We start from the raw sequence: 72,089 nt of genomic DNA on the forward strand, positions 1-72,089 counted from the left end.
AATCAGCAGCAATTTTCAGAAACTCAGGGGGGGGGGGCGTTATCAGTGGATAGAGACCATGGTTTTACTTTAAGCATGGATTTGGTATATTTAGTAGAAACAGGTCGCAAGGTAAAAGGCTGAGAGGCAGAGGAGCATAGAGGTTTAGGGGGAGGTGAGGGTGACCCAGAAGAGTTGGTATGAGCAGAGTTACCAGAAAGAAGGAGTTTAGAGATGCTGTCTAAGTAGTGTTTGTTGAGTAAGTCTGCAGTTTCAGAGGGATAGTGATAGGGAAAAGGGTTAGGGATGGTAGGAGAACCAGTGTGGAGCAGGGAGGTGATAGCACTCCAGAATTTTTTGGGGTCATGTGGGTGAGAGCTTTGAAATTTAGTGAAATATTGGCATTTATCCAAAATAATGTTTTTTTACATGATTTCTGAGTTTCTTATAACCTTAGAGAAAGGTGGACGTTTTAGTGGTTTGCCATTTTTTACACAGAGCATGTCTTTCATGCATCAAAGCATGAGTAGCTTTGGAGAGCCAGGGTGCAAAATTAGATTTGATTCTGATTTTGCGAGTTGGGGCAAGAGAATTTAGGACATCAAGGAAAATGTGGCTGAATTTAGTAACAGCATCACTGAGCGGGAGAGTTTTTAGAAAAGGCCAGTTGATAGCAGAGAGTATATAATTAAAGGTTTCATGGGAAAGGTTAGTCAGTTTCCTACAATCTCTATAGAGATGGGGCTTAGAGAGATGCGGAGAGTGCCTTAAGATAGAGATAGGAGAATGGTCACTAACAGACTCAGGGAAGGTAGAAGGGTTACAATAGTTGTTTGGAGAGTTGGTCGAGATCCAGTCAATTGTGGAACCAGCAGCATTTTTACTGTAGTGGGTAGGGGTAGTGATCAGTTGTGAGAATCCACACAGGTTTATGAAATGTTGGGGTGAGTCAGCAATAAAGGAGTTCAAATCTATATTAACATGTCCAAGAATTATGGTTTAATAGGGGATGGAGGTGTTTATCCAGGAGAGTATATGTTCAAGGATAGGAATATTTTTACCTGGGGGGGGGGGATATAGATAGAGGTGATAGCAAACTTCCTATAGTTATTGATGTAGCAGTCTAGGAGCAGTAGTTCAGCAGGGGTGAAATTAGGCAGGGTAATGTCTATAGGTGTTAACGTCAGTGAAACAAAGTACAAGATAGCCACCCCACCACATTTTTTGGGTGTCCTATCAAACCTATAGATATTGTATTGATGTGGGAGAAATTCAGAGGAATTCATATGAGGTTTTAGCCAAGTTTCCGATAGGGCCAGGATGTGATGTTTGTGCTGGCACAACCATGCATGAAGCTCAAACGTTTTGTTGTTTAGGCTTTGGACGTTCATTGCAGAGCTAGAGAGATGTTTGAGGCTGGATATATTTGAGGATGTTTTTGCGGGGACAGCAGATGAAGGCAAAGGAGGAGTGGAGAGAGGGGAGGGACCAGGATTGGGATGAATGTCACCAGAAACCAGAAGAACAAAGACAAGATGGAAAAGGTGAGGGTGGCCAGTAAGGGTAATGGGGTACTTGAGTTTGGGTTTTGGAGTAAGAGCGTGGTAGGCCACGAGTTTAAATTGAAGACATTATAAGGGAGAAAGACAGAAAAGGGAGGGAGCAATAGTCAGTGGAGCTTGGTTATATGTTGGAAAAAGTCTGGGAAAGGTGGGTGTAGAGGGGAAGATATGGAGCTCACTGTCGTAGGAAGGGCTTAGGGCTAGTGAGATAAGAAGTGGGAGAAATAGCAGTAAGGATAGTATTGTGTGGTGGAAAAAGGAGGGGAAGTGTTATAGGGAAAAAATATAAAGAAATATATTAGGGGAGGGGGTTGGGTAGAAAGAAGCAGCATGAGGGAAGAAACAGTATCGAGGGTGGAAATAGTGAGTATGTGAGGAGATAGCAAGTGTGCTAGGGAGTGAAACAGTTAAATGTGAGAGAGGAAAGCCACAGAGGAGGTAGCCCAAGGTGGGCAGGGAAAAGGGGAAGATTGGTGACAAGGTGGGAAGAGTGAAAAGGTGAAAGCAAAAGTTATAGTGGTAGGAGGGGGCTGTGGGAGTGACCAGACAATGAGGTGAAAGTATACATTTCAGGATGCTTGGGCTGGGTAAGATTCAGGGGTGGGAAGAGAGCAAAGTGAGCCCAAGCACAGTGAGGGGGAGCAAAGCAGGCAGAACCACACCACAGCACAGGTAAGTTTAATGTAAGGGCCTAAAACGTAGAACCATTTTCCTAGAACCATTTCAGTGTCTACATGTGAGGAGGGATATTATGTTTTGTCATCATGATTGTATATTACTTCCAATCTGTGTTTCCTACTAATCTCATACTTGCATATCAGGCAGCTCTTGGATATAAAGTCTGACACACAATTGTTTGTCTGTAGTTAGTAGAATGTATTGATGTCAACATTCAATAAAGTACCAGAAATCCACAAATGTGTGAGGAACAGACCAAACATATGAGGTAAAACTCTGGACATTCTGTGAAAATCAGGACAGTTGAGAGGTATGCAGACTGTCAGTTTGTTGGTGGTGTAACATTGCCAAACCCAGTCACATATTTAGTACAGCAAACATCTGGGGAATGCTGTAGACATTTTGAGTGAAGTGCAGTACAGGAGAAACAGGGGTGGATGTTAATGTCTGTAACATACAAAATCCCAGACTGGAATATAAGCAGGTGTGGTCTGGAGTCACATTATAAGCACTGACAGTAGTACTGGGCATGCCCATTCACTTAGTAAAAAATGAGCACAATTCTGTTGGCCCTTCATTGAAATGACCTATTATGTATAAATGTCTATGTCTATACCTACAGACATATACGTATACATATCTGTCTGTCAGTATCTGTCTCTCATATGCATAGTATATCTATGGCTATGTATTGTAAAAAAAAAATATATATATATATATATATATATATATATATATATATATATATATTAAAATGATACATAGACCCCCCCCATATATCAAGAGAACACATATACATATCCTACACACACACACACACACAGCTACATTTATATATGTATCCCTTTTATATACAAAAATATGTGTGTGGATGTCTGCATTGTCGGACATACCCTATTAATGGTGAGTAAACTGCACTGTCACACAGCCATAATGTTGCCCAAAGGATCCCAAGTAAGGGTGCAACAGTACATAATCCACTTACCTACAGACCCCTATGCCTGCTGGATGCCACCACGGAAACAGACACAGGTGAACAGGTGGCGTAATGTATAATGGCATCAACACACATATAGACAGGGCACATTGCCCATGCCACAGTGTCGCCTATCAAACTGCAAGCAGCCACATATAGCCATACTACTAACTGTACACTCATAATTAGGATAACATTGGTTATTTCCCTGCTAGGGTACTAGATGTAGATAACAGTATGAACCGATATCACTCTGCAAGTCACAGATGCTGTGCAACACAAGCTTATTTTGTGTAATGCACAAGTACTCTGCCTGAAATCACATATAAAACATACTTAACTTGTGCCGCATGAGATACATATGCCTAGATAGGGGTTCTAATCTCACTGCAGCCCACTTGGGGTGTGTGTGTGTGCATGTAGATATAGTGTGTATATATATATATATATATATATATATATATATATATATATATATATATATATATATATCCCTTCAAAAGAATGGTTATGCCCTCAAGGACTATCTACCTGCAATGGGTATGCACTTTTTGGCCCATACCTTTCTGCTGGCTTCCATACTGCCCTATTCTGCAAGGCTTGATGATGTCAGCCACCTTAAGACTACCAGCTGACAGAGCAGTAGCAAGACTTAGGCTGTGGCACGTGCAATAGGTATTGTGATCTATTGTGTATAAGACTAGATATGTAAGGGTTCTAATTTCACTCTGCCCAACATGGTGCATGTGTGTATCCATATGGCATATGTATGATAACCTTTGCAAAGTAGACATAGTTAGGGTTTTGCATCATTTTATTTGTAGCAGGTGATGTGGCCCCCCAAATGACTGACTGCAAGGCTTGCTGATATCAACAAGCATTATATGTTCTAAACTGAGAGTACTAGCAGATATGAGTTGTGCTGTGTGCATCAAGTACTGTGTGATCTGTAGTGTGTACCAGTACACAGGTAAGTGTTCTAATCTACATGCAGCCAACTTGCAGTATGTGTATGCCTTGGCATGTCCTGTAGGAAGTGAGTGGAAGTGGTGCTTGTCTGAATGTAGCCATGTTTATGTGTGAGGCTGTTACAGCAGTATACATCATGTTATGGGGCCATAGGACATGTGAACTTAACTAGCATAATGGCCATACAGTCTTCACAATCAGAGACACCTGTATAACCCTCAGTACAGGACCAGCACATATTGCCCCAGTCCAAGAGAAGGACTCAGACAGATGTCATGTGTTGAGATGATGGCCACTCAACCAATCAAACAGATAGCATGTGCTGAGGTGCACTGAGGTGCTCTGTGTGCCATTAGGTAGGGTCTATTTCAAGGGTGTGTTTATGTCTGCTAGACAAATTTTTCCCACAAGCATGTAGTACTAACATCACATAGTAGGTTATTGTCCTTGCAGTGAGTCATCCATCTACTATGCTCCCTACATTTAGGCAGCATATGCACTCCTGCAAGGTTACACCTTGATCTGTAGCAGACCTTTTCACAAATTATGAATGCTTGAGTATGCTGTTCGCTGCCATTGTCCTTGATAGACCATCATACAGACGTGAACCTATGGAACCATACACACATACTGATGTACCTTGCTGAATCATATTTCTGCCATGCTGCCATGCCATGCTGTGCTGCTTCGCTGTTGGTGTGTATCCATAGGTTATCCCTTCAGACTTCTGCAACAGAAACATAAGCAGGTCTGTGACATACCTGTCATTGTGTAACAATACTGCCAGTACAACATTATACAACATAAGGTCCACAAAGGTAAGTTTCATACTCATGACACATGTCAGCATACAGTATATGTTGGTGACCATTGCAAGTAGCATGAAAAACAATACTGCATTACACAAGTAAATGTCAAATAATATAGTCACCCTGTGCATCAGACACATAACTTCATTCCCCTGCATCGATGGGAAGGATGACTAGGATGCACAGGTATCATCACTTGCACAGGGTGATGTGTAGAGGTGTTGGAGGCCTAGGCTGGCCCAAACAGTTGACACCATGTGTGTGAGTCAGGTAGGGTAGTGGGTTAGATGGGGCATGGAGAGGTGCCATGTGTGTCTGTAAGTGACCTGCATGTGATAGTGGTGTGTGAGTGTGTGCATGTACACATTCAAGCTCAGTGATAGCCCTACACATGTGTTTGCTGGACAGCTGTGGACCATACATGGTCAAGTTGATAGTCTCCAGCCCTGAACATGGGAACTGGCTCTGCCAGGAGTTGCATTGGCACTAACATTCCCAAGGTCAGATGGGGAGCTAGTACCTGACGGTGACTGCTGTATGCTGGTACTGTGTCCCCCACGGGACCAGCCAGGACCATACGTCCATGACCTGCCACATTGTGGTGTGGACTGCACACTCCTCTTTGTAGTGCTGGATGTACTGCCACTATGGTAGAATAACTGTGCACTGTCACGTGGACTCTCAACAGATGGTGTTGCTGACCTACATCCATGGCTCCGATGCCCAGCTCCAAACACACATTCCAGCACAGACAATGTGCAGTCCAAGGCATACATTGTCTCAGCCCACTGTCCATCCACTGCATCAGTGAACCGATTCATCATGTTCCCAATGCAATGGAGGCAGTCAACGATTTTCAAACTGTGATGCATCCATAACCCTAAGCATATGTCTGGTATTCCATTCAAAATGTGCCTGTGCCTTCATGATGAACTGACACAGGCGCTGAGTGGCCCATGATGTAACACCTGCAACAGTTGATAGACAGACAGCAGTCCTCCTATGAGCACCCCTGTCAATCCACCTGTGTGGGACCTCTCCAGTTCTCTTGCTATGGCCAGTGTCTACACTCACTGAAGCCATAGTTACCACACTGGCCTGTTCAATGTCTCCACCTTCAGACTGTACCACATATGAGGCCTGTGGGGACTGGGTATGCTTGGGCATACTGACTTTGTGCAGTGATAATGGGGGCAGAAGAGGGATGTCAACCTCTGGGACAGATTCAGCCCCCAACAACCCCACCTGTGTCTCACTGTGGCCACCATCATCATTAGAGTTCAAAGAGACACTGATATCAGGTGGTGTGTGGGAGAGACCCCAACCCCCCAGTCATCTATGGAAACCAAGACAAAAGCAGTACATTACTACCTGCACTATTATGGATGGATAATCCACAAAGAGTCATAATAATGAGAATCCATAACTGCATTACCACTTTCATATCCTCTCATCTCCATTTTCATACACAACAAACTTCCTCACAACAACATACATATTCAACTCAAGGCCTTTATAATAAGCATGTCAGGTAAATTATGTGACACTTGGCCAGTACACTGTACCTTTTAGGTTTCCAATATGACACTATACCTGATAAAACAGCACATAAAACCCAGAACACCTATTTAACAAATATATACAAATACAAGTTTCAATGCCTAGGGTATGTACCATCGACCTTTCGGTATTTACAATTCATGTCGGATTAATTGCCTCATGTACACCAGTAAGCTTATTCACTCTGAACTATAACTGCAAATGTGGCTTTGCTCATTCATCTATGGTCCTGTGATTACCCACTCTAGGAAACTTAGGTAAGTGTTCCAAACTGGAACATACAAACATTATACTCTGGTTATATACAGCATTACCTGTACATAGGGAATTATCCTGGCCCTTATCCTTAATAGCATATGTATGTTCCATAACAAAACAGTACCAAGCTTACCAGATGCAGAACCATGGCCTTGAACAACTCCTGATGACCCTGTAAAAAGGTTAGGATGAGGTCATTTAAGTACCACCTCATGTTGCAGCACAACAAGGTAATACCTGCATATATCTGACATGTACAGTAGCTGCTGTGTTACATGATGTACTGCTGACATTCTGAGTATGAGTGTACAACTGAACTACCCCCCACAGCACATAAACCTGACACTTAAGTAAATGTTTGTACAGCCTGACAAAATGACTGCTACAGTATTAAAATGGTGATCACAGTAAGCTTACCTGCACGCTCCTCTGCTGTGGACACTGTGGCACCCACCTCCACAATGTATAGTGTGATGGATGCCTGGGAGCTGTCATGTGTCCCTAGGTTTGCCAGGAATTCCTCAGTAGCTGTGAGTGGTTGTTCTGTTGCAGGCCATCCACTGATGACAACATGATCCCTGGCTACATCAGCTGCCCTTTATCATGCAGCATTCACCATGTCTGTAGCACAGTGTCAAACCTGCTTATATATCCTGTCCTGGTGGCCAGTCTCATTCACATCTCAGACAAGGTTTCCCACAATGCAGCCCGCTGTTCCCTATTATGCCTCCCCCTGGATAGGAGGATGTGATGATGCTGCCATAGTCCTTGAAGTATTATTTAATTCTCCACATCTGAGAAGGGGGCATGCCTTCTGTGATACATTAGTCATGAAACACACCAAAAGTGAAACACATTACAGGATCAAATACATGGATGTCCACTATGTACAGATACAGCAAGAACAAAATGACCGGCACTAGCGACTGCTTGTGCAAACATGTCATGCACCACCGTGTGATAACATACTACATGTTAAGTATTTTTCCTCTGTTTATTTGCTAAGTTTTTCTGCATAGCCGCTTATTTTGAGCATTTTCTGGCTTGTTAAACTTGATTTCTGCATTAGTAACTGTATTTAGAGCACAACCTAGAGCTGTTTACTGAATTTCCTGTTTGCACTTATTTTTAAAATCATTTTTTTCTCAAAACTTGCATTTTATCTGTCTTTGGCCTAGCTCTCTTGTGTGGGGTCATTTACTGCACTGTTATAACTTGTTGATACTTGTGAACCTCTGCTATCTCTGAAAAAAAATGAAAAAACAAAAAAAATCTTGCTTTCTTCCCACTTTTCTAAGATTTAAAAAAGTTCAGTTACAGGCTTGATGTTCTTGAACTGTTTGTATGTTTCTTGGAGGCCATTATTTGCTTGGGCTAAAGGAAAGTCTCTCTGTTGATCAGTGGCAGTGAAAAACATTGAGCAGCCTGCCTGCCCCTGTGGGAGTGGTTACTGACTTGAAACTGTAGTTTTATTGGCAATTTTGAGTCAATTCCAAACTCCTTCATCTTCCTCTCTTAAAACCCTCTTTTGCATGGTTTTGCGCGTTTTTGTGCATAGCGCAACAGCGGGCAGCGCCGCCTAATTGGGTTTAAACTATTCCTGGCTCCACAAAGTCTGCTCTTCACTTTTTCCCTTAGAACTGCTCTATCTCTCAACTTAAACACCATATTCTCATTCTAAGGCCCTTCACTGGTCCAATTAAGTAATCCTACAAGTTAGCACTATTAAACCATAAGCACTACTTACTCTTATACTCTCTACGATTACCCTGTCCTCTATTGGTCCATCTTAAATTCAGTTTCCCTATATTACTCTAGCATGTCCAAAGGTCAGTCAGTGGTTTCCTCTCCAGTCCAGCTGGTGAATCTGGGAATTTTGAGGCAATGTTACAACTGTCTCATGTACACGGACAACCCTCTCCTCCTCCAAACAGGTTCAAATATATGTGAGAGATGCAACTATTTAGCCAAACTGGAGGCTGAGCTCTCTCATCTCAAAACTGGTGTAACCAGTCAGGAGGAGAAGGTAACCTCACACAACACAATTCCAGTATCACATAGTCACACCACATCGCGAACCAAACACATAAATGCACAAAAAACTACTCGGAGGCTCTAAATAAAAATCTACCTAAGTAACAGAGACCTCCAAAGCAGACATCCAAGCAAACGCTACCTCAAAACAAAACACGCACAACACATAGCCCACAAAGTCAGTGTGCCAAGCAGCCACAGCCCTTAAGGCTGAATAACACACCTGATACTCTTGTAATAGGTGACTCTATTGTCAGACACACTGACGTCCCCCTCACCAGGCTGAACAAAGAGAAGGTCACGGTGAGCTGCCTGTCGGGTGCTAGGAAACACCACATAACACAAGCACTCAGGTCACTCCAAAGCAAATACAAATATGACTCAGTCATTGTACATGCTGGTGTGAATGACCTGAGACGTACCTCCCTGGACTACATGAAAAGAGACATAGAGGAGCTCTCTGATCATGTAGCCCAGGCTGGCATGACCCTGACCTTGAGCAGCATCTTACCCTCACCTAGAATGATGCCACAGTACAAAGACAAAATGATCGATTTTAACAATTGGCTAAAATTTTGGTGTCATTCAAAGGGGATCCAGTGTCTGTCAGCCTGGGATGACATGCTCGACAAGCCACGTTGCTTCGCTAGGGATGGCTTGCACCTGTCACCACTGGCTTTGGGATATTGGCAAAGGCTCTTGCCACCCCCATAGTGCCTTTTTTAGGCAAGGCTCAAAAGTCAAACCCACCCCCATAGACAGCACAAGGAACAAGAAACTAAGGGTAATGCTGCTTAACGCCAGAAGTCTTAACCTCAAGATGCACACACTCGAAGCTCTCCTCAGTATGGAGAACATTGATATCTGTGCAGTGACAGAAACCTGGTTCAAGGCTCCAGAGAGGACTCCAGCATTACCAGGCTATACCTCATATCATGCTTTTCGGCCCCAAAACCCAGACCGAACCACAAAAGGAGGGGGAGTTTCCATATTTATCAAGGATATCCACACCTCCAGGTTAGTGGCATTGCACGAAGTATCGGAGACCATCCATGTGCAAGACTGCTTTTCAGTTTATAGCATCCTACAGACCACCCTCTCAAAGTCAGGAATCCCACTCAGCTTTCCTGAAAACATTGGAGAACATGAAGATCTCTCCGAACACCATTATATTGGGTGACTTCAACTACCCAAACATTGACTGGGAGCACTACTCAAGCCCCAGCACCTTAGCCCAAAGGTTCCTGGAAATTATAAACTCAAATGCTATGGAACAACTAGTCACCACTCCCACAAGAGGGGACAACATACTAGACCTGATCATTACCAACATGGGGACTCTATGCTCCACACCAGAAGTATATCCATCATTGGTAAGATCAGACCATAAATTAATTTCACTGGATGTCCACATCCCGACCCCACCCCCAGCCCAGAAAACCACAGTGAAAAACTTCTCAACAGCAAACTTCTCACTTCTCAAAACCGAAGTGGAATCCTTCAAGGCCCCAGGGCCAGTGGAAACTATGGCCCAAACTGCAGAATCCTATATAAACGCATTCTACGGACATCTCCGGGAATGCATGGATCATGCTATCCAAAACAAAACCAAGACCCAATCATCGAAAGGCAGGCATCCAGTCTGGTGGACCCCTGCCATAAATAAACTGTACAACAGAAGGAGGAAGCTACTACATGATAGAGCAAAATCCCTAATAGGGAAGGCATCTCTGATCAGTACTAGCAAAAAATTACGATCCCTCATAAAATCCTCCAAGGCCAGCTTCGAGAGAAAAATTGCACAGGACACCAAAGACAATCATAAAGTTTCTTTCAGTTATGTTAGGAACCTGGGATGCAACTCCCAGGCTTGTTCTGAGTTGATTCTAAAAGACAAAAAATACACTGAACCCACAGACATCGTCAATATCCTGGCAGACAGGTTCAGTGCAAACTTCTCCACCCCCTCCCCCCCAAAAGAGCAAGTATCTATCCTGGCAGAGGGCTGCCTCCTAAACATCTCTGATGCTCAGATGAAGGCTGCCCTCTCCAAAGCAAAAAACACTGCTTCCATGGGACCAGATGGCATCCCAGTTGCGTCCTACATGAACTCCAAGAGGAACTAATCCCTCAAATAAAACAGCTATACAATCTCAGCCTCACTACAGGATATGTGCCCACAGAATGGCGTACAGCAACACTGGTCCCACTCCACAAAGGTGGAGCCTCTACGGACCCTGGAAAATATCGCCCCATAAGCCTGACTAGCTTAGTCTGCAAAGCTATGGAGAGGATCATCATGGAGCTCATAAACAAAGACATTGAGACCTACAGACACTAGATCCTACCCAGTTCGGCTTTGTCAAGGGCAGATCCTGCCTTTTGAACCTGGTTGACTTCTTCAAAACAGTCACCAAAGCCATAGATGAAGGGAAGGTAGTCCACACAGCCTATCTGGACCTTGCAAAGGCATTTGACACAATATCCCACTCTGGCATCATAGATAAGCTATCCAGCTTAAATATAAACCCCTATGTCACAAGATGGGTCGCAAACTGGCTCAAAGACAGAACCCACAGAGTGAGAGTTGCTGGAGCCATGTCAGACTCGAAACCGGTCACAAGTGGCATCCCACAGGGTTCTGTCCTGGGACCACTCTTGTTCGGTATATACTTTTCCGAGGTACAGGCAAACGTGGGAGGACTATGGCTCACCAAGTTTGCAGACGACTGCAAACTGGGTGCCATAATCGACTCTCCAGCTGACACAAACATCCTTCAAAAAGGTCTCACAGAGACAGATAACTGGTGCCAGCACCATGGTTTAAAGCTAAATGCCAAAAAATGTATAGTTATACCCTTTGGCAAAAACAATGTGCCCACAAATTACCACATAGGCGGAAACCCATTAAGTGCAGAGAAAGTTATTAGGGACCTGGGGACCCAAGTTGATAGCAATCTCTCCTTTGAAAACCACATTGCCAAAGTGGTTAGAAAGACCTTCTACATAGCCCACCTCATCACGAAGGGTTTCATATCTAGATCAAGAGAAGTAATCGTGCCCCTTTATTCATCCCTCATCAGGCCCATCATAGAATACAATGCCCCTTTTGGGATGTACCTTACCCGACACCTGCAGCAATTAGAAAGACCCCAAAAGTATCTCACCAAGAGGATCAAGGGTCTCAAACAGATGCCATATGCTGCTCGATTAAAAAAAACTCCAACTCTACTCAGTTGCATACCGCCTACTTCGAGGCGATCTATGCCTGACATACAAAGCTATGTCAAATCCAGAATTAATGGACATGCTCCACCTCAGTAAACCTAAATCCCTTAGAGCCACACGCTCGAGGGACTTGAACCTCAACGCAGAAATAAATAGAACTTGCTGGAGGGACAGGTTCATAACCCAGAGGCTCCCTTCGCTCTGGAATAGAATTCCAGTTCATGTGAGGCAGAGCACCTCACTGAATCTCTTCAAGAAGAATCTCGATAGGTGGATTGGGGATCGTAGGTTTGTCCCAGGGATTACTCCCATGTCACTATTAGACAGAGGCACAGTAAACTAAACCTTAAAAAGGGCACAGTATACTCAAATCAAGGGGTGGCGTAAGCCATACAGAATCGGGCTAGGCTTATAATTGCCCCAGGGCAGATAGCCTAGTATGAACCTTTGAACGTATGAACCTATGAACAACCAAGATAGTATAATTACTGAGGTAGTTTTCTGTGTGCCATGAGAGATTCTGCTATATAATCATACATCCAACAATCTGGTCCACTGTGGTGTGTCCCCTAAGGCCAGCCACCCAATGATATGTCATAAGACTAGTGCCAGACAAATAGCAGTGTGTTATTATGACCATTATATTGGTACAGCCCAACACCAGTGTGCCACAATAACAAAAGACAATGCAACCCTGATATATTGTACATCCACTGTATGGGTAAGACAGCAGGGTATCAATGACATGTCATTACAACAGGTCTAAGACAGGCTTACTGCTGTAGTCCCTATTCCCCATTGTCAAAGGAAAAATAACTTCAAAATGATCAACACATGGCAGGTTCAGTTTAAGGCACTTTAATCTTGCAGCAAGGAGGCAAAAACGTGCTAATGCAGAGTTTGTCTAACTAAAATCAGGAAGTGCGACTATTTTTATACATTTCTTATAAGGTATTGCCTACTAAGCTGATGTAATAAATCACAAGTTCTTTCAATATTATTTCACAGCAGCTGTTTGTCCATGATTTTCTGCTGGCATATCAAGTTTACAAAAAAACTTCCTAAGAAAAACAACGTGGCCTTGGCGACCACCGGTCAGATACAACTTTTACTATGCAATGTTACCATTCAAGGTACTATGGCTAATTCAAGCACAAAGCAAGTACAGATTACAGTCATTTCTTCAAGCAGTCTTTTGTCTGATGTATCTCTTCTTTTCTGCAGCTGTTTATGTTCTCATAACAGGAACAGGGCTGATTGTTCATATTCAATCACATTATAGAAAACAGTATTGTTCTATTCATTCACTATTCATTCATTTTCCTGACCTAGCAGATAATCAGCTGCTTCCCAGTACATTTTCAAAAGGCATAAACATGAATTTTGCTGTGCTAGGAAATACTAGGTCAGAGAGCATCTTGCAATTTCAGAAAGCATACTGCAGTTTGAAAAGCATCTTATAATCTCATACAAAATTAAGCTGTGCATAAAATAGAATGAAATGTGTTAACCCTTTTAGCTTCTAATAAGCAGTAAACATATACATTGATACATATTTTTCTAACACCCATACCTCTATCCTCCCATCAGTTACATACCTAGTGGAGTACAGTGCTCTTCTGTTGAAATGTGCTACTAGTTCTGTTTTACAAAGGTGTGCTCTGTATAAGGAAAGTCTCATACAGAATGTTTGCCCATAGTCAGCTGCTTACATTTTAGCATGTTTCTCATTAGCAGGTAATTGCCTCTAAACCAATCTGTGACTTTGATATGCTAATTGCAACCAAAACAGCTGAGTTGCACTATAATTAGCCAATGACAAGTAACCACGGTACAATATATAAGGCCTTCATGTAGAACAGGGCCCATTTCTTAGCTGTTGAGATGGACATTACTGAGGTGAGGAGACCACATCATTGCAAAGGGTAGGTCTGTAGCAGAAACCTTTACATAGAGCTGTGAGTACCACAGGCTGCAGCTGCTGCTGCAGGTAATAGACATAGGCAATGAATGTCAACACTTGGGAAGACAATAAGCTGTAGGTGTATCTGTGTCAGCTGTGTCGGCCCTGTTGTGGGGGCAGAGCCAAGGTGAGAGGACCCTTTACACTCCAATTATGGCATGTGCTTAAGGTACATATATTAGGCAACTGTGTCAATAAGAGAGTACTAGGTGACATATAGTAATGCTATATGGATATGTGATGTTTGTCCCTACCTGCAGGCCTGTGACTTTCAGCAGTTAAAAGCAGTTATTTACTTTGCAATGCTTTGTGTGAATAATAAGTGCATGACTCTTTCATTAATTTCTGTCTTCACAATAATGTAATTGAAATGTAGCACAACACTTGATTTGAACCCAGGACTGTGTGTGGCAAAGTGTACTGTATGCTAGGTATTGAAATGACTGAGCTACTGAGTCATTGCTACAGTTGGTGTATATGCAAGACATATGTACACACATACAGGCTGTCACATACATTTACTACATCCATCAGTATGTGCATGTCTTTGTAAAGATGTATTTCTGCACCAGAGTCCCACTTGAATATGTATTTTGCCACGAATGCCTTATCAGGTAACTTTTCTTCATGTTGCTGATAAAAGTGCACATATACCTGCTATTACAGGCCTCAGTTACATCCATTATTATGTCTTTGGCTGTTTAAACCACCTGTTTTAAGTAAGAGATGCATGGTGTGGCAGGTTAATGCAGTGTGCTGTAGGGGTGATGGGCTCTAGTTTGACACACAGCAAAGGTGTTTATTTTATACATGTGTCTTACAATTTTAGAAAACATATAGTCATTACAGATCTACTTTGCTGAGCTTAGAGAAGCTGTGTGACACAGACATCATGCAGCCCTGCATTAAAACATATAAAGAAAAGGAAAAAGGGGACATAGGAAACGGGTGAAATGGTGGCAAGCAGGGGGAAAAACGTAGTGAAAGGCAGGGAGAGATGTGCAGGAAGGGTGTAGGAAAGTACCATGGCTATCTATTTCTTGTACAGAAACAGCTGTGCACCTTGACAGAATTTGTAGATGAATCTGGATTCTCATATCCCAGGGAGAGGGTTGAGGACAACATAACTGCATTGTCAAGCCAATTGGACCAAATTATGTGTACAGTGGAAATGTGCATGAAATGGAGCGCTATGTATGGGACGATATTTTTATGGGGGACAAGTGCCCATTTTTTTTTTCTTTAAGGTGAGAGTGGGATGTTGGGGAAGCAACATAGGTACATGTGGGGGAGGTAAGTTGGGTAGGTGAGGATGCATTTGCAAGCAGACAAGACAGACAAGACGGCAGACAGGGTTGGTGTGTGAAACATGAGGGGAATGAACACCTTGGATAGGGAGGGTGTTGTGGAATCCGAGTCCCATGTGCCTCCAGACAGCAACAGTGTGACTCATGTCCCCACTTATCGGACTGTCAACACTGCTCCATCACTGCCCCAATTGTGGCTGCTCTGAAGGCTGGGCACCGGGGAGAAGCTGCCCCAACAGGGTGGTCAGCATGCCCTCAATCTGGCGCATGCAGCAGTCATAGCCATGGTGGACTGTCCTGTGTACCAAGACTGGCAGCTCCACATGGGTGACAACACCCCCTCTGCCACTGCTCCCAGAGGGGGGCCAGGACCCATCTCCTGGGGTGGTACTACCCAGCACAGCAAGTAGTGCAGAATCAGCAGATGGAGCACCACCAGTCTGGTTCCCAGATGTGCTCAAGAGAGGTAATCGTGCCCCTTTATTCATCCCTCATCAGGCCTATCATAGAATACAATGCCCCTTTTGGGATGTACCTTACCCGACACCTGCAGCAATTAGAAAGATCCCAAAAGTATCTCACCAAGAGGTTCAAGGGTCTCAAACAGATGCCATATGCTGCTCGGTTAAAAAAACTCCAGCTCTACTCAGTTGCATACCGCCTACTTCGAGGCGATCTATGCCTGACATACAAAGCTATGTCAAATCCAGAATTAATGGACATGCTCCACCTCAGTAAATCTAAATCCCTTAGAGCCACACGCTCAAGGGACTTGAACCTCAGCACAGAAATAAATAGAACTTGCTGGAGGGACAGGTTCATAACCCAGAGGCTCCCTTCAATCTGGAATAGAATTCCAGTTCATGTGAGGCAGAGCACCTCACTGAATCTCTTCAAGAAGAATCTCGATAAGTGGATGGGGGATCATAGGTTTGTCCCAGGGATTACTCCCGTGTCACTATTAGACAGAGGCACAGTAAACTAAACCTTAAAAAGGGCACAGTATACTCAAATCAAGGGGTGGCGTAAGCCATACAGAATCGGGCTAGGCTTATAATTGCCCCAGGGCAGGTAGCCTAGTATGAAACTATGAACCTATGAACCTATGGCCAATTGAGGCAAAGTAGGGGGATCACCAGGAACTGGCCTATCTTGACGTGCTGTGGTAAATGAGGTATAGCAATACATTATGGTTAGCAATAACCAAATCAATATAAGTATTACCGGAATCAAACAGCATATTTATTCATCCAAAAACATATTAATGTATATCATGTACAACACAACATTAAGTAACATAACAGTCAGTATGGTAACAGTGTGCCAGTAATAAAATAAACCATACTGCCAACAAAACAGTTTGTTTTACAAATATGTTAATATTGCATCATGACAATACATAACAATAATCAACCACATTTTCCAATATATAGTTATTTAACAAAATACATTAAATCATAATAAAACATATCAATAATGAAACACATTTTTTCCAAAATATAGTTAGTTTAACAACATGTGAATATTAAATCATAATGATAAATAACACTAATAAATAAATTAAGATAAGTGGTGGGGAGAGAGAGATATATTATATTACTGACATTGCAGGTTATATCCATGAAAATACAGAAATATATACTAAACAGGTGTGTAGTGTCAGGTTTGAGTACAGTGACTACAATTATCCTATAACTGATGTAGAACATACATACCTCTCAAGCTGTTAGCATGGGTCAGTATGGGCTGAGCAGTAACAAACGCAGGTACACCTCTACACAGAACAGCTTCACATAATGTGGACGTGTATAACTACCCAAGTGTTCTGTAAATGGAGTTGGTAATAATTTATCTGCTAATCATGTGACAGACAGATTAGGCAGTTTTAATTACATTACAAGAAATAGTGACACTTGAGATGCATGTTTGTGTACAGTAAGTAAACTAGACAGCCGTCATGCCTTAGTTGGCAGGTATGGGAGTAGAACCCAACAGCTGTGACTGCAGGGGACATCTGCAAATAATGCAATAAGATAGTACAGACATGCAAGAGATACAGTCATACTGGGATCACACAGCTCTATTTAAGACCCAACAATTCTGATGAACACATTCTTGGTATTGAAGTTAACATTCTGTGAAATCTAAACACAATATCTGCTCATAATATGGGCTACCTCACCCATATATTAGTTGTGTTCCTGGTGAAAGAGAAAATGTGAGCATTACATGACTGATACTACATACCACTGGATTCAAAACCAGGACTATGTGTGGCAAAATGTACTGCATACAAAGCATTTAGCAGACTGAGCTACTGAGTCACTACTGACTTGTTGAGTGACTGATTCTTGCCTGGAGATCACCTGGAACTATACTATGAATTGATCAATATAAGTTGCAGGACATTCCTCTGGCATTCTAGTACTATTACAGTGTTATACTAGACTGCAGTGACAGTAGAACACACATGCATGGAATACAACCATACTGTATATATGAAAAAAAGTTGTAGTTTAGAATCAACGATGCTAGTGAACACATTTTATTGTTATTGGTTTGCAATATCTGTGAGATCCATACACAATATCTTTAGTCAAAGTTGACGCTATAGTTAGGCACACTGATGTCCCACTCACCAGGCTGAACATGGAGAAAATTACAGTCAGCTGTCTGCCGGGTGCCAAGATCCACCACATAACGCATGCACTCAAGTCACTCCACAAATAAAAATATGACTCTGTCATTGTCCATGTTGGAATGAATGACTTGAGACGTACCTCCCTGGACTACATGAAAAGAGACATGGAAGAGCTCTCGGATCATGTGGCACAGGCAGGTATAACCCTAGCGCTGAGTAGCATTCTGCCTTCGCCCAGAATGATACCACAATATAAGGACAAAATGATTGACTTCAACAATTGGCTAAGCTTCTGGTGTCATTCAAAGGGGATCCAGCATCTGTCTGCCTGGAACGACATGACCGACAGAGCATGATGCTTTGCCAGAGATGGTCTGCACCTGTCACCCCTGGGATTCAGGTTACTGGCTAAGGCTCTTGCCACCCCTATAGTGCCTTTTTTAGGCAAAGTTCAAAATACAAAACCAACAGGTACAAGCATGAAAATTCTGAAGGTAATGATACTCGATGCTAGAAGTCTAAACCTCAAAATGCACTCTCTCTAGGCACTCCTAAAAATAGAGAACATTGATATCTGTGCAGTAACTGAGACCTGGTTTAAGGTTCCAGAGAGCACCTCTGCAATACCAGGCTACAACTCTTACCACACTTTTCGGCCACCAAAACCAGGACCAAAACACTAAAGGTGGAGGAGTGTCCATATTCACCAAGGACATTCACACCACCAGGCAAGTTGCCCAACACAATGCGTCTGAAATTCTCCATGTGCAACTAACTCTAGGTAAGACTGCAATCCAAATTTTAGCTTGCTACAGATCCCCCACCATGTCCCACAGTGGTGGTGCTGCGGTAGTGTTGTTGCCGCACAGTAAGACGTTGTCCGGTTCGATTCTCAGCTAAAGCGTCTTCTACGTGGAGAAATGCATGAATGGGTGTACCTTTGTTGAAGGTTGTGCATCAGGGCTGGTAACTCGGCACGTAAAAATCAACTACCAATCATTAGCAGACCGGAGTTCCACTGTGGTGACCCCTAACTGGGAAAAGCCGAAAGACACAACAACAACAGATCCCCCACCATGACCCAAGATTCTCACTACACCTTTCTAAACATACTGGAAAATATTAAGATACAACCAAACACCCTAATACTGGATGATTTCAACTACTCTGCCATTAACTGGGAAAACTACTCATGTACCAACACCTTTGCCCAACGGTTCTTGGAATTCATAAATTCCAACGCCCTGGATCAACTAATTCATAGACCCACCAGGGGCTCCAATATCCTAGACCTGGTCATTACCAACATGGGGAAATCAATGCTCCACACCTATGGTCACCCCCTCGTTGGTCAGGTCTGGCCATAAGCTAATCACTCTTAACATACACATCCCACCCCCACCCCCCAGTAAGGAAACCTCCATAAAAAACTTCTCCAAAGCCAACTTCATGCTACTCAAGTCAGAAGTGACAAACTTCACCACACACATGCAGATGGGAACTGAAAGTTCAACTCCTGACTCCTGCATTAAGGCACTGTACGAGCACATCCACTCATGCATGAATCATGCCATCCCAAATAGAACCAAGATGCACTCCTCCAAAAAAAGGAAGTCAATCTGGTGGTCCCCTGCCTTAAACAAAATTTGCAACAAAAGGAAGAAACTGTTGCAGAAAAGAGGAAAATCCCAGGATGCAAAAAACTCCCTTACCAGCCTCAGTAAGAAGCTGAGATCCCTCATAAAATCCAACAAAGCTAGTTATGAAAATAAAACTGCCAAAAATTCCAAAGACAACCATAAGGCATTCTATAACTATGTCAAGAATCTAAATGGCAATGCTCAGATCTGCTCTGAGCTACAACAGAATGGCATTAATTATACTGATCCCAAGGATATTGCCAATATCCTGGAAAATCAATTCAGTGCCAACTTCACCCCCCTCTCACCACCTAAATGGCTCATCTCAATACCGGAAGATTGCCAAATTCTAGTAATAACAGCCATGCAGGTAAAAAATGCACACTCCAAAGCTAAGAATACAGCATCCATGGGAAAATATGACATCCTGGGCTGTGTATTACATGAACTACAAAATGAACTGGCACCTCACCTAAGTGTCATGTTTAATCATAGCCTCACCTCAGGTTTCATGCTCAATGAGTGGCGCACAGCTACAGTTATCCCACTCCACAAGGGGGGATCCACCTTGGATCCCAGGAACTAGCCCCCCATCAGTCTGATGAGCCTGATCTGCAAGGCCATGGAACGTATTATCATGGAACTTATAAACAAAGACATTGGCAACCTTCAAACACTGGACCCCATCCAGTTTGGGTTCGTGAAGGGTCAATCTTGTCTCCTGAACCTGATTGACTTCTTCGTATCAGTCTCCAGAGCTGTGGACAAGGGTAGAACAGTCCACACAGCCTATCTGGACCTCGCCAAGGTCTTTGACACCATCACCCACTCTGGAATCATAGATAGACTAACTAAGCTGGGCATTAATCCCTACGTCACTTGATGGGTTGCCAACTGGCTTACTGACAAGAACCCACACTGTAAAAGTAGCCGACTCCAAATCCAGCTCCAGACATGTGACAAGTGGAGTACCTCAGGGTTCACTGCTGGGACTGCCCTTGTTTGGCATCTACTTCTCTGAAGTACAGGCCAACACTAAGGGGCTCTGGCTAACAAAGTTCGCAGATGACTGCAAACTGGGAGACATTATTGAATCCCAAAATGATGTGGATACTTTACAAAAGGGCCTTGCAGAAACAGATGCTTGGTGCCAGAGCCATGGGCTGAAGCTCAATGCTAAGAAATGTATAGTTATCCCCTTGGGGAAAAAACATGTACCCATGAATTTCCACATAGGTGGCAGTACACTAAACACCAAAAGTGTGATAAGAGACTTAGGGACACAGGTGAACAGTGGTCTCATATTAGATAACCACATTGCCACAACAGTCAGGAAATCCTTCTATGTGGCACACCTCATCACTAAGGGTTTTTTATCCAGAAAAAAGGAGGTCATTGTCCCACTGTACTCATCCCTCATTAGACCAATTATAGAATACAACGCCCCATTTGGTATGTACCTCTGAAGACATCTGCAACAACTGGAAAGGCCACAGAAATACCTCACTAAAAGAATCACCGGCCTAAAGCAGATGCTCTATGCTGACCGCCTTAAAAAACACCAGCTATACTCTGTCGCATATCATCTACTCAGAGGCGATCTCTGCTTAACATACAAGGCCATGTCAAACCCAGAGCTGTTGGACATGCTACACTTAAGGAAATCCCAATCCCTCAGAGTCACACACTCCAGGGATCTAAACCTTGTCATCACAATAAACAAAACATGCTGGAGGGATAGGTTTCTGGCCCAGAGACTCCCCAGACTCTGGAATAGACTGCCCATACATGCCAAGCAGAGCACTTTGTTGGCCCTCTTCAAAAGGAACTGTGACGATTTGATGGGAGAAGGGAAATTCACCTCGGGGATCACGTCAGTCGCACTGTTAGACAGGGGTCCAGGGAAGTAAATAGTGTGGGAATAAATAGCCAGGGAATTATTATGGCTAGGCTTGTATAGGCCCTAGGACTAATAGCCTAGTACCAACCTATAAACCTATGAACCAATGAACTGGGCTACCTCACCCATATACCTTTATTACCTGATATCTGAAGAAGAGAGAATATTATATGACCAATATTTGCTTGGAGGTTGCCTTGAACAGTACTATGATTTAAGCAATACAGTATGCAGACCATTAGATTTGCTGGCTACAGCCATTAGAGTGTTATACTTAACTGCAGCAACCTTACCATAGACAATCAATGCATACAACTCTACTGCAATGATTTTGACAACACAATCCTGGTGAGCAACATTTTGCTTACTGTTATTGGTATTACCAATGCTTTATTGGAATACAGTTCTTTTTGTTCATTTATTGCAATCTACAGCTTTAATTGCCCATTTATTGCACTACAGTTCTACATGCCAATTTATTACACTACACTTTTTCTTATGTAAACCTAATTGCAGTAAATACTTTACACTTTCTTGCTTATTGCACTACATTTGGCACACTAAATCCATACTTACAACACTCATGGTACAACCAGGCCAGATGCTCAGCATGGGATTCAACATTCTGAGCCCTCTCAGCTACAGCTGTTGTGAGAGAAGCACACCATTATGCATACCAGTTTTGCAGACAGTCACTTTGCATTTTGGTTAGACAGAGGAATACATACTTAAAATGGAGAACATCGATATCTGTGCAGTGACTGGGGCCTGGTTCAAGGCTCCAGAGAGCACCCCTGCATTACCAGGCTATAACTCATACCACACTTTTCGGCCAAGTAACCTGGACTGGAACACCAAAGGCAGAGGTGTGTCCATATTCATTAAGGGTATCCACACCTCCAGGCTAGTTGCTCAGCATAATGCAGTCAAGAATATCCAAGTGCAACTAACTCTGGGCAAAACTGCAATCTGAACTGTAGCTTGCTACAGATCACCCACCATGCTCTAGGATTCTCACTCCTCTTTTCTTGATGTACTGGAAAATATCAGGGTTCAACCAAACACCGTAATAATGGGCGATTTCAACTATTAACTGGAAAAACTACTCATGTACCAACTCCTTCACTCAATGCTTTTTGGAATTCATAAACTCCAATGCCCTGGATCAACTTATCCACACCCCCACCAGGGGCAACAATATCCAAGATCTAGTCATTACCAACATGAGTGACCGGTGTTCCACACCTGAAGTCAACACCTCATTGGTCCGATCCGACCATAAGCTAATTACCCTAGATATCCACATCCTGTCCCCACCCCCCATTAAGGAAACCATGGTAAAAAATTTCTCCAAGGCCAACTTCATGCTTCTTAAGACAGAAGTGGTGAACTTCATGACACCCATGCAGATGGACAATACAGTTACGACTACTGAATCCTACACAATTGCACATTATAAGCACGTACATGAGTGCATGGATCGTGCTATCCCAAACAGAACTAAGACGCTAACTTCCAAAAAAAGGAAGCCAATCTGGTGGTCCCCTGCCATAAACAAACTGTACAAGAGAAGGAAGAAACTGTTGCAAAAGAGAGTAAAATCTCAAGAGTGGAGGAGCTTCCTGGTCAGCCTCAGTAAGAAGCTGTGATCCCTGATAAAATCCTCCAAAGCTAGTTATGAAAACAAAATCGCCACTGATTCTAAAGACAACCACAAAGCATTCTATAGCTATGTCAAGAACCTCAATGTAAACACTCAGATCTGCTCTGAGTTACAGCACAATGGCACTAAATATACAGAACCAACTGATATTGCCAACATCCTGGCAGATAGGTTTAGTGCTAATCTTACACCCCTCTCACCCCCTAAAGAGCCCATCTCTATACCGGAAGAATGCAAAGTTCCTGTAATCATGGCTGCACAGGTAAAAACCACTCTCCAAAGCCAAGAATACAGCATCCATGGGACCACACAACATCCCAGGCTGTGTTCTACATGAACTACAGAACGAACTGGCACCCCACCTAATTACCATGTTCAATCATAGCCTCACCTCAGACTTTGTGCCTGCTGAATGGTGCACAGTGATGGTTATCCCACTCCACAAGGGGGAGCCACCACAAACCCTGGGAACTACCGGCCCATTAGCCTGATGAGCCTGGTCTGCAAGGCCGTGGAACGTATCATCATGGAACTTATAAACAAAGACATTGCTAATCCCCAAACTCTGGACCCCACCCAGTTCGGGTTTGTAAAAGGCAGATCATGTCTCCTAAACCTGACAGACTTCTTTGAAGCAGTCACCAAAACCATAGACAAGGGTAAGGTGGTTTACACCACCTATCTAGCCTTTTGACACCATCCACCATGCTGGAATTATAGATAAACTCACTAAACTAGGTATAAATCACTATGTCACAAGATGGCTTGCCAACTGGATCACTGACAGAACCCACACTGTAAAAGTAGCAAACTCCAAATCCGACTTCAGACCAGTGACAAGTGGAGTACCACAGGGTTCGGTCCTGGGTCCTCTCCTGTTTTGTATCTACTTCTCTGAAGTACAGACTAACACAGAAGGTCTTTGGCTAACTAATCTCAGAGATGACTGCAAACTAGGAGCCATAATCAAAACTCCTAACAATGTGGACATCCTACAAAAGAGCCTCACTGAGACAGATGCCTGGTGTCAAAGCCATGGCCTCAAGCTCAATGCCAAAAAGTGCATTGTCATCCCCTTTGGTAAAAACTCTGTACCCATAAACTACAACATAGGCGGTAGTATACTTAACACCGAAAGTGTGATAAGAGACCTTGGGACACAGGTGGACAGTAGTCTCTCCTTTGATAACCACATTGCCACAGAAGTCAGGAAATCCTTCTATGTGGCACACCTCATCACAAAAGGTTTCTCATCCAGAAAAAAGAGGTCATTGTTCCCCTCTACTCATCACTCATTAGACTCATTATAGAGTACAACGCCCCTTTTAGTATGTACCTCACAAGACATCTACAACAACTGGAAAGGCCGCAGAAATACCTCACAAAGAAGATTACCAGCCTCAAACAGATGCCCTATGCAGACCATCTCAAAAAACTACAGCTTTACTCTGTCACATATCGCCTACTCAGTGGTGATCTCTGCCTAACATACAAAGCTATGTCAAACCCAGAGCTGTTAGACATGCTCCACTTAAAGAAATCCCAATTTCTCCAAGCTACATGCTCTAGAGATCTAATCCTTGTCACCACAATAAACAGAACATGCCGGAGGAATAGATTACTGTCCTAGAGACTTCCCATACTCTGGAATAAACTACCTATCTATATCAAACAAAGCTCCTCATTAGCACTCTTCAAGAAAAATCTTGATGATTAGATGGGAAATAGCAAATTCACCCCGGGGATCACCTCTGTGGCTCTGCTCGACAGTGCACATGAAAATAATTTTCTTGGGTGGCAAAAGCCAGTGTAGCTTTTTGTCTGGGCTTGTATAGGCCCCAGGGCCGATAGCCTAGTACCTACCTATGAACCTATAAACATACTTGTGGAACATTCCCAGCTCAAGGTTCCTGGACCTAGGTGCCCAAGTTTCACCTCTTCCTCCTTTTCAGGTCATTAAAATGGTGATGACACTCCTCACCTGTGCAGGGGGTACCAATAACACTAGAGAGTCCCTTGACCAAATGGTCCCAGGCCTTTGCCTTACAATCTGAGCACTTGAATCTGCCCTGCATCAGCCAGGGTTCATGGTTTTTAACAAGGAGCCTGACCATGACCCTAGACTCTTGAATGTCCCACCAGTGCACCCAAAATCACACACCTTCACCAACACTATCAGCCATACCAACAGTTGATTGAACTCCAATGATTGTTGCAGAACTCCCACCTATTTGGCTTAATATAGGCTGTTTTCCCGCCCCTACACATCATTCAGCAACATTCAAAAAAGCCCCTCATCACTTAGCAGTGCCTTAACCAGCTAAGTGAAGCCAAGCAACATGAAAACTCACAGAACCATGGTTTTAGAGATGTTTAGCACCACTCAAACATTGATAGCCATTAGCATGTTTATGCACTGCTTAGCATGAATGAGCAGAGCTTAGCAGAGTGCAGCAGTGCCAAAATTCCCAATACTGTAATGAAATTAAACAAAAATAATACATTCATTTACGGACATGGTCTGCCTGTTATGGACTCAAACCCAGGACCTACTACACATAAGACTGTAACTCTATCCATGTAGCTAGTTGGATATTATAAAAACTAATATATCTTCACATATACTACTAGACTACCTGTTAGCTTTGCTGAGCACCATGCCATGCCACGAAACACACTTAAACACACCTATAAGTAAATAATTAATTACATCTGTTTTTTATTTTTAGATGTCGGCCATGTACGTTTGAGCTCTGCTCAGCTCTGCTGCACTCTGCGCTGCACCTCGTAAATGTATATGAAAAAAAAACTAAAAATAAATTTAATAAAAATAAAAATAAATGTGATTGTTATAATTAATTACATCTCGTTTCTATTTTTTAGATGTCTGCCAGGTGTCAGCTGTCTATATGTGAGCACTGGTTGAACCACGGCCCACAAATATGCTGTAAAAAATATATATATTACAAAAAACATAACACATCATAAAAATGACTTAGACAATTGACACACTTCACAACATTACAACAGTGGTGAGGAGCATTACGGAAGCTTCACACTCATCTGCAGCCACAGGTAGCTGCTACACCTCGCCCTACACTGATTCAGTATCCATGTTCCTTGGCTCTCCCTCAGCAGTGTATCATCATTAATAAGCATGGTACACTGCTGAGGGGAATCATGACCATGTACATGCATATATTCTGTCTAGGCTCTACATTGTGCTTACACAGATTTTATTAAATCCTGGGAAATGTCCTTGCAGAGGGGTATTGTGTCAGATATTCCCCAATGTATCTGTTTTGAGCAGCACTTTGGGTAACTAAATATACTAATGCTAAGGTTGCAGTACCTTGTAGTAAAGGAAAGAAAAAGGGCAGAAAGCCAAATATTCTCTTTACTTTGAGAGATTGTAACTTTAAAGTTAATGTATTTAATTGACTGGACAGTAGTTGGTAGGAACAGACATTGCAAACATTATATTTTATTTCTTTCATAAAATTGTTACATTATGTCTAGCATCTACTGTGTTTGCTTTTCCTTTGATTTGAGTGTCTTACATTGTCAGCTGTGTACACTCATTCATGTACATTTTTGTATTTCAATGTTCAGCATATCACAGCTTGCTACTATTATGTCTGTAGTTCTAATAGGTTCCCTACAAATGTCAAGCATTTCCTAGTGTTCACATATGCTTATAACATAATCCGTAGAATCTGCATATTTGACTGTTAACATTTTCTAAGATTATTAAAGAATGTTTTTTTTTCCCCTGGTTGCCCTGGTCACTGACCTTAAGAAGTAAATAAATAAACAGCTGAAGGTGAAGTAACAATGTTAACACAGATACTAACAAAAATATGCTGGATCATTGCATGTGATTTACTCCTGTTTTTCATCTTATATGAAATCCTGGGATAGTCTAGACAGAAAATGGATTACACACCATTTAAAAGCCATGCAAGTAACAATTCTAATAAACTAACCTATACATAATACGTATGGTAATGTTTATATCAAGTACCCGCAGATTGCAGTAAGGATTAATACATTTTTAGATGCCCAAAGTGGGACATTTCTGGCTGAAGCATAACATTTTGCAGGACAAACCACATGCTTGACAATGCAGACTTATATGTTACAGAATATATTCTGCTTCTGCTGTTTTCAGTCATAGTATCCCATTTTTGGATATACTATCAGACTTTTCTGCAGTCTACGGGGGGGGGGTGACAGTAGTAGCATGTCAAAGGGTTTTGCTGATTTGGAAACACAGTGGTATTGCACAAATAAAGAAAGTAATGTTAAATCTTGTCCAAGGTCAGGCAATGAGGAGAAAGCTTTTTTTAATAAGCTGCATAAATAATGGCATACATGTAACTCGAATGTGCTGATAATACACACATTTACCTTACAACTGTGTCATAGGTATATGAGGCAATTCAGTTGTTTATTGGAAGACTATCTAAAATCCATGACATTTTATGAGTTGGTAGTTTGACTATGGAGTAACCTGCACAACTTCCTTTAGAACAGTTAAGAAAAAATAAGTTGGTGTAGCATACTAGAGAAATGTAATACAGTGTGAGAAATATTCACATTCAGAAGTGAAATAGGAAGCTTATGGCACTGTAAAGCTAGTAATATGACAAGACTGTCAGTTAATAAATTCAACACTGCCCAACAAGGTTAGAAACTGGACATATACTAATTATTTATTGTATGCAGAATGACAAGTATTTGATCCTGGAAATGAAATATTTTTTTCTGAGTGGACATTCTGCATTATGTCATTAAGTCTCAAGCTTTTTATGCATGAAAGGTGCAGCATTTTCTTTCTAGTGAATTGCTGAAAAAAATAACTTTCAAAGTGGCATAACTGACTGGCTAACAAAAGACAGATGAATGGCAGACTGTATAAATGATGAAGTAGAAATATATGTGTGTGTGTGTGTGTGTGTGTGTGTGTGTGTGTGTGTGTGTGTGTGTGTGTGTGTGTGTGTGTGTGTGTGCGTGCGTGTGTGTGTGTGTGTGTGTGTGTGTATTATACATCTATATATCTAAATAAAAACCAAAGAAACTAGTCGTGGTGGTGAGGTTGGAACTTGACAAATTCCTGTGCTTGTTCATTTTTTTTAATCTATGTGTCTCTCTCTCTCTCTCCCCCTATGTGTGTGTATATATATATATATATATATATATATATATATATATATATATATATATATATATATATATTTAAACATACTAATAAAAAGTAAACAGCAGCATAAATGTTTAAATATGCATGCTGGCATTCACATATAAAGCTGCCCAGAGGGCAATTGCAGACAGGTTTAATTACAACCCACTGAAGCATTAAATGGACCTCTGAAGATAAACTAAATTAACAGGCATTATGCACCTCCAGTATAGGAAACACCAATCCCATGATCCAAGTAAAGTGATTACTTTTCAGTTCATTAGTTTTTTGTTTAAATTCCACTTCTATAAGCAATGAGCATTGCCATATCAGACATAAGCTCATCAAATACTGCCACAGTCTGTGATTTAAGGTAAGCTTAGGATTTTGCATGAAATGGCGGTGACTGCGCACAAGTCACAACCATGTGCCTATGCCATACATGTCCCAGGACTGAGCACATGTTGTCACAAAGGTGTAGAAGCAAATGACATTCACTAATGCTGTCATTGTTAGACCGTCCGTGGTTGTTCTGACTCTCCCCAGCATGAGTTAAGGTGGTGCAGCTATATAAATTTCTGTTTAGTTTAAATGTGGAATGCCAATCACATGTATTTTTTAATTATTTTTCGAGCAGATAAGCCAAGTGAACAAATTGTCTAAATTCAGAGATCACCCAGGAGCACTGCCTGGTTAAACAATTTGCTTACACTCACAATGCAGGCAAATGAAGATGAAAAGAATTAAACCTTGTACTCGAGAGGCACCTCATTAACACCAGACAAAGTTAGTCCTCTACTTTATCCGGTAGAGCACAGTGACAAGCTCTGAATCTGTGTCAGTGTCATGGTAATATTAGGAGAGAGAGAGAGAGAGAGACATAGATTAAAAAAAAATGAGCAAGCACAGGAATTTGTCAAGTTCCAACCTCACCACCACAACTAGCTTCTTTGTTTTTTATGTAGATACATAGATTTATAATACACACACACACACGCACACACACACACACACACACACACACACACACACACACACACACACACACACACACACACACACACATATATTTCTACTTCTTCATTTATACAGCCTGCCAGTCATCTGTCTTTTGTTAGCCAGTCAGACATGCCATATTGACAGTTATTTTTTTCAGCAGTTCACTAAAATGAAAACGTTGCACCTTTCATGCATAAAAAGCTTGAGACATAATGACATAATGCAGAATGTCCACTCAGAAAGAAATATTTCATTTCCAGGATGAAATATTTGTCAGTTCCTCGGTCAGATCTGACCACAAGCTAATCACCCTAGACTTCCACATCCCACCCCCCATTAGGGAAACCACAGTAAACAATTTCTCCATAGCCAACTTCACGCTTCTTAAGACAGAAGTGGCAAACCTCATGACACCCATGCAGACAGACAATAGAGGGACAACTGCTGAATCCTACACAAATGTACTTTATAAGCACTTGCATGAGTGCATGGATCATACAATCCTTAACAGAACCAAGATGCTGTCCTCCAAAAAATGAAGCCAATCTGGTGGTCCCCTGCAATAAATAAACTCTACAACAGAAGAAAGAAACTGTTGCAAAGAAGAGTAAAATCCAATGATTGGAAGAACTCCCTGATCAGCCTCATTGAGAAGCTGAGATCCCTCATAAAATCCTCCAAAGCTAGTTACAACAGCAAAATCGCCACTGATTCTAAAGACAACCATAAAGCATTCTATAGCTATGTCAAGAATCTCAATGGCAACACTCAGATCTGTTCTTAGTTACAACACGATGGCACTAAATATACAGAAACAACTGATATTGCCAACATCCTGGCAGATAGGTTCAGTGCTAACTTTACCCCCCTCTCAACCTCTAAAGGGCCCATCTCTGTACCGGAAGAATGCAAAGTTCCTGTAATCATGGCTGCACAGGTAAAAACCACACTCTTCAAAGCCAAGAACACAGCATCCATGGGACCTGACAACATCCCAGGCTGCATTCTACATGAACTACAGAATGAACTGGCACCCTACCTAAGTACCATGTTCAATCATAGCCTTACCTCAGGCTTTGTGCCCACTGAATGGCACACAGCGACGGTCATCCCACTCCACAAAGGGGGAGCCACCACGGACCCCGGGAATTACCACTGCATTAGCCTGATGAGCCTGGTCTGCAAGGCTATAGAATGTATCATCATGGAACTTATAAACAATGACACTGGTAATCTCCAAACTCTGGACCCCACCCAGTTCAGGTTTTTAAAAGGCAGATCATGTCTCCCAAACCTGATAGACTTCTTTGGAGTGGTCACCAAAGGTGTATATGAGGGTAAGGTGGTTCACACAGCCAATCTAGATCTCTCCAAGGCTTTTGACACCACCCCTCACTCTGGAATTATAGATAAACTCACTAAACTAGGTATAAGTCCGTATGTCACAAGATGGGTTGCCAAATGGCTCACTGACAGAACCCACACTGTGAAAGTAGCAGACTCCAAATCTGACTTCAGACCAGTGAGAAGTAGAGTACCACAGGGTTCAGTTCTGGGTCTTCTCCTGTTTCGTATCTACTTTTCTGAGGTACAGGCTAACACAGAATGTCTTTGGCTAATGAAGTTTGCAGATGACTGCAAACTAGGAGCCATAATTGAAACTCCTAATGATGTGGACATCCTACAAAAGGACCTCACTGAGCCAGATGCCTGGTGTCAAAGCCATGGCCTCAAGCTCAATGCCAAAAAGTGCATTGTCATCAATTTTGGTAAAAACTCTGCACACATGAACTACCACATATGTGGTAGTCTACTTAACACTGAAAGTGTGATAAGAGACTTTGGGACACAGGTGGACAGTAGTCTCTCCTTTGATAATCACATCACCACAGTAGTCAGGAAATCCTTCTACATGGCACACCTCATCACAAAAGGTTTCTCATCCAGAAAAAAAGAGGTCATTGTTCCCCTCTACTCTTAACTCATTAGACCCATTATAGAATACAGCACCCCTTTTGGTATGTACCTCACAAGACATCTACAACAACTGAAAAGTCCACAGAAATACCTCACAAAGAAGATTACTGGCCTCAAACAGATGCCCTATGCAGACCGTCTCAAAAAACTCCAGCTTTACTCCATCGCATATCGCCTACTCAGAGGCGATCTCTGCCTAACATACAAAGCTATGTCAAACCCAGAGCTGTTGGACATGCTCCACTTAAAGAAATCCCAATCCATCCGAGCTACATGCTCTAGGGACCTAAACCTTGTCACCACAATAAACAGAACATGCTGGAGGGATAGATTCCTGTCCCAGAGACTTCCCATACTCTGGAACAGACTACCTATCTATATCAAACAAAGCTCCCCATTAACACTCTTCAAGAAAAATCTCGATGATTGGATGGGAGATAGGAAATTCACCCTGGGGATCACTTCTGTGGCTCTGCTCGGCAGGGGCACAGGAAAATAATTTTCTTGGGTGGCGAAAGCCAGGGTACCTTTGTGGCTAGGCTTATATAGGCCCTAGGGTCAGTAGCCTAGTACCTACCTATGAACCTATGAACCTAAGATAGCCCAGTGACTTTTGCCAGTCTGTTTTTATCTGACAGGATTTATATGACAAGAGAGAAGAAAATACTCCCAATCATTCCACAGCTTTTGCATACTACCTGTAAATGTGCTGATATCCCATCCTTTCATTGTATCTATATATCTAGCTATGGCAAAGGGAGGTATCACTGTTGAAGAAAGATCTGCAAACTGTATGCAGGCATTTAATCTGAAAAAAAATCTGTTTTATTTTGTTTTTTATTAAGTGGCAATAAATCCCATGAGTAAATGCACAGCATTAGATAACACTTATATAATACTCTGTAACACTCAGTAAAGCATTGCTAGTTAACAGCTAGTCAACTAAAAACTTCAGTGGCTACCCTTCAGTGTTATGAAATTGGTGATATTATATTCTGCATTGCAGTTTTAGGATGTTAAACCTTTTACAAGAAATCAGACATTCACTGCTATTGTTGTGCTTTATATTATCATCCAATTATACTGCAGCAGATCTAGAGATGTGCTTCTCTACCCATACTTGAAGTAAAATTGCTCAAGCGTCAGTAGTGTGCAGAAGAAAGACAAATGGCATAATGTCAAATGCTCCTTCCCATAGCAAATCATTACCGGTATAGTTTCTAAGTGTGTGCAGGCAATGATTCACTTCTTTGGGGAAATTTATCCATTTTTGAGTTGGTGGATATAGATATAAATATAGATATAGATATAGATATAGATATAGATATAGATATAGTTATAGATATATGTATGGAGGTGGGGGGGCATAGGGTGGATTTCCCTCTGAAAAAAAAAAGAAACAAAAAAAAAAGGAGTTTTTTTATTGCCCTTTTGAATTTTGGTCATATTTGTTTGGAACGCTAACTTTCAGGAGGTTGCTGTTTCTTATTAGAACCTTAAAGATGATCCGATTTAATCTATACAAAACATTCAAGCAAACCAGCATGTTGTATACTTTTATGATTGCACAAATTTGTATGTCATATTACGAAACCTCCTTATTTTCCTGGATTCCACTTAAACAAATTCAAAGGCTTTCTAATCATATTTGGCCTGTTTGAATACAATGTGTAAAAACTTATATGTGACAGAGTAAGAATATCAGGACACAATAAGAGGAAGACCTATGCTCTATCCACTGCACAAACTGACTTGGTTACCCTTAAGTGGCTAGTTTTCCACTTAGTCAAGTGAACTCTTTAATTCCTCTGGTCTTGCAAACTCCCTGTCTATGGCTAAGAAAGTACTTATGAGTCAAAGTCCATACATCTTGCAAACAAAATAAATATTCACATAAGAAAATTCCTCCTTCCAGAAGTGGTTGCCCATATTCCCTTTACCCCCTGTGTACCTTTCTTTTTCACATTTTCACCCTTCTCACTTCCCTTTTTACACTATATTGTCCCATATTGTATCAGCCCTTTCTACCGTATTTTCATGCATGAGTGCCTGTCTATGTGTGATGCTTCTGTTGAGCTTATGTGTATGTATGCAGATGTATGTCCATCCTTGTGTGTGTGTGTGTGTGTGTGTGTGTGTGTGTGTGTGGGTCTGTGTGCATGTGTGTGTGTGTGTGTGTGTGTGTGTGTGTGTGTGTGTGTCTGTGTGTGTGCGTTATTTTATGTATATTTATATGAATATGTGAGAAGAGTGAGAATCACAGGCTGTGAGTGTGTGAGTGAGTGCGCATGTAAGCATGTGTGCATGAGTCTGTGGATGTATACATATTTGCAGCTAACTCTTTCTTCTTACCATCATATTTTATATATATATATATATATATATATATATATATATATATATATATATATATATATATATATATATCTATATATCTATATATATATAGATATGTGTGTGTGTGTATTGTTGAGTAAGTATCTCCTCTTACCACAAAACCTTATTTCCAGTGACTGATTTCATAAGGCAATATTGCAGGCCTACTACCAAAACAATCTGCTTTCCAATGGTTAAACACCAGAATGGGACCCAGTTTACATGCTGCATTACTAATGTGCTACATATACTATAGAAAAATTACTTCACTCTGACCTTCATTCGTGAAGAAGTGAACATAAGCAGATAGTTTGTATTAGACATCTTCATTCAATCTGTTTAACAGAATTCAGTTTATAGGGTGATTGCCACCAAACAGTTTTTTTTTTCTTCTGCCTCACTCTCACCTTTGCAAACTTGCTTGATTTACCTAGATTGCTGCCACTGAATGCCCAACCCTGAATTTCCTGCATTAAGTCTCAGCTGCTGCTCTTTTTGTCTAACTAGCCATCTGTGCAAGACGTCATACCCCTACTGTAACCAAGACACAAATCTCAGTGCCATTAGTCTCCTGGTTGATTTTGTTCTCTAACCATATTGTAGTACTGGACCCAATATCCTGACCAGAAATATTCCAGCACTGAACACTTAGACACTTCATGGCTTGCAGGTTTTTCTCCATGCCTCTACATCGTCACTATTCCCCGTCTGTAATCTATGAAATGGTTCCCTAGTAGCATAAAAATCTGGGGCCATATCTTTGTTCCGTGTAAATTCCCAACATGAAGTATGGTATCAAAAGCCTCACTGAAGTATTGATAAACTACAAACAAAGCTCCCATTTTTCCACATGATTTGTCGCCCAGTCAAAGAACTAGATTAATCATTCGTTTGGCTTACAGTGCATCTGCAAACCCCACACATATGAATCTCTTGCATAGTCATAAGTCAAACAGTACTAAAAATACAAGGCATAGGGACCTGAGTTTTGTCTGTGACTTAAACAGAACATGCTGGAGAGACAGATATGTGTTCCAGAGACTGCCCCTCTCATGGAACAGGCTTTCAATTCATGTTAGGTTGAGTGCATCCATTACCCATTTTAAGTGCAACCTAGATGAGTAAATCGGGAATAGGAAATTTACAGCAGGCCTGGTACACGTGTCCCTTATTGACAGAGGGGAGCTTCTAAATGCCTGGCCCTCAATGTCCTGTTTGGATACAGGACATCATTATTCTTTTGAAAAATCTTGGCTAGGCTTAGAAAGGCCTCCAGAGTCGTTAGCCTAGTAACGATATATGAATCTCTGAATCTGGGCTGATAAGCACTCTGCTGTTACACCATGATTTTTGAAATGAGCAAGTTAGTTAATGCTCAGATATGAAAAAGGTGACTATCCTGAAATAGATTTATAAGCTTCCCAAGGTTAAAATTGCACTAAAATAAACATGACTGACTGGCTCTTTTCTTCACGTTCTTTTATTTTAGAGAATTTTGTAACCAGCTTGCAGTGCTGCAGTGGTGGGATTCCAGTTTCTCAAAAAAGACTATACAGCTTTTCCAGTGGTTAAAAAGTCCAATGTAAATTTGTTTAACAGTTGGGAAAACAGCTTATCCAGATTCTGTGCCTTGTCTTCTCCAAATGTTATATTCCATTGATAATTCTTCTTTAGCTACATTCCCATCCGTCCATTTGTCCTTATTCATATCAAATCCATTAATGATGTCTATGGAGTTTTAATGATCTTTTACTTAATGGTATCTGATTTAATAGCCAATTAGCCTATGAAATGTTTTGCCTATTGCAAATTCTCATAGGAATGATGTTATTGTATGCCTTTGTAGAGTAAATGCTAATCAGTTTCATAATCCTTTGAATTTTGGAAAGTGTGAGAAGAGATTTTACCATTGCAAGAGGGCAGTGCTTTATTTATATTTCCAATGCACTTCCTTTCATCTCTGTTATGTTCTTAGGAGGTTAATTAAGCTAAAATATGGTCTCTTACTATCATGGTACAGCTGTCACTATTTCTTTAAATCTGCCACCTATGAAGGAAAACTGTCTACTTTAATTCCATCATGAGCATGACTGAAATTAAAGACTACTTCACAGCAAGCCGTCACACTTTTCAGTCACGTTTGCAGAAAAGTCTGTTAAAATGCTTTATACTGGGTACAGCTGGACAAATAAAGAATAAATGGAACATTCTCCCCCTCTAAGAGAAATGCCTAGAGTGGAAGCTTATCATTCATTGACCACCCAATGTGATGAAACCTTGGCCTGAATCTTCTGTTTAAAATCATTTGTAATAAAATAAATTTATCTGCTGACTACCAGCCATAAAATTATAAGTGTGAATTTAAGCTGAGCTCTCAAATATACCTTTTAGGTCTGTCCATGTACTTTTTTAAATATATAACATATTTCCATGCAAAACATAACTATATTGCATGTGTGCATAAATTTAAAGAACTTTTTTTTAAAAGTATATCACTATATAGACTAATTAGCTATTCAGGCTACCAATAAAATACATTGTTCTTATTATTTATTATATTTACCTTTGCCTTTGTGGCCCTAAGTCATGGAGGAAAAGGGTTACTGATAGGACAATTCTCTTATCAAATTAACGTGAATAATTTAACATAATTACATTAAATGTTTTAAATAACATCTATAGATTTCTTAACAATCTATAGTTTTTTCTATTTGCTACTTCTCCAGTTCATCTTTTTCCTGCAGTATATTTTCACTTTTTCCGACTGGGGTTGGGGTTTTCTGCCTCTGCCCTGTACTTTTCTGTACATTAGCAAATGCAGATGAAAACAATAAATAAATCATCATGTTATTGCCCTCTTAACAAAAATAAATTAATAAATAAATACAAATAAATTCCCAGGTCATCCAGGCTTCTGATGAGCTTTAATCTATTGATGTGACATTTGATGGAATATGTCATTTTAAAAGGAAATCTGTTGGACAGGAAAAGTATTTTGAGTATTATTCTGCTCACCAATACTACTGTTACTCTTTCTTTTACTAATGTTACTCCTGCTAATGCTCTTGGTTCCTAAGACTCACCTTCAATTCATTCTGTACTGAGCAGTGAATCTTTGTGCTTCTTACTAGCTACAGAAAATAAACATTTTGGTGTTGAATGTTATCTTGCACTGGTGACTGGCTACACAATATGATATGTTAAGAGAAATGACAGAAAAAAAGAGAGTCAATTTGAAAAGCTGGGGCCTACCTGACTGAGTCCCGAAACATGGAGACTGAATGGCTGAAAGTGGACTTACCATACATATACAAAATCCAAGATGGCCATTTCCTGGAATATTCCCTTTTCTCCAATGTTTGGCAATATCAGAGTTGGTAATATAAGTTCTGGGGTATGGGTTGTGCAGGGGGATTACCCCCAGGAAAAATAAGTTTAAAGGAGAAGACTGATCTTTGAAATTCAGTATTTTCCTGTGTTGCCAGTCTTTTTTTTTCCAGCTTGTTTGCACTCAGCATTTTGAGTTCAGTAAGGAGCTATATAAGTTCTTTGGAAAATAAAACAGACAAGTCATTTTTGGTAAAATGCATCTGAAATATATTTCTTTGTTGTAAACAATAGGCTATATGAGAATCTCTGATGAATGATTGGAGCAATGCATTCAAAAATAAAATTTATGAAACATAATGTCACATCGTTCTGCTATTCATGGGTGCAAGTATGAATCCATGTACTGAAGTGTTGTATAGAAATTATATAAATATTGTTTTTATATAGAATTGCTTTTGCATTGGAAATTAATTTGAAGGAAGTCTGATGAATCATTATGATGTTTAGTTATACTGTTATAAGTAACAATACAAAACGTGATTTGGTCTTGCCCTTGGTTTATTATATAACATTTTATTTTGTTCTGTATGGCATGTATTCAGTATATATTATTAGGGATTAGAACAGATGATTAATCTTCTTTTCTTCTTTGGTGACTTTTTTCTTGTCTTTGAAGTGGACGATGTACAAATGACTCAAAGCAAAAAGTGGAAGAATCGGGGATTCTCAAGCTGAGAACCACAATCACTTTTGCAATTCAGTGGGACTTTTGTATTATACAAACCAGAAAACTGATAACCTACCCAATCAAAAATAAATGACTGTCTGCTTAAACTGCTATGTTTTTCAAACTTAAGGCACTCCAGTGAAAATTTCAAATTGTCTGAAAAGACAGATAATGATGATGACCATGCTGTTGACCTGAATGTGTAAAATAAATTCACTGATTTACACAAGTGACTCAGAAATTGCAATCTACTTGTTATCCTTATAGTTTCAAAGATATTCCAAGACTATTGAGTCTTATGACCAATAATACCTTGCTGGTACCCTCACTCAGGCAGCATCTCCTTCCTCCAGGAGGGATATGCTAGATAGTCCAGTAATACATTTGTGAATACCCATCCATCCATCAAGATTGTCATTAAAGAAAGAAGTACCATGGGATTCATTAACAATCATGTTGGCTTTGCGCAAAGCTCACCCAATGTTTGTATGTTAGCGTGATGAACAGCAGAACTAATTACATATGCATACTGCTCATCATGCTTACATGAATACAAGCACGTTTTCTTGACTACAATACTCTTAGTAACCACATAAATATGATGAGCAGCACAAGCACACACAGTAAACAAGCAGACTTACCTATGGGCAAACCTGTAAATTGTGCTCAGGCGGACAGCATGTCTACATTCTATATAATTGAATGGTGATAGGTCAGCATACTTACACAAGAGAGGGGTGTCAGCATTTCTAAATTCATCTTCCTATCAACTAAGCATGTCCTTCTTGTACCATTTCAAGTCATTGCACTGGAAACAGCCTTAGGTAGGCTATTTCAAGTCTCACCCTTAAACTGAGGCCCAGTATAGTCCTCCTGCAACAGCATATATCTGTAGCAATTCACAAGGAGTGCCACAAAAATCCTGGATTCTTCAACATCCCTCCTCTGTGCTCTAAATTACTTGTGTTTCTTATCCCTCTCTGCCACCAACACAGAATTAGAGTAGGAATCAGAAAATGTGCATTCCATAGAGATATGCCATAGCAGACCATCAAATTATAAGTCTACCAGAAGAAGAATCAGAAAATGTCCCTTTCTCATTTGACTGAACACATCTAGATGAATGTGATATTGACAACATATATAGATTAATAATAGCCCTCATCATGTTAATGTAAGGCTGCAACACCACAGCTCTTTCTTCTCTACATTTTCAGAGCATCTTCCCTTTTCTAAACTTAACTAACACAAATGCAATGTCATGTGCATTTGTTTGCATCTTTGTTTCAATGTGTGACATAGCTGATTAGCATTGCAGAACAATTTTAATCTGAGGATGGACAGCGTGCCATTTTTAAAAGAATATCAATGTTATTAAGGTTGTTCTCATAGGTCTCAAGGGGCTTCTACTCTTTTTCTGAAGTCTAGTCTGCATGACGCACTCATTTCAGAGAGAGGAGTCTCATGAGTATTGTTTGTCTCTGAACTCAGAATAACCATTAACAATTGCAAGCCATCAGTGGCTAACAATTGTCATTGTTCCTCCCTGCAGTCCTAGTGTGTGTTTGAATGCAATTGTGTGGCTACTTACACAATGTTTACCTCCCCTATACTATGTGAGAATTTTGGTATTCAGGAATGCAATGATTGAACACCACATTTGCATCTTCACAGTGCTCAGAGGGCTGAATCAACACTATATAAAGATAATGGTGTAGCTGGGGAACTTGAAGGAGTGGAGACTGTTCTGATACCATCAGTCATTACTGGCATTTATTTGGGGGAGATTTTTCTACAAATTACTGCATATTTCCTAAGGTATGTTTGTCTTCTTCATAAACACATTTTCATATTGGAAATGAATTTCAATATGCAAAAGAAAATATTTTTATCTGCATGCATTTTTTTCATTCACTGTTTGCATAGTCCAGGTATGACAGTTCTTAGTCTGCCTTCAAATTTTTTTAATGAATGGTCTGGTTATATCCCTGTATTGTGTTAACATTTGCACTTAGAATTTCACCAGTTGCTACAGAGAAATGCATAGTGTTTATTATCAATGTCAAGGAGTTGTACATGTGTAGCTAACAGAGGTGTTAAGCTTCTCATATGTCCTGTGGTGACCTCCACAAAAGAGAGATTCCATTGAATATTTGCTATTTATCAATAATACTGCCATCCAGTAGTCAGTTACACAATTGTTGTGCTTATTACAGAAATGTTAACAGAATGGCTGTAATGCTAATGTATTATTTTCTTTTTTGGGGGGTGCCTTACACTGTGTAGTCCTAAAAGAGCATTGTCGGTTCTATTGTTTTGTGTTGAGGATGGGTGCTCAGATTTAATTTGATGAGAATAATTTCTGTATGTGCTACAAATGTGTTTGACTCTTTTCTGTTTCATGTCATATAGGATTATGGCAACAAGATGGTCTGTTCCACACAAGCCAACATTCAGTGGTGCAGAAAACAAGGTCATCCTTCTAGCCTTATGCCACCATGGAGCCCTTTTGCTTGACAGGGGCAGAGGTGATAGGTCTGCCAGAAAAAGCATATGGCAGCAGGTGGTCACAGACATAAATGTAGTCGGAGACCATGGCAGAAACTATAATCAGATGTGGCACTGTGCCACTAATATGATTACAGCAGTCTGCAAGAGGGCAGCAGTGAGCCTTTAAATGAAAGTTTTAAACAGATAAAGGAGCCTCTAGAAAAAAAGAGTTTACTGTAACCAGTTATCAGAAACAAACAACCCAACATGCTTAATAAAAGTGGACAATTTCCAGTTAATACCTCACACACAGTGAAACTAGCTAGAAAAATACACATTACACAAAGTGCTATAAATAACAAAGAAATAAAGAACAAAATAAACAAAAAACAGGATACTTAATGTTATATATTATAGCACTGAGTTTCCTCAGTGTCCCTCCTTCGATCAGTTCACTGTGAAATGGCAGGGCATTCACAACTGAACTTCTTAGGTAACAGAAAGTTGAAACCTGAGACAGCTTTTAAGAAAGAAATCTCAAAAGAACCAATGAGGTGCTTAGTCTAAGCTGTAGTCCAGGTGACCTCAGTCAGCCAATGACCTCAAACAATTCTCTCTCACAGAAATGCCTGATGGCTTTGGCCAAACCAATGTCTCTGAATATGTGCTCAGACACACAGCCTCCACAAACACTAGGCCCAAATACAAGCCTGAATATGGAAATGCTACAAATATCCCCACTACTTAGAACAAACTGCAGAAATGTTTCACAGCTGAAAAGCAGCAGTGAGCCTTTAAATGAAAGTTTTAAACAGCTAAAGGAGCCTCTAGAAAAAAGAGTTTACTGCAACCAGTTATCAGAAACAAACAACCCAACAGATGCTTAATAAAAGTGGACAATTTCCAGTTAATACCTCACACACAGTGAAACTAGCTAGAAAAATACACAGTACACAAAGTGATATAAATAACAAAGAAATAAAGAACAAAATAAACAAAAAACAGGATGCTTAATGTTATATATTATAGCTCCGAGTTTCCTCAGTGTCCTTCCTTCGATCAGTTCACTGTGAAATGGCAGAGCATTCACAACTGAACTTCTTAGGTAACAGAAAGTTGAAACCTGAGACAGCTTTTAAGAAAGAAATCTCAAACGAACCAATGAGGTGCTTAGTCTAAGCTGTCATCCAGGTGACCTCAGTCAGCCAATGACCTAAAACAATTCTCTCTCACAGAAATGCCTGATGGCTTTGGCCAAACCAATGTCTCTGAATATGTGCTCAGACACACAGCCTCCACAAACACTAGGCCCAAATACAAGCCTGAATATGGAAATGCATTTGTCCATCATGTAATCAATGTATTATGAAAATCATACTGTCACCCAACTTATAAGTAAGGGTATGGTATCCAGGTCCAAGGAAATCAAAGTGCCACCTGTCATTGAGTATAATTCCCCCTTTGGCATGCACCTGACCAAATATTTGCACAAGTTGGAATGCACACAAAGGTTCATTACCAGGAGAATCCAGGGTATAAACACATTTGTCCTATATGTTTCACCTTAAAGCTCTTATCTCCATATTCTGTCTCCTACAGGTTACTGACAGGCAATCTATGCCTGGCATAGACGGCATCCTCGGATCCAGCTCTGACAGACCTTTTGCACATGTGCAAAATGAACACCATCAGAATCACTAGATCCAAGGATTTAATTTTTTGCCTGTGATATAAATAAGGCATGTTGGCAAGATAGATATGTGTCTCAGAGGATCTCCATGCTCTGGAATAGGCCCCCTATTCATATGAAGCCAACTCCATCCCTAACACTATTTAAGTATAACATTGACCAATGCATGGGAAACTTGAAATTCACCTCTGGTCTGGCCCCCATGCTTCTGATAAACAGAGGCAGACAGTAATGCCCAAACTTACGTACCCCCCCAGATAACCTCTAGACACTTCCTAACTAACATACCCCTCCTAATAAACACCCATGATACATAGGGACACAATTGGGTTGGACTGCATGGTTAGGCTTATAAAGGCCCTGGTGGTCATTAGCTTAGTATATAACACTGAACCTACTGTGATTCTAGGTATGACTTTCAGTTCAACCTCATTTAATAAAACTTCATGGTGCTACTCTTTCCCTCATAATTAGTGATTTATTTCAGGTATCCAAATTACTTTCATTAAATTTTTTTTAGTTGTCACCAAGGTACCTTTGCTAAACAATCATACTATAACAGTACATCATTAGTTTTTAGCATTTCCTTATTTCAATATGTTTTTTTTTCTATAGATCCTATTGTGGATGCTATACAGAATGTTAGAAATTTCCATTTTTAAGTAAATAGAATTTATAAACATCATTTCTGAGTCTCTTCAAAACTATACTCATTCTTGTATGTTTCCAATCAAACAAGATTTGAAAAGCCAAACGCAAGCATTGCTATGATTTCAAGTTGCTTATAATCATATCTGTTATAGAATGTTTTAATAATTTGATCATTAATTTTTTTTCTGTTGACTGTTATATGAAGAATCTAACCATAATATTATTCTATTAAATATTGCAGCTACTGAATAAGACTCCATATTCTAATACCCATGTCCCACTTTTACCAAGATCTATTATGGTTATTATATGATGTTTGTGACTTTGTTGAGTACAAATCCAAAGAAATCAATATTTTCTGATTATCTGGCAAAACGTTATCTGACAATAAAGCTGTTGATTGCAATATATACATTTTTGGGGCGGGGGGTATCTTCTTAATAAATGATAATTTCTTTTCAAATTTCCATTCCATTTTTTGACTAACTGTGAGACTTTTTCAGTGAGAGTTAGAAAGTTATTTTAATAGGTAAATTCACATTTGGATGTATCTTTTTCCCTAAACAATTTATTTCTTGTTTATCCCAGTCAAACTTATATTTTTTTCTTTTAATGGTGTTTTAATTTGTTGATTTATTAGAAAGGTTTCAGTTTTGTTCTTATTAATTTTCATTGATGATGCCATTTCAAATGCATTGATTTCTTTGCTTACTTCCTGGATAGAGTTATATATATTTCCTATAGTGAATAAGACATTGTCAGCAAAAAACTGAGTTTTAGATTGACAGCTTCCAGATCTCTAGAATAATTTCATTTATTTTTGTTATTCCTGATGCTATCCCTGACCTCATGGAGAAAATGGGAAAAAGGAGGTTAATGATGATGATGCTGCTATTCTTTATGCTGTTAGCCAATGGCTCAGAATTAATGGGATAACAGATATTTCTTCTCCATTTCATCCTTAATACTAAATGCATGAGTCATAAATTGTTCCACTTTGATAAGGACTTTAAAGTCCATATATAAATGCTGTATTATTTTAATAAAATATTCAGGGAATTCAAAGGATTCTAGTGTTTTGAATAAATAGCATCAATTTATAAATTAAATGCTCTTTCCTTAGCTATTCTGATTAATGATTATTTTTATCATTGTTTCTGTCTAATTGCAGGATAGTTATTGCATTTTTAAAGCTGTCACACATTAATCTATTAATAATAAAACTTGGTTAATATTTGTAAATAATTTTATCCCTAATACCTTCTAATTTAGCTGTTAACATGTTTAGAAAGATTTTGTAACTATCATAAAAAGAGAGATAGGTCTATAGGAAGGCAATAATTTTCTCTTTCCCTTGCTTAGGTATAGGGAAATCAATGAGTATTTCTAGGTTGGGGGAATTAAATCTGACTTTTGTATCAGTGTAAAAACTTCATTAATTTGTGTTACAGTATTAAGAGACAAAAGACTATGTGTCTTAGCTATCAAACTGTTTAGTCCTGCAGATTTTCCATTTTTACTTTTTTAAAGTATTCTTTAACTTCATTTAAAGTAATTGCAAAAATGGGAAAAAGGGTTTGTGATTGGATGGATGGATGGCTTGTTAATAAGTGAAATCTGTAGCTTAAGTTTGATACCAATATTCTTTTCAATGTACCATTCTTTATTGTTTCAATATCTTTCCCATTTAAGACAACATAACATTTTTTAAAGATTGATAACATTTTGCCAGTGTCTAATGTTTCTTTTTTTGTAACTTTATTAATTAGCCAAACTTTTGGTGACATAGATTATGCCTTTTAATTTTTTTCTAGAGCATTTATTTTGTTTGTTTTATGGTTCAGAATTTCTTGATATTACATCTTAGCTTTTTGATAAAAGGTTGTTTGCCCTCTCCCTCAGTTCAGTTAATTTGCTTTTTTGAACCTTCCTGAATTTTTAAAATGTCATTATCCCCTTCCTTAAATATATTATAACACCATCTAACTATTAATCCACTCATATGAACATTAGAAGAATCGAGTAGTATGATCTCATAAAGTCCCCTAACTTAGTTATATAAGCTAGTATTCTATATATAAGGTAATAAGTCCATGAAGCCATTACTAACTCCATGCATATTGCATTATGGTCCAAAAAAAGCAGGAAGTAGTATTAACATTTCAATCTTATTTATTAGCGCTAAGGAAATGCATACTCTAATAATACATGATTGGGCTCCAAAGGTATATGAGAAATAAGGTGAGTTCCTTTCTACTCATACAATAATATCTTTTTTATTATTAGTCCATTGATTTAAGATTTTTGCTGAGGCACCTATATAAGGGCTTCTACTAGCACATTTATCTAGTTTACTTGTAATACAGTTAAAACCTCCAGCTATGACAAGACAAGACAAGACTACATTTCTAGTGACTCTGAAAAATGCCTAAATGTCAGGAATGTTGTACTTCTTTACTCTTTCCAGTGGAGGTTTAAACTATAAGTTCAGAATCACTATTATTGCATAATTCAATGTCTTTCTCTGTCAAATGAGTCTCTTGTAAGAATATGTTTCACTAATTTATGTTTGACTAGTTTATTAAGTGACTTATTTTTTGTTTCTATTTTGACCACTAACATTAGTAGATATTTAATTTCTATGCATAGCTTGCATTGAGAGTTTAACTTTCTGCTGCATTTTTATTAACATAGGTAACATTATTAGAAATGCTATTTCACTTACTGTTGTTTGTTATGGTAAAGCATTTTGACATTTCCCTTCAGGAAAAAAAAATATTACTTTATTAACTATTTTAACTAAATCTAATTCTAAACTTAAATAACATTCTGACCACAGTACCATTCTACATGAATACTGCCATTCCTCACTTTACCAAGCCATGGTGGTGCATTGGTAGCGTTGTTGCCTCACAGCAAGAGGTTCTCCCGTTCTATTCTCGGCTGGAGTATGGGGTGTGCCTTCTGTGTGGAGTATGCATGTCCTCCCCGCGGTCAAGTGGCATTCTGAAAGACATGCGTGAATGGGCATGCTTTCGTTGAAGATTGGGTGTCAAGCTGGCAACTCAGCACCATAAAAACCTACTGCCAATTATTAGTGGACCGGAGTTCTGCTGTGGCAACCCCTAACCGGGAAAAGCCGAAAGACAAACAACAACTGCCATTCCTCGTTTGACCATAAGTTCAGATAAAATTCTTAGCTTACTCAAGTTCGTATCTAATATGAATCACTTAATACAGCTACTGTAACCTTAATTGAATATTTATACTGTCTCTTCTAAAACTGGAAACTTACCTACTTATCACCAGATGTGTATAAACCATCATCTTAGCTTAAACAGATTTGTCATGAAAATGAACATGTTGTATTTGATATTATTCCCATATGGTTCTGCCTGCATCTATTACAATCAACAGTACTCTTAAATAAAAGCAATTATAATCATAAACTTAAAACTTAGACTCAGGATGTAACATCACATGAATAAATTACCAACAAAAGGAACTTTAACAAGTTATATTAATACAGTGAAATTCAGAGCACAATATGTACCCCAGTACTGCACCAAGGGAATGTTTGCTGTGTCAAATAACACCCCTTCCCTTTTTAGTAGATATATATATATATATATATATATATATATATATATATATATATATATATATATATATATATTATACCTTAGTACTGTTATTTCAAAATCTACATTAGTATAGCACTTGCTATACATACTATACAACTAAATAAATAAACATGGAACAACCACTCTTTTGTTAGCTTCATTCCTATCCCCTCTTTCTCATCTTACTCCTGTAAGACCACAATTCTGTTACTATAATTTAATTATAGTCTTTTATCTTACCTTAAATCTTAATTAGCTTTCCTATATTCAAAATTATAGGAGTGAAATGAGGGCAGACTATAAGGAGGGAGGGACACTTAACAGTATAACTGTATTGTAACTGCTTATCTTGATATTTATCTGCAAAATAGGAATATAATCAGATTGTCACCACATTGTAAAAATAGCACTTCTAGAATTAGTACTAATAGTCTAATACAGTTTTAGTAACTTTGATGTGGTGCCAATCTTTCAAAACCTTCTGTTTGTTTCAATGTTATTATTATAATAAAAGGAATATTATAATTCAGTTATAACACAAATTACAACTCATTTGGCTTTTAGTATAAACTGCACCATAACAGTTTTAATAATAGCCATTGTCTAAGGTAGTGACTTTCTGTAGCACCATTTGTAAAATCCCTTCTGCAAAATCAAAGTTAACTATAATGGTACAGGATGTTATTTCAGGCATTTATTATTTTAGTATTTTTCTTTAGTACAATATATATTTTTACATGCAGCTATCCTACAGTCTTTAGTATAAAACTATAGAGGGCTGCATGCGTTTATGAAAAATTAATTCTCTCTTTACTTGATTTCTCATTTAATTTTCATCTTCTGAGTTTCCTCCAATCATATGCTAGGTTACAGACCTTCTAAATTTAAAATATACATAAAAATGTTACAGGAACACTGACCAAAGCATCCAATCACTTCTTTGTTTTGTTCATATTCATGGCTTATATCTGATGACGTCAGGGCACTAACACTGCTTTCTTTTCTTGTTTTTGAAGATTTCCAGAAAAAAACAAGAAACATTAGATGTTTGTGTGATTAAGGAAGGCAATGTGAGTTAGATTGTTCTCATACCCTTCACTTTTCAGAAGAGAAGAATGTAAATATATTCATCATAAGTGAAAGGGGGGGAGCACCCTAAATGACTATACATTCAATATGATGCATACTCCAATACCATTGCTGTTGGCAACCAAACCAATGTAAAGAAACTAAAAATCCTGTCTTATGAATCAAAATTATCTGTAAATGATACAGCTTTTACCACTGAATAGTTCAGTGTAACATCATGTTTGCAGTCTTCAAAGACAGTAATAAACTGAAGACTTTCCAGGTACTTCACCTTCTCATTTTTCACTTTACCATACCAGCTTGTAAAAAAGAAATGGAATTATCACATTACTTATGATTCAGATTGATTTAAAGTTTTTAATGACTGATAAGTATGCATTTTATTCATTCTCATTTATTCTAGTCATTTATTATCAATTAAATGGAAAATAATCAGAAGTAAAAATAATCACTGTTACAATCTAATTTAACTGATTTAATAATTAAAATCTATGTAACATATGTTGATATTTTTCAGAACTTTTAGTGCATTATTTTTTACCTGTCAATACAAGTGTGATTATCATATTCAAATTATATATTTAATTGTCCGTATACCTTCATTTGTCATATATTCCATGCATAATTACCTTGTTTACAACTTAGTGTTGACATTTTTAAAGGTTGTTATGGGAAGGAAAAATAAAGGGTAGAGTCAAATGTCTTTTAACTTCTTGGGTTTCATACTTTTTATCAAGCCATTGTTTTATGCCTGTCTTATAAGTGAAGTGAATTTCCAGTCCATGCCATCAGTAAGATTTAGATATGTTTTCTGTGAGTGAGTTTTTGCATCTTCCATTGACTCAAAGACTTTAGTTTCATTAGGAAAACACATTTTAATTCTTGCTGGAAATAACAGTTTGCCTTTGATGCCATTATTTTTACTTTCTTTTATTAAAGGTAAATGATCTTCCTTTGTATTTGCTTGTATTTTACTTTTCAAGAGCAATCATAATCAAATCTAAGTGTCTGATGAGCAGTCATAGTCAAATCTAACAGTGCTTTCAATAATTTTGAGAGGAGGGTTGGACAACACTGATTTTAATACTAAGTTATTCTACAAACTAAACATGAATTTCACAATTATGGAGCATGGATGTTCATGTTTCTTCATGGGAAAAGTTACCATGGACCTGTGTGCCATCTCAATGCTAAAAGGCAGAGCTTCAGTTAAATTTAAATTCTTATGTAGGCAAATGTTAAAAATAATTATGCTGTCACCTTTAAAATTTCCCAACATTCCATAGATTTTGATATTGTTGTTTCTTTCTAGTTCTATTTTCCAAGTGATCATGTTTTTCCAGTAATCAACTGTTTTGATTCAAAAACAATTTCATTTGTTTGTCTCAGTGATTTGCACACTCTGTTGTTTTATTAAGTTTGCTATTATAGTCTTCTTTTAAAGTGCTACTTTTTTCAGTCTAATTTGTCTATCTTGACAGGAATATCATGCATACTGGCCACAACACACCACATTTCTTCTTTTCCATAGAAGAACTGTGTATTGATTTTAGAATAGCTCATTCTGCATTGTAGTTTAATGTCTATGGAAAACATTGTAGATTTTGAAGAATTTAATGATATAGTGTTACGTTATTTCCTTATTAGTAGTACCTACCTGGAATGTATTCAATATAAATAGTTCTAAGCTGAAAAACTGTCAAAATATAAATTGAAGTTACAGACCTCCTTTCAAGTGCTCACTAAGCCATTTTTGCCACACACCCCTTTGTTCTGACTTCTGCTTGTGCTAATAGTTGGCAGTGTCTCTAGTGATAACCACTTATCATAAAATGCAATCTGATTGGTCAAACAGAACAACCTGTATGTTATGGACCTGGACATCATATCTCTAAGTTTTGATCATTTAAGAATGTATTTTCATCAGCTTTGCCATTAGTGAGCTCAGTGACATTCTTGTGTGCTATTACTATTCACAGTTATTTTCCACAGTGAGTTACAACAACATTTGGGACTCTCATCATATCTAATTATTTATATTTCAATTCTCATGATAAGCATCTGGGATGTAGCTTATTATCGCAAACCTGGGGAAAAACACTCCAGGAAGCACTGATGCAATTCATTTAAAAGAAGAGAAACATGATTACAAATGCATAATGTTACACTGAGCAAGAATATAACAGAGCATGCAAAATGTACAAATTTAATTACATAGAAATGAACAGGTGATAGAGAACAAATTTGCAAACATACATTACAGCATGCAGAGTAATATACTTAGGAAATGAGCTCCTGGAAATAAACTTACATTTCAGAAAGCGGATTCAGTTAATAAATAGCTATGCAAAAAAAAAAAAAAAAAGTTGTACAGGAATGATAGCATACAAACTGCTAATACAGACTTTTGTTATATGTTGTCAGAAATTCTAGTGTAAGTCAGAGCTTTATAACATGTGATAAACAATGAATAATTAGCTATGTACTGTTTATATATATATATATATATACATATATATATATGTATATATATATATATATATATATATATATATATATATATATATATATATATATATATATATATATATACGGGTCCTATTTGTATTGTCGAAAGTATGGTTCATTGAACCGCACTTTATCGAACCCACTTTAGCGAAAGTGCATTTTGTTGAAAATGCATTTTCGCTAATGAGAAAAAAAATGCAGTTTGCATGTACCATTAGTTGTACATCAACGTATACTGTTGATGTACAACTTAGGAAACTCCTGTTGAGATCGTGGTACAGTGGGGATAAGGGAATATTCCCTTTTCCCCACTGTAGTACAATCTAGGAGTGAGAATATTAAAGTGGGGGGTGCAACCCCCCAAATGGGAGGTGCAAGGGGGCTTGGCCTCCCTGCATATTACTGTTCACTGTGTTTTTTTAATGGTTAGTTTTTTTTAATTTTTCCTCGAAAGTGCATTTTCGGCAAAATGCACTTTCGTGGAAATCAATTTGCAGAAGTACGGTTCGATGAACTGTACTTTCGATTAAAGAACATAGATCCTTTTATATAATATAGATATATATCTTATATGTGTTACTACAGTAACAGAACTCTGCACTTTGCCAACAAAACCCTGGTAAGTGTAACAAAAGTCAACAATACTGCAGGGAGTTCTCTCTTCTCTAACTACATAGCCACAATCTGGAACTCACTGCCTGCTGCTATAACTTCAATTACTAACATAGCTCACTTCAAAAAAACAGTAAAAACTCATTTTATTATATCTTTGCTATGCACATGCAATGGTCCAAGTTGAGCTGTTTCCACAGAATACTAAAGTAGAACACAAGATACTAGTCTATGTTGGAGTAATCCACCTCAGATCTCTTTGAAAAATGCTTGTATCACAGTTATTCTCTAGTTCTGTACTGCATTATATTATAATCTGTTGTTAGTTAATATTTGAATCTCTCCAGTTAACTGTATATAGTAACTGTAACCTGTGATTGTAACTGTATATAAAAGTATGTTTGCATCACTACAACACTGTCCAGTATACATCTTCAGATTTTCAGTTTACAAAAACTAAGGCTTTGGAATGTCATTATTTTAATAAACATAAACCAGTTGCTTTGATGTTCCGTATTTCTCCATGCATATGATGCACACCAATGGGGCCTAAGTCATTGCAAAAAAGGGTTTCCAGGAATTATATAATTTAACCTCTTAATAAATTATTAAATAAATATAAAGATATAAACAAGTATGCTATGTCCAGACAGCATAAGCTGTTAAAACAAAAATCAGACAGTTAAGTGAATAGTTCTGCTCAATAAATATAAAAGCAAATGAAAGGATTAATAAATCTAACCAGTAGAATATCCTCAGATAAAGGGAGAAAGGAAAGGCTCTGGAACATACATATGATGTAATGGCTTTTGTCCCGGCCCCCCTTTGAACAAAACACTCTAGACACACAAAGCCATTTGACGACCTTTATTATATATTATCACAACATGAACTTCAAACATATAAACAATATCAATTGCCTTCAGCCACAATGATCCTCAGCGCAGCTCCAACCAACCAAATCTTCCTCCACCAAAAAAGGGAGGGAGGGAGGGACCAACTACTTCCTTTAGCTCCCTACACTTAAACCCATCCTGAGTCCCACCCTTCCTTTACCTCACTTCCTTAACTACTCCAATCCTCCTTTACTACCTACATTGCCATGACTCTAGTGATTAGCCAATCCCTTAATCCCTAGCCTAGCTCTTCCCCACCTCCCCCTCCCTACACTTTACTCGTGGGTCCAGGACAACTTTGTTTGTGCCAAACTGCATTTGTCACGACCCACCTTTGAAAAAAACACTCTAGACACATAAAGCCATTTGACAACCTTTATTATATATTATCATAACATGAACTTCAAACATATAAACAATATCAATTGCCTTCAGCCACAACAATCCTCAGAGCAGCGTAACAACTCACCCGGCTCGATTACACCTCAGGGCAGCATACCTGCTCACCCTGAAACTTCCTCCACCGAGGCAGCGCACCTGCTCACCCCCCCACACACACAAACAAATAATAGGCAGCGTACCTGCTCACCTTCCACCACACAAAACCATTGGCCAAATCAAACCACATCCTTAGAGGGGGAACAGAAGAAGACAATCCTGTCCCTCTTCTCCACCACCAGCCTGATCCCAGGCTGTTCCCCCTCCAAAACCTTAACCTGCAGCATCTCTTGTAGAAACAGCTTGGGATGCAAATTAAACAAATCCAAGCCAATTTCATTCTCCTTGCCCAAAGTCCCCATATTGAATGATATGTATCCATAATTTTCTTAGCTGCCCCTCCAATGTATGGTTAACAAATCTCCTGGCCCTTTCAATAGCTTTATAACTGCATGCCTCCCTCCAACACAATTGAGGAATCAACTTCGACCACAACATTTGCATACCCGGGTACCTATCCTGTAGTCTCCTCAAATCCTGCAAAATAATCTTCGATAAACACTTCTTAGTCAAAATACCCAAGTCATTACCTCCCAAATGAATTATTATTATATCAGGACATCCTATCCGTGATTTAGCCTTCTGAAATTCAAACATCAACCAATCCCAATGAATACCCCTAACCCCATGCCAAAGCACAGAACATCCTAAATAAGATAAACCCTTCCATCCTCCCTGATTAAAGCATGCTTCTCAGCCCAGTGGATATACAAATGGCCCAAAATGAGTAGACGCTTCCCTAAAAGAAAAAGAAAAAATTTTAATAATCACAAACACTACTATCTAATATAAGATAAAAAGGCATTTGAGGACCACCTGCCCACCCTCTTAATAAGCTCAATTGAACTACCCTGTCTAGCCAAATCTGAAGCCCTCCCAATTCTAAAAGAATGAGCTGCAAACTTCTCAGCCGGAAGTCCCATGCAACTCAAAATCCTCCTAATTAAAGTAATAAACCTACTACTAGAAACTACCCTGCCATCCTTTGAAAAAAACATCAACCTCTCTGAACACCCCAACCTCCTACTCCTAAATTCTGTAATCCAAGTTACTGGACAAAGGCGAAGGTTCCAGTCCACTTTGAGGACTACCATACATCCCCCACCCAACTGATCCATTTTGCTTTTCTGTATTACGATGTTGACCTCCCTCTCTGTCACTATAACATCCTTCCAACATAAGGAACCAAACAAGTCTGATACCCTGAAAGCTCCAAAATATAACCACGTGCAAAAAGTGCCCCACATAAAATAATTCAGCGACCCACCATGTAATAATCCTAAATCCTGTAAAAAAATCTTCACTATTCCCCTTGTAATTTGTATTGTATTTATCAGTCTGTGGATGATATTTCATTACTGAAACTAAATTTTTAATTACTAAATCATAAACTGCTTTTTCATACTGAGACTTGAATTTTCTCTTAGTGAGTATTCTTTCTATGCTTTTAAAGTGAGGTTTCTGTGTTCTGCTCAGGTGGCATAATCTTGATAGAGGCCTGCTGTTGTTTAAGCCTGGTAGTTTTGTTTGAGTTTGCTGTGTTTCTGGCAGCCATTTTCTGCTGATAGTCTGTCTTCATTATTATTGAGAGTAACAAGGCCTCCTGGCTATTTGTAGTACGAGTGATTGGGTAATAGCAGGGCTGAGTAGTAATTTGATTTTCTAACTCTTCCATCCTTACTGGTATATAAACCCTGTGCCTTGAAACGATTGTGCTTGTATTTATCAGGCTGTGAATGGTATTTCATTACTGAAACTAAGCAGAAATTTCTTAACATTCCAAAAGCAGGAAAAGTTATTTCTTAAACTTATTTCACTGAACTGCACTTCTGAAACGCTTATAATTGTGCTATACAGTTAATCTACTACATTTCGAAGTTCTATGACGCTTTTTGTTCTATACTATTTTAACTGTACTTTTCATTGATAGATACTGTTTCATTACTCTAATTTCATGTTTACTGAATTACTTAACTGTAAACTGCTTTTTCATACTGAGAGTTGTATTTTCTGTTTGTGAGTCCTCTAACCAAGCTTTTCTGTGCATTTTTGATTTTTTGAGGTTTCTGTGTTCTAATCTAGTCTGTTTACAGTTAAAAACATTCTCCAGAGTCTGCTTGCTCCTTGATCTGTTTAAAACTTTCATTTCTTAAGATTCCAAGAGCAGGATAAGTTATTTCTTACTTTTATTTCACTGAACTGCACTTCTGAAATGCTTATAATTGTGCTATACAGTTAAACTACTACATTTTGTACTGTTTTAACTGTATTTTTCATTGATAGATACTTTTTCATTACACTAATTGAATGTTCACTGAATTATTGAACTTTTGAGGTTTCTGTGTTCTAATCAAGTCTGTTTATAGTTAAAAGCATTCTCTAGAGTCTACTTTCTCCTTGGTCTGTTTAAAACTTTCATTTAGAGACTACAGCTAGGAACTGTAATACTGTGCATTACTATAATTGCATTTTAATTACTAAATTGTATTTTCTCTTTCTGAGTGTTCTTTCTATGCCTTTAAAGTGAGGTTTCTGATTTCTACTCAGGTAACATAATCTTGATAGAGGCTTAGTCCTGTTTAGGCCTGGTAGTTTTTTTTTGAGTTTCCTGTATTTCTGACAGTCATTTTCTGCTGCTAGTCTGTCTTCATTTTTATAGAGAGTAACAACGACTCCTGACCTTCTGCAGTATGAGTAATAGTAGGGGCTGAGTAGTAATCAGATTTTCTAACTCTTCCATACATACTGGTATATAAACCCTGAGTGTGAAAAAGTTGTGCTTGTATTTATCAAGCTGTGGATGGTATTTCATTACTGAAGCTAAGTGGAAATGTCTTAAGATTCCAAGAGCAGGATAAGTTATTTCTTACTTTTATTTCACTGAATTGCACTTCCGAAAGGCTTATATTTGTGCTATACAATTACACTACTACATTTTGCACTGTTATAATGCTTTTTATTTTAAACTATTTTAACTATATTTTAATTGATACATACTGTTTCATTACTTTAATTGCATGTTCACTGAATTACTTAGCTGTAAACTACTTTTTCATACTGAGAGTTGTATTTTCTGTTTCGGAGTGCTCTATCCAAGCTTTTCTGTGCATTTTTGAGTTTTTGAGGTTTCTGTGTTCTAATCTAGTCTGTTTACAGTTAAGTGCATTCTCTAGAGTCTACTTGCTCCTTGATATGTTTCAAACTTTCATTTAGTGACTACAGCTAGAAACTGTAATACTGTGCATTACTATAATTGCATTTTTAATTACTAAATTGAAAAATACTTTTTCATACTGAGACTTGTATTTTCTCTTTGTGACTATTCTAACTATGCTTTTAAAGTGAGGTTTCTGTTTTCTGCTCAGGTGGCATAATCTTGAAAGAGGCCTGCTGTTATTTTAGGCCTGGTAGTTTTGTTGGAGTTTCCTGTGTTTCTGGCATCCATTTTCTGCTGATAGTCTGTCTTCATTATTATTGAGAGTAACAAGGCCTCCTGACCTTTTGTAGTATGAGTGATTGGGAAATAGCAGGGGCTGAGTAGTAATTTGATCTTCTAACTCTTCCATACTTACTGGTATATAAACCCTGTGTCTTGAAAAGGTTGTGCTTGTATTTATCAAGCTGTGGATGGTATTTCATTACTGAAACTAAGCAGAAATTTCTTAAGATTCCAAGAGCAGGATAAGTTATTTCTTACTTTTATTTCACTGAATTGCACATCCAAAACTTTTATAATTGTGCTATACAGTTAAACTACTATATTTTGCACTGTTATAAAGCTTTTTGTTTTAAACTGTTTTAACTAGATTTTTAATTGATAGATTCTGTTTCATTACTTTAATTGCATGTTCACTGAATTACTTAGCTGTAAACTGCTTTTTCATACTGAGAGTTGTATTTTCTGTTTGTGAGTGCTCTATCCAAGCTTTTCTGTGCATTTTTGATTTTTTGAGGTTTCTGTGTTCTAATCTAGTCTGTTTACAGCTAAACATATTCTCTAGAGTCTGCTTGCTCCTAGATCTGTTTAAAACTTTCATTTAGTGGCTACAGCTAAGAACTGTAATAGTGTGCATTACTATAATTGCATTTTTAATTACTAAATTGTAAACTGCTTTTTCATACTGAAACTTGTATTTTCTCTTTGTGAGTGTTCTTTCTATGCTTTTAAATTGAGGTTTCTGTGTTCTACTCAGGTAGCGTAATCTTGATAGAAGCCTGCTGTTGTTTAGGCAAGGTAGTTTTGTTTGAGTTTCCTCTGTTTCTGGCAGCCATTTTCTGCTGATAGTCTGCCTTCATTATTACTGAGAATAACATTGCCTCCTGCCCTTCTGTAGTATGAGTGATTGGGTAATAGTGGGTGCTGAATAGCAATTCGATCTTCTAACTCTTCCATCCTTACTGGTATATAAACCCTGTGTCTTGAAAAGGTTGTGCTTGTATTTATCAGGCTGTGGATGGTATTTCATTACTGAAACTAAGCGGAAATTTCTTAAGATTCCAAGAGCAGGATAAGTTATTTCTTGCACTTATTTCACTGAACTGCACTTCTGAAACACTTATAATTGTGCTATATAGTTAATCTTCTACATTTTGCACTGTTATGAAACTTTTTCTTTTATACTTTTTTAACTGTTTTTGTCTTTGCTAGATACTGTTTTATTACTCTATTTTATTTATGTTTACTGAATAACTTAACTGTAAACTGCTTTTTCATAATGAGAGTTGTATTTTCTGTTTTTGAGTGCTCTATCCGTGCTTTTCTGTGCATTTTTGATTTTTTGAGATTTCTGTTTTTTAATCGAATTAGTTTACAGTTAAAATCATTCTCTAGAGTCTGCTTGCTCCCTGATCTGTTTAAAACTTTCATTTAATGGCTACAGCTAGGAACTGTAATAGTGAGCATTACTATAATTGCATTTTTCATTACTAAATTGTAAACTGTTTTTTCATACTGAAACTTGTATTTTCTCTTTGTGAGTGTTCTTTCTATGCTTTTAAAGTGAGGTTTCAGTTTTCTGCTCACATGGCATAATCTTGAAAAAGTCCTGCTGTTGTTTAGGCCTGGTAGTTTTGTTTCAGTTTCCTGTGTTTCTGGCAGCCATTTTCTGCTGATAGTCTATCTTCATTAATATTGAGAGTAAGAAGTCCTACTGACCTTCTGTAGTATGAGTGATTGGGTAATAGTAGGGGTTGAGTAGTAATTTGATCTTCTAACTCTTCCATCCTTACTGGTATATAAACCCTGTGTCTTGAAAAGATTATGCTTGTATTTATAAGGCTGTGGATGATATTTCATTACTGAAACTAAGCGGAAATTTCTTAAGATTCCAAGAACAGGACAAGTTATTTCTTACTTTTATTTCACTGAACTGCACTTCTGAAAAAAATTATAATTGTGCAATACAGTTACTCTACTACATTTAACAGTGTTATAAAGCTTTTTGTTTAATACTGTTTTAACTGTATTTTTCATTGCTAGATACTGCTTCGTTACTATAATTGCATGTTTACTGAATTACTTAACTGTAAACTGCTTTTTCATACTGAGAGTTTTATTTTCAGTTTGTGAGAGCCCTATGTGAGTTTTTCTGTGAATTTTTGATTTTTTTGAGGTTTCTGTGTTCTAATTTACCTGCTTATAGTTAAAAGCATTATATAGAGTTTGTTTGCTCCTTGATCTGTTTAACACTTTCATTTAATGGCTACAGCTAGAAACTGTAATAGTGTGCATTACTATAATTGCATTTTTAATTACTACATTGTAAACTGCTTTTTCATGCTGAGACTTGTATTTTCTCTTTTTCAGTGTTCTTTCTATGCTTTTAAAGTGAGATTTCTGTGTTCTGCTCAGGTAACATAATCTTGATAGAGGCTTGCTGTTGTTTAGGCCTGGTAGTTTTGTTTGAGTTTCCTGTGTTTCTGGCAGCCATTTTGTTGTGATAGTCTGTCTGCATTATTATTGAAAGTAACAAGGCCTCCTGACCTTTTGTAGTATGAGTGATTGGGTAATAGCAGGGGCTGAGTGGTAATTTCATCTTCTAACTCTTCCATCCTTACTGGTATGTAAACCCTGTGTCTTGAAAAGGTTGTGCTTGTATTTATCAGGCTGTGGATGGTATTTCTTTAAGCAGAAATTTCTTAAGATTCCCAGAGCAGGATAAGTTATTTCTTAAACTTATTTCACTGAACTGCACTTCTGAAATGCTTATAATTGTGCTATACAGTTAATCTACTACATTTTTCATTGTTATAAAGCTTTTTGTTTTATACTTTTTAACTGTATTTGTCATTGCTATATACTGTTTCGTTACTATAATTGCATGTTTACTGAATTACTTAATTGAAAACTGCTTTTTCATACTGAGAGTTTTATATTCTGTTTGTGAGAGCCTTATCCGAGCTTTTTTGTGCCTTTTTGATTTTTTGAGGTTTCTGTGTTCTACTCTGGACTGTTTATAGTTAAAAGCATTCTATAGAGTCTGCTTGCTCCTTGATCTGTTTAAAACTTTCATTTAGTGGCTACAGCTAGGAACTGTAATAGTGTGCATTACTATAATTGCATTTTAGTTACTAAATTGTAAACTGCTTTTTCATACAGAGACTTGTATTTTCTCTTTGTGAGTGTTATTTCTATGCTTTTAAAGTGAGGTTTCTGTTTTCTGCTCAGGTGGCATAATCTTGAAAGAGGCCTGCTGTTGTTTTAGGCCTGGTAGTTTTGTTTGAGTTTCCTGTGTTTCTGGCATTCATTTTCTGCTGATAGTCTGTCTTCATTATTATTGAGAGTAACAAGGCCTCCTGACCTTTTGTAGTACGAGTGATTGGGTAATAGCAGGGGCTGAGTAGTACTTTGATCTTCTAACACTTCCATCCTTACTGGTATATAAATCCTGTGTCTTGAAAAGGTTGTGCTTGTATTTATCAGGCTGTGGATGGTATTTCATTACTGAAACTAAGTGGAAATTTCTTAAACATTCCAAGAGCAGGATACGTTATTTCTTACACTTATTTCACTGAACTAAAAATTTCTTATCAACTTATTTCACTTTCACTTAAAAAAAAAAAAAAAAAAAATTCATCTGCTTTTACTGTACTTGTGTTTCTACCTACTTTTTTTTACTTTTGCATCATCTTAAAGTACTCAATTGTATTTATTACTGCTTGGTGTAACTCATTCTAAGCCTTCTGGTTTAAACACTTGGGCTTTGGACCAGTTGTTTTGCACTGAGAGGGTTTGTGGTCTGCACTGTAGTGAGCTTACATCCTTCTAGGTTGGGAACTGCTGATTGAGGGCTCAGTGTCTGTTATTCTAAAAGTGTATTAATTCTGGTTTAAGCACTTGGGCTTTCAGGCTAGTTATTTTACATTAAGAGGGTTCGTGGTCTGCACTCTTGTGGGAGGAGAGGCTGGACTCTGCCCTTCTGAGCTGGGAATTTCTGATTGAAGGCTTATAGTGCATGCATATCTGAACTGCTTCTTACTGACAGTATGTTTAATGGCATTGTATATAATTTATCTAAAGTTATGTTGAGCACAGACGAGCTAGAGGTTTTAAACAAAGGCTTAACCTTTGTTCCTAGCAAAATGTGTGAATATAGTGATGTTGTATTTGATTTAATGCTGTTTTGTAGGAGTGTTATGCTAAAACTGATTTTTAATAACCAAGCTAGTGATGTAGTAGGCCCAAGGAAACCCAGTAGCTTTGTTCCCAATCTGACACCAACACTCAATTTGTTCATGAATGGATGTGAGAATGACCTGTTTAAATACTTTGAGGGTAGGAGCGTTCATAGATACTACAATCTCACCTCAACACAAAAAACTGCTTTACATGGATTAATGGACAAAAAGGAAATAACCATCAAGATGGCAGATAAGGGGGTGCCATTGTAGTGTTAGATACAGGATGGTATGAGAAGAAGTTGAAGGACACATTGATGGCAGATGGTGCCTATGAACTAATTAATCCACTACAAGTTAGAATGATCATAGACAATGTACATAGCCAGTTAAGAATCCTGCTAGATAAGGGACTGATAAATCATGAAGTCTTTGAGTTTCTAAAGATAGATAAACCGGTTACGCCCATATTTAAAGCATTGCCCAAGATACATAAATCATTGATAGACCCACCACTCAGACCCATTGTTTCAGGGAGAGGGTGGGTAACAGAAAACATTTCAATATGGTTAGAGTTCACTTTGAAACCCTATTTAGACAAGTTAGATAATATATTGAGAGATACAGGGCATTTTTTGGGGCTATTAGCCCAAGTCACCAAATTGAAGGGGAAGAGATTTTTGATGGCTACATTGGATGTTAACAGTTTATTTACTGTTATTGAACATAGATATGGGGTAACAGCAGTGGGAGAAGTTATTAGTAGGTTGGGAGCAACAAATCACAAGTGACTGGTAGTAGAAAACCTACTATCCTTGGTTTTGAATAATAACGTCTTTATAGGACCAGGGTCCACTTACAGACAAGCACAGGGGGTGGCCATGGGCACCCCCTGTGCTAATACTTATGCTAATCTGGTTATGTCGAAATGGGAAACCAAGGAAGTCTTGAACAATCAGGAATGGGGTAAATATATAGTTCTATATGTTAGATTTGTGGATGATGTTTTTATTTTGTGGGATGGGGATACATCCACCTTTGAAAGATTTTTAGCTTTTCTTCATACTACCACCACTTTTTTGAGTTTTAGTGCGAAAACCTCTTTTACTCAGATTAAGTTTTTGGATGTCTGTGTGGAACAGACAGACCTTAACTTTACCTCGAAACTTTATAGGAAACAATGTTGGCAAAATACACTGTTATCCTTTGACAGCATGCATCCGAGACACATCTTTCCCAACATTGTCAAGAGTCAAGTGGGTAGGATATCTAGGGTGTGTTCAGAAGATGCATGCTGTGATGAAGAATTATCTAGGCTTAGTCGACACTTCACAGACAGGGGATATGGGAGAGCTATGGTTAGTAATGTTGTGGGTGGTAATAAACAATATAGGAAGACAAAGCATAGGCCATGGATGGAAGGTCCTGCTAGGGATAGACAGGAACATACTGATTTGAATTGTTATAGGAAGGACAAACCCAAACTTCTTTTTACCTATGGCAGTAATATAAAAGATATCTGCCAGTTAGTACAGAATAATTGGAATATACTAAGAAGTGATATTGGCCTGAAGGATATAGTGGGAGAATGTCCTACATTCAACTATAGGAGGAATAATAATCTTAAGGACCTACTATGTAGAGAGATACATCTGGACAAAGGATATACACCCAATATGAGAGTGGGTACACATCCCTGTGACAATTGTAAGGCCTGCACATATATCAATAGAGATATTGAGTATAAACATCCTAATATGACAAAAACATTTTATTTTAAAGGGAGGGCAACTTGCAGGACACAACACTTAGTATATATGGCCAACTGTGAACAGTGTGAATGTTTTTTATGTGGGCATGACCAATAATATGCTGAAGGTTAGGATTTTGCAACATCTTAGTAACATCAGAACATGTCAAGAGAGTAATGCTCTCTATAGGCATATTAACCAATATTCCACACATTTAAGTTTAGATGTATTGTCAACATCAGAATTAATGACAGGGGGGGTGACATCAAGCACAGAACAGCATTAGCTGAATCTAAATGGATAGTAGATCTAAGAGCACATAGACCCCCAGGTCTTAATGATGTATTACCCATTAAACCTGTGTTACAAAATAGGCGGGTCTTTATGAGCAAATGATTGGATGGCTTGTCTTTTAAATATGGTTGCTTTTGTTATTTTAAAATATGTCTGATGAAGGATTATTCCGAAAGCGCTTACTTTTACTAATTAAAGGTGGTTTTAACTGGAATTATTTCAGCAGTGGCCTGTTACTTTTCTGTTTTGGTCTTACTGAAGTTGGTGCGCCTTGTTTGCTGTGGCATAGACTGGATTCGGGCCTGCTGGATCTAGCTTTGTTTGTGTAACTTGAGCACTAATCCAGGCATTCTCTAAAGTATTCAATTGTATTTATTACTGCTTGGTAGTAACTTGATTAAAGTTTAGCTGTCATTCTAAGTTTTTTGGATTAAGCACTTGGGCTTCAGACCAGTTGTTTTACATTAGGAAGGTTTGTGGCATGCACTGTGGTGGCAGGACAGTTAGCTTTCATCCTTCTAAGTTGGGAACTGCTGATTGAGAGCCCAGTGTCTGTTATTCTTAAAGTGTATTAGTTCTGGTTTAAGCACTTGGGCTTCAGGCCAGTTATTTTACATTATGAAGGTTTGTGGTCTGCACTGTTGTGGGAGAAGAGGCTGGACTCTGCCCTTCTGAGCTGGGAATTTCTGGTTAAAGGTTTATAGTGCCTGAATATTTGAACTGTATCTTACTGAAATTGGTACACCTTGTTTGCTGTAGCATAGACTAGATCCAGGCCTGCTGAATATAGCTTTGTTTATATGCTTGTTGTTTGTTTGCTTGTTATTTCCCTGGAACGCTAATTCCACCTAATACGCGGCTTCTCAGCGCTTCTGTGGATCACTAGTGATATCTGCATTGCTTACTGTACTTATTTCCTTGTTTCACTTGAAAGAAAGTTACTGTTTATCTTTTGCATTTAAGTTACCTGTAACACATTGCACTTAAGTTACCTGGCACTTGCTCACTAAAGCAATTATATAAGTCAGCACTAAAAATTAAAAGCACTACACCCTCACTCCCCACTGGCCCTGGTTTTCAATTATTAAGGAATTCCCAATATTATTCTAGCATGTCCAAAGGTCAGTTATCAATCTCCTCTCTGGTCCAGCTGGTGAATCTGGGAATTTTGAGGCAATGTTACAACTGCCTCATGTACACAGACAACCCTCTCCTCCTCCCAACAAATTCCAACACATGTGAGAGATGCAATCATATAGCCAAACTGGAGGCCAAGCTCTCTCAACTCAGTACTGGCATAACCAGTCAGGAGGAGAAGGAAACCACACTCACTACAATTCCAGTCTCACATAGACCTACCACGACAGCAAACCAAACACATAATCACACAAAACATACTCGGAGGCTCTAAATAAAGATCTGCGAAGCAGCAGAGACCTCCAAAGCAGACAACCAAGCAGCCGCTACCCCCAAAACAAAACACGTGCAACACATATCTCACAAAGCCAGTGTGCCAAACAGTCACAGCCCTTAAGACTAAACAACACACCTGATACACTTGTAATAGGTGACTCTATCGTCAGGCACACTGACGTCCCGCTCACCAGGCTGAACAAGGAGAGGGTCACAGTGAGCAGCCTGTCAGGCGCTAGGATCCGCCACATAACACAAGCACTCAGGTCACTCTAAGGCAAGTACAAATATGACTCAGTCATTGTCCATGCTGGTGTGAATGACCTGAGACGCACTCTCTGGACTACATGAAAAGAGACATAAAGGAGCTCTCTGAGCATGTAGCCCAGGCCGGTATGACCCTGACCTTGAGTAGCATCTTACCCTCACCAAGAATGATGCCACAATATGAAGACAAGATGATCAATTTCAACATTTGGCTTAAGTACTGGTGTCATTCAAAGGGGATCCAATGCCTGTCAGCTTGGGATGATATGCTCGACAAGCCACGATGCTTCGCTGGGGACAGCTTGCACCTGTCACCCCTGGGCTTTCGGATATTGGCAAAGGCTCTTGCTACCCCCATAGTGCCTTTTTTAGGCAAGGCTCAAAAGACAAACCCACCTCCATAGGTAACACAAGGGATAAGAAACTAAGAGTAATGCTACTCAACGCCAGAAGTCTAAACCTCAAGATGCACGCACTCGAAACTCTCCTTAGCATGGAGAACATCGATATCTGTGCAGTAACAGAAACCTGATTCAGGGCTCCCGAGAGCACCCCAGCACTACCAGGTTATACCTCATACCATGCTTTTCGGCCCCAAAACTTGGACCGAACCACAAAAGGAGGGGGAGTATCGATATTCATCAAAGATACCCACACCTCCAGGTTGGTGGCAAAGCACGAAGCATCAGAGACTATCCATGTGCAACTAACAGTGGGTAAAACTGCCTTCCAGTTTATAGCCTGCTACAGACCACCCTCCCAAACCCAGGAACCCCACTCGGTCTTCCTGAGAACACTGGAAAATATGAAGGTCTCTCCAAACACCATTATATTGGGCGACTTCAACTACCCAAACATAGACTGGGAGCATTACTCTAGCTCCAACACCCTAGCCCAAAGGTTCCTAGAATTTATAAACTCAAATGCTATGTAACAACTTGTTACCACTCCCACAAGAGGGGAAAACATACTGGACCTGATCATCACCAACATGGGGACTCTATGCTCCAGACCAGAAGTGTATCCCTCACTGGTAAGATCAGACCATAAACTAATCTCACTGGATATTCACATCCCGACCCCACCCCCTGCCCAGAAAACCACAGTGAAAAACTTCTCTAAAGCAAATTTTACACTCCTCAAAACTGAGGTGGAATCTTTCAAAGCCCCCGGGCCAGTAGAAAATACGGCCCAGACTGCAGAATCCTTTATAAACGCATTCTATGAACACCTTCAGGAATGCATGGATCATGCGATCCCAAATAAAACCAAGACCCAATCCTTCAAAGGCAGATGTCCTGTCTGGTGGACCCCAGCCATAAACAAACTATACAATAGAAGGAGGAAGCTACTAAATGATAAAGCAAAATCCCAAAAAGGGAAGGCATCACTGATCAGTATTAGCAAAAAACTACGGGCACACATAAAATTGTCTAAGGCCAGCTTGAGAGAAAAATTGCACAGGACATTAAGGATAATCACAAGGCTTTCTTTAGTTATGTTAGGAACCTGGGTGGTAATTCCCAGATATGCTCAGAATTAGTCCAAAATGACAAAAAATACACCGAACCCACAGACATTGCCAACATCCTAGCTTACAGGTTCAGCGCAAACTTCTCCCCCTCTCCCCACCAAAGGGCAAATATCTATCCCAGCAGAGTGCTGCCCCTGACATCTCAGATGCTCAGGTAAGAGCCGCCTCTCCAAAGCAAAAAACACAGCATCAATGGGACCAGATGGTGTCCCGGCTGCGCCCTACATGAACTCAAAGAAGAGCTAAACCCAAACATAAAACTACTGTTCAATCTCAGCCTTACTACAGGATATGTGCCCAAAGAGTGGCGTACAGCAACAGTGGTCCCTCTCCATAAAGGTGGTGCCTCAACGGATCCTGGAAACTATCGCCCCATAAGCCTGACTAGCTTGGTCTGCAAAGCTATGGAAAGGATCATCATGGACTTCATAAATAAAGATATTGGGGACCTACAAACACTGGATCCTACCCAGTTCGGCTTTGTTAAGGGCAGATCCTGCCTCTTAAACCTGGTTGATTTCTTTGAAACAGTCACCAAGGCCATTGACGAGGGAAGGTGGTCCACACAGCCTACCTGGACCTCGCAAAAGCCTTAGATACAATACCCCACTCTGGCATTATAGATAAGCTCACCAGCTTAAATATAAACCCCTATGTCACTAGATGGATTGCAAACTGGCTCAAGGACAGAACCCACATGGTTAGAATTGCTGGAGCCATGTCAGACTCCAAACCAGTTACAAGTGGTGTCCCACAAGGCTCAGTCCTGGGACCTCTCTTGTTCGGTATATATTTCTCGGAGGTACAGGCCAACATGGAAGGACTGTGGCTGACCAAGTTTGCAGATGACTGCAAACTGGGCGCCATAATCGACTCTCCAGCCGACACAAGCATCCTCCAAAAGGGTCTCATAGAAACGACAACTGGTGCCAGAGCCATGGCCTCAAGCTAAATGCCAAAAAGTGTATAGTCATCCCCTTTGGCAAAACAAAGTGCCCACAAATTACCACATAGGTGGAAATCCATTAAGTACAGAAGAAGTAATTAGGGACCTGGGGACCCAAGCTGATAGTAATCTCTCATTTGACAACCACGTGGCCAAAGTGGTTAGAAAAACATTTTATATAGCCCACCTAATCATGAAGGGATTCACATCTAGATCAGGGGAGGTCATCGTGCCTCTTTACTCATCCCTCATCAGGCCCATAATTGAGTACAATGCCCTTTTTGGGATGTACCTTACCAGACACCTGCAGCAACTGGAAAGACCCCAAAAGTACCTCACCAAGAGGATCAAAGGGCTCAAAGAGATGCCATATGCTGCCCGGTTAAAGAAACTCCAGCTCTACTCAGTGGCATACCGCCTGTTCAGAGGCGATCTGTGCCTGACATATAAAGCCACGTCCAACCCGGAATTAATGGACATGCTGCACCTCAGAAAATCCAAATCCCATCGAGCTACGTGCTCGAGAGACTTGAACCTCAGCACTGAAATAAATAGGACATGCTGGAGGGACAGATTCATAACCCAGTGTCTCCCTTCACTCTGGAATAAAATCCCAGTCCAGGTTAGGCAGAGTCCCTCATTGACTCTCTTCAAGAGGAATCTTGATGAGTGGATGGGAGATCTTAGGTTTACCCTGGGTATCACTTCTGTGTCACTGTTAGACAGAGGCACAGTATACTAACCTCAAAAAGGGGCATAGCAAAATAAATTTAAAATGGGTGGCGAAAGCCAAACACATTCTGGCTAGGCTTATAAATGCCCTAGGGCAGATAGCCTAGAATGAACCTATGAACCTATGAACCTATGAACTGCACTTCTGAAATTCTTATAATTGTGCTATATAGTTAATCTACTACATTTTGCTCTGTTATGAAGCATTTACTTTTATACTTTTTGAACTGTATTTGTCTTTACTAGATACTGTTTTATTACTCTATTTGCATGTTTACTGAATTACTTAACTGTAAACTGCTTTTTCATACTGAGAGTTGTATTTTCTGTTTGTGAGTGCTCTATCCATGCTTTTCTGTGCATTTTTGATTTTTTGAGATTTCTGTGCTCTAATCTAGTTGGTTTACAGTTAAAAGCATTCTCTAGAGTCTGCTTGCTCCCTGATCTGTTTAAAACTTTCATTTAGTGGCTACAGCTAGGAACTGTAATAGTGTGCATTACTATAATTGCATTTTTCATTACTAATTTGTAAACTGCTTTTTCATACTGAGACTTGTATTTTCTCTTTGTGAGAGTTCTTTCTATGCTTTTAAAGTGAGTTTTCAGTTTTCTGCTCATGTGGCATAATCTTGAAATAGTCCTGCTGTTGTTTAGGCCTGGTAGTTTTGTTTGCGTTTCCTGTGTTTCTGGCAGCCATTTTCTTCTGATAGTCTGTCTTCATTATTATTGAGAGTAACATGGCCTCATGACCTTCTGTAGTACAAGTGATTGGATAATAGCAGGGGCTGAGTAGTAATTTGATCTTCTAACTCTTCAATCCTTACTGATATATAAACCCTGTGTCTTGAAAAGGTTATGCTTTTATTTATCAGGCTGTGGATGGTATTTCATTACTGAAAATAAGCGGAAATTTCTTAAGATTCCAAGAGCAGTATAATTTATTTATTACTTTTATTTCACTGAACTGCACTTCTGAAACGCTTATAATTGTGCTATACAGTTATTCGACTGCATTTTGCACTGTTATAAAGCTTTTTGTTTATTACTGTTTTAACTGTATTTTTCATTGCTAGATACTGTTTCATTACTATAATTGCATGTTTACTGAATTACTTAACTGTAAACTGCTTTTTCATACTGAGACTTTTATTTTCTGTTTGTGAGAGCCCTATCCGAGTTTTTCTGTGCATTTTTGATTTTTTAAGGTTTCTGTGTGTTCTAATGTAGTCTGTGTACAGTTAAAATCATTCTCAAGAGTTTGCTTGGTCGTTGATCTGTTTAACACTTTCATTTAGTGGCTACAGCTAGGAACTGCAATAGTGTGCATTACTATAATTGCATTTTTAATTACTAAATTGTAAACTGCTTTTTCATACTGATACTAGTATTTTCTCTTTGTGGGTATTATTTCTATGCTTTTAAAGTGAGGTTTCTGTGTTCTGCTCAGGTAACATAATCTTGATAGAGGCTTACTGCTGTTTTGGCCTGGTAGTTTTGTTTGAGTTTCCTGTGTTTCTGGCAGCTATTTTCTGCTGATAGTCTGTCTGCTTTATTATTGAGAGTAACAAGGCCTCCTAACCTTTTGTAGTATGAGTGATTGGGTAATAGCAGGGGCTGAGTAGTAATTTGATCTTCTAACTCTTCCATCCTTACTGGTATATAAACCCTGTGTCTTGAAAAGGTTGTGCTTGTATTTATCAGGCTGTGGATGGTATTTCATTACTGAAACTAAGCAGAAATTTCTTAAGATTCCAAGAGGAGGATAAGTTATTTCTTACTTTTATTTCACTGAACTGCACTTTTGAAACACATATAATTGTGCTATACAGTTAATCTACTACATTTTGCTCTATTATAAAGCTTTTTGTTTAATACTGTTTTAACTGTATTTTTCATTGCTATATACTGTTTCATTACTATAATTGCATGTTTACTGAATTACTTAACTGAAAACTGCTTTTTCATACTGAGAGTTTTATTTTCTGTTTGTGAGAGCCCTATCAGAGCTTTTCTGTGCCTTTTTGATTTTTTGAGGTTTCTGTGTTCTACTCTGGACTGTTTATAGTTAAAAGCATTCTATAGAGTCTGCTTGCTCCTTGATCTGTTTAAAACTTTCATTTAGTGGCTACAGCTAGGAACTGTAATAGTGTGCATTACTATAATTGCATTTTTAATTACTAAATTGTAAACTGCTTTTTCATACTGAGACTTGTATTTTCTCTTTGTGAGTGTTCTTTCTATGCTTTTAAAGTGAGGTTTCTGTTTTCTGCTCAGGTGGCATAATCTTGAAAGAGGCCTGCTGTTGTTTTAGGCCTGGTAGTTTTGTTTGAGTTTCCTGTGTTTCTGGCATTCATTTTCTGCTGATAGTCTGTCTTCATTATTATTGAGAGTAACAAGGCCTCCTGACCTTTTGTAGTACGAGTGATTGGGTAATAGCAGGGGCTGAGTAGTAATTTGATCTTCTAACTCTTCCATCCTTACTGGTATATAAATCCTGTGTATTGAAAAGGTTGTGCTTGTATTTATCAGGCTGTGGATGGTATTTCATTACTGAAACTATGCAGAAATTTCTTAAAGATTCCAAGAGCAGGATACGTTATTTCTTACACTTATTTCACTGAACTGCACTTCTGAAATTCTTATAATTGTGCTATATAGTTAATCTACTACATTTTGCTCTGTTATGAAGCTTTTTCTTTTATACTTTTTGAACTGTATTTGTCTTTACTAGATACTGTTTCATTACTGTATTTGCATGTTTACTGAATTACTTAACTGTAAACTGCTTTTTCATACTGAGACTTGTATTTTCTGTTTGTGAGTGCTCTATCCATGCTTTTCTGTGCATTTTTGATTTTTTGAGATTTCTGTGCTCTAATCTAGTTGGTATACATTTAAAAGCATTCTCTAGAGTCTGCTTGCTCCTTGATCTGTTTACAACTTTCAATTAGTGGCTACAGCTAGGAACTGTGATAGTGTGTATCACTATAATTGCATTTTTCATTACTAATTTGTAAACTGCTTTTTCATACTGAGACTTGTATTTTCTCTTTGTGAGAGTTCTTTCTATGCTTTTAAAGTGAGTTTTTAGTTTTCTGCTCATGTGGCATAATCTTGAAATAGTCCTGCTGTTGTTTAGGCCTGGAAGTTTTGTTTGTGTTTCCTGTTTTTTTCTGGCAGCCATTTTCTGCTAATAGTCTGTCTTCATTATTATTGAGAGTAACATGGCCTCCTGACCTTCTGTAGTACGAGAGATTGGATAATAGCAGGGGTTGAGTAGTAATTTGATCTTCTAAGTCTTTCATCCTTACTGGTATATAAACCCTGTGTCTTGAATAGGTTATGCTTGTATTTATCAGGCTGTGGATGGTATTTCATTACTGAAAATAAGCGGAAATTTGTTAAGATTCCAAGAGCAGGATAATTTATTTATTACTTTTATTTCACTGAACTGCACTTCTGAAATGCTTATAATTGTGCTATACAGTTATTTTACTACATTTTGCACTGTTATAAAGCTTTTTGTTTATTACTGTTTTAACTGTATTTTTCATTGCTAGATACTGTTTCATTACTATAATTGCATTGTTACTGAAGTACTTAACTGTAAACTGCTTTTTCATACTGAGACGTTTATTTTCTGTTTGTGAGAGCCCTATCCGAGTTTTTCTGTGTATTTTTGATTTTTTGAGGTTTCTGTGTGTTCTAATCTAGTCTGTGTACAGTTAAAATCATTCTCTAGAGTCTGCTTGCTCCTTGATCTGTTTAACACTTTCATTTAGTGGCTACAGCTAGGAACTGTAATAGTGTGCATTACTATAATTGCATTTTTAATTACTAAATTGTAAACTGCTTTTTCATACTGAGACTTGTATTTTCTCTTTGTGGGTGTTCTTTCTATGCTTTTAAAGTGTGGTTTCTGTGTTCTGCTCAGATAACATAATCTTGATAGAGGCTTACTGCTGTTTAGGCCTCGTAGTTTTGTTTGAGTTTCCTGTGTTTCTGGCAGCCATTTTCTGCTGATAGTCTGTCTGCTTTATTATTTAGAGTAAAAAGGCCTCCTAACCTTTTGTAGTATGAGTGATTGGGTAATAGCAGGGGCTGAGTAGTAATTTGATCTTCTAACTCTTCCATCCTTACTGGTAAATAAACCCTGTGTCTTGAAAAGGTTGTGCTTGTATTTATCAGGCTGTGGATGGTATTTCATTACTGAAACTAAGCAGAAATTTCTTAAAATTCCAAGAGCAGCATAAGTTATTTCTTACTTTTATTTCACTGAACTGCACTTCTAAAACACTTATAATTGTGCTATACAGTTAATCTACTATATTTTGCACTGTTATAAAGCTTTTTGTTTAATACTGTTTTAACTGTATTTTTCATTGCTAGATACTGTTTCATTACTATAATTGCATGTTACTGAATTACTTAACTGTGAACTGCTTTTTCATACTGAGATTTTTATTTTTTGTTTGTGAGAGCCCTATCCGAGCTTCTCTGTGCCTTTTTGATTTTTTGAAGGTTTATGTGTTTTACTCTGGACTGTTTATAGTTAAAAGCATTCTGTAGAGTCTGGTTGCTCCTTGATCTGTTTAAAACTTTCATTTAGTGGCTACAGCTAGGAGCTGTAATAGTGTGCATTACTATAATTGCATTTTTAATTACTAAATTGTAAACTGCTTTTTCATACTGAGACTTGTATTTTCTCTTTGTGAGTGTTCTTTCTATGCTTTTAAAGTGAGGTTTCTGTTTTCTGCTCAGGTGGCATAATCTTGAAAGATGCCTGCTGTTGTTTTAGGCCTGGTAGTTTTGTTTGAGTTTCCTGTGTTTCTGGCATTCATTTTCTGCTGATAGTCTGTCTTCATTATTATTGAGAGTAACAAGGCCTCCTGACCTTTTGTAGTACGAGTGATTGGGTAATAGCAGGGGCTGAGTAGTACTTTGATCTTCTAACACTTCCATCCTTACTGGTATATAAATCCTGTGTCTTGAAAAGGTTGTGCTTGTATTTATCAGGCTGTGTATGGTATTTCATTACTGAAACTACGTGGAAATTTCTTAAAGATTCCAAGAGCAGGATACGTTATTTCTTACACTTATTTCACTGAACTTCACTTCTGAAATTCTTATAATTGTGCTATATAGTTAATCTACTACATTTTGCTCTGTTATGAAGCTTTTTCTTTTATACTTTTTGAACTGTATTTGTCATTACTAGATACTGTTTCATTACTCTATTTGCATGTTTACTGAATTACTTAACTGTAAACTGCCTTTTCATACTGAGAGTTGTATTTTCTGTTTGTGAGTGCTCTATCCATGCTTTTCTGTGCATTTTTGATTTTTTGAGATTTCTGTGCTCTAATCTAGTTGGTTTACAGTTAAAAGCATTCTCTAGAGTCTGCTTGCTCCCTGATCTGTTTAAAATGTTCATTTAGTGGCTACAGCTAGGAACTGTAATAGTGTGCATTACTATAATTGCATTTTTCATTACTAATTTGTAAACTGCTTTTTCATACTGAGACTTGTATATTCTCTTTGTGAGAGTTCTTTCTATGCTTTTAAAGTGAGTTTTCAGTTTTCTGCTCATGTGGCATAATCTTGAAATAGTCCTGCTGTTGTTTAGGCCTGGTAGTTTTGTTTGTGTTTCCTGTGTTTCTGGCAGCCATTTTCTTCTGATAGTCTGTCTTCATTATTATTGAGAGTAACATGGCCTCATG

This window comes from Protopterus annectens, chromosome 4.part1 (assembly GCF_019279795.1).
Source record: "Protopterus annectens isolate FY-2018-M chromosome 4.part1, PAN1.0, whole genome shotgun sequence".
Classification (NCBI taxonomy): domain Eukaryota; kingdom Metazoa; phylum Chordata; order Ceratodontiformes; family Protopteridae; genus Protopterus; species Protopterus annectens.